At 45.5% G+C, this 61,207-nt stretch overlaps 1 protein-coding gene and 1 long non-coding RNA gene across 3 annotated transcripts; one reads left to right on the plus strand and one right to left on the minus strand.

The window, feature by feature from the left end:
• Positions 1-22,693: 22,693 nt before the first annotated feature.
• Pxdc1 (PX domain containing 1) lies at positions 22,694-50,731 on the minus strand. 2 transcript variants are annotated; one of them, XR_004115141.1, is made up of 6 exons: positions 49,984-50,731; positions 34,854-34,945; positions 34,020-34,137; positions 32,961-33,114; positions 25,742-25,853; positions 23,588-23,712 (listed from the first exon to the last, which is right to left on the minus strand). XR_004115141.1 is itself a non-coding variant. In XM_031358845.1 (5 exons), the coding sequence occupies exons 1-5, from the start codon at positions 50,237-50,239 to the stop codon at positions 23,595-23,597; spliced, it is 696 nt and encodes a 231-aa protein (XP_031214705.1). In that variant the 5' UTR covers positions 50,240-50,674; the 3' UTR covers positions 22,694-23,594. The 2 variants fall into 2 exon arrangements, 1 of the variants encoding a protein (XP_031214705.1); XM_031358845.1 differs by lacking the exon at positions 32,961-33,114 and having other exon boundaries at positions 22,694-23,712; positions 49,984-50,674.
• Positions 50,539-56,158, plus strand: LOC116082047. The gene is made up of 3 exons (XR_004115142.1): positions 50,539-51,246; positions 53,897-54,005; positions 55,004-56,158. It is a non-coding gene; the product is annotated as an uncharacterized LOC116082047 (long non-coding RNA).
• The last annotated feature ends 5,049 nt before the right edge of the window (positions 56,159-61,207 follow it).

Consider the following 61,207-nt stretch of genomic DNA (forward strand, 5'->3'; position numbering starts at 1 on the left):
CAAGAAAGTAATCTTTCAACAAACCCACACAAACCTAATTCCACCTTTAACAACAAAAATAACAGGAAATAACAATTACTTTTTTATATCTCTTAATATGAAAATTAATATTACCAACTTATCCTAATCGATTCAAATTCAAAAGTATGAGGAATTGAAAATTTGTTGGCTATCATCTGGTGGTCTCTCTAATTTGGTAATTGGAGAAATAGGTTCAATATTGTACAATCCATATACACTTTCTGCTTGTTTGTATGTGACAGTGTCTTGCTGTGTACCACATAATGGTCTTGAAACCATGCTTCTCCTATTTCATCCTCTCTATTACTAGGATTGTTTATTTGATGTTTTTACACTATACTATGGTTTTGAGAACAGTTTACATATTTCAAAATTATTTATACAGCCAAAAGAAGTGTAAACAATTAACTTGGGAGGTGGCTTATAAGAGAACAACTAAGAGTGAGACTGAATGCTTTGCTTGATTTTGTAACTATTGAATCAATTTTGAAGAAGAGGACTTTATAAGTTACTCTTTCTCTGAGGTGAATGCTTTTCAAAATCAGCACAGTCAATGAACCAGATTCTTACCCTCACCTAATGTCTGTGCCACCCTCCAAGCAGAACCATTGTTCATTGAAACTGTTGGTAAATGATTTCATGGATAGACCATCTTAATATACACGCCATTTCTTAGATGAATGTAACCTGTTCTCTGTGGGCTGAGAATGAAGACAATCACTCCAGTCAAATAGCTTTGACCATAGCAGGAAATCTGTATCCAAAAATTGTACCTACAATTCACTCCTTGGTGCAGCAGAACTGTCAACTCTCAGCTTAGCTACGATGGAGGTAAAATCCTTTGGTGATGTGAGGGTCATTGAAGTACAGTCTTATTACAATGAACCCCAATGTCTAAAAATTGTTCTTATTTTGGGCTTGTACCACAGTAAGGGCCAAGATTTTAAGGTCTACTAAAAACAAAACAAACAAACAAACAAACTTTATTTATGTTCATTTAAAAAATACTAATAGTGATATATTATTTTAAAATATACAGCTAACATGTTTGAAGTTATTTAAAATTTATATTGAGAAAAACATATGTATTTTCAGTATTGCTACAGACAAGCATCTACATAAGACTGTTTGATTGTTTTAGATCAAACAACTTTTATACTATTCATTTTTTAAGATTTATTTATTCTTTCTATCTTTCTTTCTTTCTTTCTTTCTCCCTTTCTTTATTATAAGTACACTGTAGCTGTCTTCAGACCACCAGAAGAGGGTGTCAGATCTCATTATGGGTGGTGGTAAGCCACCATGTGGTTGCTGGGATTTGAACTCATGACCTTTGGAAGAGCAGTCGGTGCCCTTACCCGTTGAGCCATCTCACCAGCCCTATACTACTCATTTTTATTGTTACAATATTTTATAAATTTTAAAGAATATGACAAAATAAAAAAACAAAAGGTATTTCAGGTATTGAAGGGGGTTTCTGGGAGGAATTGGGGTACAAAGGGAAAGAAAAATGTAATGTCATTCTACTTACTTAAAATATGTTTTCAAATGTTAACAAATTCAGATAAACTGAAATTATGTATCTTTTCTCATCAAAATGCAATAAAACTTAAATCAATTTTTTAAAAACAGAATACCTTTGTTTGTCTAGTGAGGGACTTTAGGTAGGTTTGGTAGAAGCTGCCCATCAGAAGGACCAACCCACAATTGGAATTTTTAGTTAGAATTTTCAGTTGCTCAACATCCATGGAATAGAGAAACTTGGACATTGTGTTCAGGCCTGTATCCACTAATTCAATCAATCATACCTGTGTGTGAAACCTTAATAAAAGTTTCCCGGGCTTGAGACTCAGTGGAGCTTCCAGGCTGTGAACATACTAACTTTTTTATGACACTAAAGTAGCTGGTACTGGGGAACATTCTGGTCCCCGTGAATGAGAACCTACTGTAAACTGCTGTGAACCAAAGAAAGAGGCAGGAAGATACAGGAATGTTCAGAGTACAAGTTACCGGGGACTTATTCACAAAACATGCATCTTTATCAAAACAAGTGGGTTTCTGAGGTCGGGTATGAAATAGATAATTTATATGATAGAAGAAAAAATTCCAAGCTGAAAGAATCTAATTTATCCCTGGGACAAATGGTGCCAAGATCCTGGGCAGGTAATTTAGGTAGAAACCAGGCCAGAATCACTCAGGGCCATCATGAGGACCACCACTCAAAATAGATTCAGGTAGATTAAGCTAGATCCAGACACCCAAGATCCATGAGGAGAGGCATGGAAGCTCTTTGTTACCAATTATACATGGCCCAGGAGCCTCCCCACGAGGCTGTTCCTCATTTATGTTCCCTATAATAAATATGTAATTATAAATATAGTGCTTTCTTAGCTTCTGAAAATTACACAAATTAATGAACCTAACGAGAAATTATGGACCCTTTGAATATGCAGTTTCACCAGACAGAAGTACAACTGGCCTGGAACAGCAGCTGGCATCTGAAGTGAGGGTAGCCCTGATGGAACTATGACCCTGAACTTCTAGGATCTATGTTAAAACTTCAAATGCATGTTGTACAACTTGGATTGAATTATATTCCACTCAGCTAAGATTTGGCATCAGCAAATAAAATACACATATACAAAATACAATGTGGTGAATCTTCTTTAAAAGAAATAAAAGATTTTATTTTGAACCAAATATGACTGGCTCCAGAACACTGATTTAAATTACCCAAAATGACAGATTTTATGATGGAAGGAGTCTCTGAAGAGTCCCACCCTCCTGTATAGGCATCAGAGGTTTCCTTTGCACTATTGACTTCAGACTGGGAGGAAATAGAGATCTCTGAATCTAAGTTATGCATCCTGACATATTTACCAATTAGCCATGAGAATGTTAGACTATAAACAAAAGATGAAGTGGTGGGCTAAAAGGGCATAAGAGAGCCCAAGATAACTTGGGCTGTAGACCTACAATATCTCATCTGTCATGAGATCTTCTAATCAGCTGAGGTCAAGCCATGCACATGATTTTTGCTGTAGAGGCCGGTCTCTAGAGACTTCAGTTCACAGGCAAATCACCCTAAGAAAGGTTCTTGAGGAGCTGAGAAGCATGCTCATCTGAGAACCAAGGATACCTATGACTTTCTTGCTCCCCATTTCTTCTCTCACACTTCATGTTGCCTCTCAAACTATTCATTTCTACTCACTATTACCCACCTCTCCAGACCCAACTCAAACCCACCTTCCCTGTAGAAGGCATAATGACTTTGTGCTCACAGACAAGCATTGGTAAGCCAGGACTGTTAACATGACATGACTTCTTGCCTCCATGAAGAAAAAACAGGGTTATCTTCAAGGAAAGAAAATATACACCTGTTTCCCAGAAACCTGGGAAAGGATGTAATGAATAGTGTTATCTATAGGACCAGGCCACTCCTGAATCACCCAGACGATTATGTTTATCCCAGACTCTTCCTCCCTAGGCTTTTATCTTAAGCATGGTTTCTTATGGGAGGTGTCACAAGTATTTTTACAGCAGCCTACCTAACCTCTGTGCTATCTGTAGGACCAGGCCATGCCTGACTCCTATAGACCTTTATGTTTATCTAAGTCATTCTCCCTAGACCCTTATCTTCAGCATTGTTTCTGAGTCAACAGAACCCATCTTTATGAAAGAGACCATATGTATTTTGTAAAGAGTTTCAATGTAAACATGTCTTAAGCTTTGTTATTGATGGCACTGAGTTAATTATCATCAGGACACTTTTATCCTCCAAAACTGTTCTATGCTTAAATATGCCTAAAGTAAACTAACTGCCCAGTGTCAGACTTTAGAAGTTTGATCAACACTGTCTATTGACTTGTATTAAACCGAATTTCCTTCTCACCTTGTGGGGATTGTTACTCAGCTGGCTGGTGTTTACAGAGACCGGCCACACTTCCCTAAACCTTTCCCATCCCAACTTGAGCCTAAAGCTCTCAGCCTGACCTTCACTGTTTACTTAGTCTTGTGGCTCTTTTGTTGATGTGTCTGTTACATTTAAAGGGTAAATGCCATACCTTACACATCATAATAAGCATAGTCTCAGTCATACACTTGACTAAGTGTGCTGAGGGCTGCATTTGTATGAGATCGAATCAGGTGCCCACTTCATCCCTTGACTCCTTTAATCCATGCAATAAGTCTGTGTAGTAGCATTTTGTAATGATCCATATTTGAGAGGTAAGGCTACTGAATCCAGGAGATGTTAACCCACACGACCAGGCTTCCACTACTGGTAAAGCAGAAACTTTCTTATTAGAGGTCTCCACGCATGTAGTACTAGATGAGGGTCTGTACAACAACAAACTCTTGTTTCATCACCCTCTGGCAGTCTTCTGGGTGATGAAGGCAACGTGAAAGCCGTCTGGGAATGTCTGAAATTTCTTCAAAGTTCCTGGTCTGATTCCAGAAATGCAGATGGACCAGTAAATGGGACATTACAGGTACAGTGATAAAGATTACGGAGGGATATATTATGGAAACAAAACCAGACTGCATACAAGCTTTGAGGCAAGATTTTGAATTGAAAGAAAGAGGATGGAGAAATAAGGATTAAACACCTACCAAGGGAGATACAGGCTACCCAACTCCAGAGAAAGGTGCTGGTGTCTCATCAGTACCTTGGAGAGCCTTGAAACTTGCTAATCTTGAGGGTGGGAAAGAAAAAAAAAACCTCTTCCTCGTGGTTTAAAGGGACTTTCCCATATAAGATATGCCTTGATGGACATTTTCCATATGTTACCATCAAAAGAGAGAAGCTTGGTGGATGACAAGCTGTATGGATTAAGGACATGAGGAGTGATGGTGTCCTGACCCATAAGTATCTCTATTTTGATAAAACGATAGTAGTTATGAAGACACAGGCAGATCTGAGGGAAGCTAGGAAGTTAGGAATAGAAGGGGGTCAAATGTAAGAACAAAGTTATGATTTAAGTTTTAATTACTTTGCCTAAGAGATCCGTGAAACAAAAATACCTCTAACCTGTAAGCTCCCTGCCAAGGACAGGTACTTCCCGAAATGCTGGAGGCTATTGTTTATGAGAGATGACAAGTCACAGGTTTTCGATCCCCTAAACAAGTTTATTTGACTCAACTGCATCAGATGGGCTAGATCACTTGTAGATGGGAGGTACATAGGCATGAAATACACAGCATGTATGCTCGCCCCTGCTTAGATATAGGCAGGAGGCACAAAGGCAGAAAGTATGTCAGGATATGTGCTTGCCCTTAACTGGACCTCATGGAAAATACAGTGGCCTTATGGGTATGCCTCTGTAAAATGTGGTTGGTTGCTATTTTCTGAGAACTCAGGAATGGACCTGTCCAGAGTCCATTATCTTGGCAGTACTTAATTAAAGTTTGCTTCAAGTTTGGTTCAAAATTGTGGTAGTGGTCTTATTCTCACCAGGCAGAATCAACACAAAATATATTGTATAAAATTCTTTAAAAATAACAAAATACTTTATTAAATATAATAATAATATAATAACAATGGATGGATGTTAATGCTGGAGTGCACACGTGCGTGAGCTCGCATACACACACACATACACACACACACACACACACACACACACACACACTGACCTATATACTGCACCTTTGTGCAAAACAGGAAAATGTGTTACTCTGAGAATACCCCACAGGGACAAGCAGAGCTTGTGAAGCAGCCAACCACAGGCCCTGGAAGGGCTAGGCCTAAGCCCGAGCTGGGAATCAGCTGTGTGGGAATTCAAAAGCTGAAAGCTACCTAATGCTAAGCATTCAAGTTTACCAGAACATCCTCCTCATCAGAAAAAGAGGATGGTGACACTGCCCAATCTTCAAGGTCATTATAAAGAATGAAATGATGAAGGGTTTGTAAAATCCTGGACACAGAGCAGTTTTCAACACCCGTTCTTGTTTTCAGTGGGATGATACATGGGGGAATTGATGACCAGGGAAAGAATGTATTCAGAGTGAATTTGAGTTGTTCGACCAGGATCTTCACTGGCTTGGAATACAGCTGCCATCTAGGGGTCTTGATCTGTCCTTTTCTCTGCCAGTTCTTTGAGCATAGCAAGCAGCAACAAACAAAAGCAGTGAGTGAAAAAAGGCGTTTACTGAAGGCGAGGAGACACACAGAGAAAGAGACCCTTGTCAAATACAGGGGGGGGGGGGGATTTGGTCTCTTTGTGCAGGCTGGGTTGTTTAAATCTCTGAAGGCCTTCCTATTCCAATGTTCCAATGGTCAGTTTGAAGAAAGATTGTCTGATTGCCCCAGAACTGTTGTGCAACATGTCCTGATCCTGCACTGAACTTGTTGAGCCAGCCCATTAGCAGGAACCTACTTGCAAGAAAGAGAAAAAAAAAAGCATACTAGGCCTTTGTTTTAGGGGCCAGGCTTTTGTCTGAGGTCTGGAAGGGCAGAAGAAGCCAGCATTTTAGAAATTCACCATCCTTATTACTTAGCCATGGCCCCTCTCCCTATCAGTCTGCCTCCTTTTAGTCCCTCAGTTCCAGCTGCCCCCACTAATGCACAAGCTGTGAACTCCCCAGTCCTCCAGGCTGAGGGAGAAGGGGCTGAACAAGGCCTGCTCTGGCCTTGTTAACCAATGGCTGCATGGGGTTGACTCTTATGCACTGAATCTTAGCAGGAGGGCATTCTGCCTCCTAAGAGGCTGCTAGACCCCGGAGTGGGCTCAGCTGTACTTAAGGGTGGGGGCCAAAGAGCAGGCAGGCAGAGGGCCTGCCTCGGTCCCTGCCTCCAGGCCACTTCCTATGCTCCAGACCACAAGGTACTCTCCATCTCTGCTTCTTCTGAATTTAAAAGAAAGAGAGGAGTTGTCAAAAATGGGTTTCCTGAGCATGTGCATATTTGTGAGGGCGTGCATGTGTGAATATTTGTGTGTCTGTGTGCAAATACCTGTATCTGAGTTTCTTTCATACATAATCATAAGTGTGATTATGTATCAGTCTATGTGTATCCACATATGAGTATGTATATCTGTGTGCCCACCTGTAAGCATAATTCTGAAGGTGAGTGTGTGTCCATAGGTGAGTGTGTGTATTTGTGTGTCTGCATATGTGTTTCCTATTGTAACCATGGGGCTAGATGGGAGCTGCAGCTCATTGCCATTGCTTAGCACCAACAAGAAGGACTCATATCCGGGGTGAAAATCCAAAATCAGATTTCTAAGTCCACTTTTACTGACTTCATATCACTATTATATCATAAGACATAAATTCCCAAGTTAATCTTATGCATATATCCTATATAATATGCATGTGATATATGTACTATGTATGCATTGCATGCTCATCTATTGCTGCTAGTATCAGCAAGAAAGTGAGAGCTCACAGTCCAGGGTCGCCTAATTGTATCATTTTGGAGGATGTGTGAATCTAACAGAAGTTCAGGGCGTGGCATGGGAGTACATTGGTCTTAGTGCAGCTAGAGAACATCACCTGGGGGCAGGGCAGTAGCCCAGAGCTAAAACCTCCCAGTTAGACCATCAGTAAATAAGCAGACATATGGGGAAAAGACAGCTACTGCGGGCTTTAGAGGATCAGGAGGAACGTGAAGGGGTGGAGCTGGGAGGGTCGTAGGCTTCTCGTCTGCTCTAGAAATGAGCTGTCTCCCTGGGGGAAGGCAAGAAAGGTGGAGATTCCCTAGAGAATGGGGGCTTTGCTAGGCTGAGTGTGTACGGGCACGGCACGATGCCCTGAGAGGTTTCTCTGGCATCCTGATGGTTTATCTCTGCAGTCCACATTTATCTAGAAGCTGGGCTCCCTCTCCTGACTCTGCCAATTTCTAGTTTTACAAACTCCATGCTGAGACGAGGATTTTTGCTAAAGATATGTGCTCTGCCTGCCAGTGAACATGTTTCAATGTGATGATCAAGTCAAGACATGAAGAAGTCTCAGGAGGATTATAATCAATCTGAGATCAGCATATTTTGGCCTCAGGCACTATTCCCAGGAGGTGCCTGGTGACAGCTCTCCTCCTGGTATAGAAGGTACTATAGGATTCCTCCCAACACCCAGAGGGAGGACAACACACACACACACACAAACACACACACACACACACACACACACACACACACACACACAGAGGCTTTAAGTGTTTAAGTGCTGAGGGAGTCTTTCTGTCTTTAGGGAGACAGCAGGCTCCACCTCTTATGCCCACTGTGGCTCATCTCACTGATTAAACCCACTGGCTTCACATGGAACTGCTCCACATGGATAATTACTCCAGCCCGTGAGGATAACTGTAGCTTGGTTGAAACGCAGATTTGAGAATTCCTATTGTGTGAGGAAGGAACCAAGCATTCTTTGACAAAGAAATGTGACAGAGAAGAAGCACCTGATCCCTGGAGGCAATCCCTCTAAGAGCTTACCGAGGCAACAGCCAGCTGCCACCCACCAATCTGCTAAAAATCATAGCTGCACCTCCTAATTTCACAGGCCGGACTGACAGCAGGCAATTCCTAGTGTTTTACAGGGGTCCTGGGTCCCAGGTACTGAAAAATCAACCTAAATGCCAGATGTTCACTGCTTGTGAAGGGAGTGAAATTTCCCTTTAATAAGAGGGTGAGAATATGTTGGAAAGAGAAGATGCAAGCTCTGGGCAAGGCACTCCACACTTGCTGTTTCCTTTAGCTGGTTTTTGAACAATTGTGGAAAGATGACAGTAAACCAAAGTGTGCGGCACTCTGGACAAATCCTGCCTTACCTCTTGGCCTATGCTCTTCTCTTTCCAGCTGCTCTTCACTAAGGAGCCTCCAATATCCCCCACATTCTGGTTCAATGGTCACTCATTAAGGAGAGTCCCCTGAGAGTCTCAGCTACACTGGCACCCTCTGTGATCCGTGCTTCTATCTGGATACGTGTTCCAGCTGTAAGCAAGCACAGTATGGGATGCTACTCTGGCTACAGTTAAGTCCTTTCTGGGTTGGGTCCTCATCTGTCTTTGTGTGTAAGCCCAGTCTCCACGCAGAGTCGCTGCCCTGTATGTACTTAGGAGATGAACAACTGAATGCAGACAAGAACACACTTTAGGTCCACATCACCCAGACTCCAAAGAGCTTTGAAATCATGGCTGTAGCTATTGGGTGGCTGTGAACTAAACTCTCACTGTCCACCTGAAGAAAACTTCCACAAGCTTCAAGAAGGAAATGATAAGCAGACCAAGAGTTTTTGTTTTGATTTTTCTCTTTTTGAGATAGGAGTTCATGTAGCCCGAGCTAGCCAGCAGATCCAATCTTTGTCCCTAAGGCTGGCTGTAACATTCGGATCCTTCTCCTGCTTCCATCTTCCATGTACTGAGTTTATAGATCTGTGCTCTATACCTCGCTTCAAAGAGTGAAGGCTTTGGGGAGAGGGGGATAGTTCAGTCAGTAAAGATCCTACTGTGCAAGGATAAGGACCCAACTTTAGATCACCAGCACCCATAAAGAAAGCTGAGCATGGTAGCACAGGAACCCCATGGATGGGGGAGGGGAAGGCAAAGGTCACTGGATACTTGGAGGTCATTTACCAACCAGTTTAGGCAAAGCAACCTAGCTCAAGTTATAGTGAGAGACTCTGAAAAATAAGATGTAGGGTGTTTGAAGAATACATTCATTGTTGACCTCTGTCCTCCATATGTATAATCCCAAATGTATGCACATATATGTATACAAGAAAGTAAGGAAGGAAGGAAAGAAAGAAGGAAGGAAGAAAGAAAAGAAAGAAAGAAAGAAACAAACAAACAAAGGTGAAAGGAGAAGGGGAGGGAGGAATGGGGAAGGAGAGAGAGGGGAGAGGAAGAGAGGGAGAGATTGAGAAAGCAAAAGAGGGAGTGCTCACACAAGAAAGAGAGAAAGAAAGAAAGGAAGGAAGGAAGAAAGAAAGGAAGGAAGGAAGGAAGGAAGAAAAAAAGAAAGAAAGAAAGAAAGGAGGAAAGGAAGAAAAGAAGAAGAAGATGATGATAGGAGATGGAAGAAGGGATGTGGAAGGAGAGAGAGGAGGAGAGGAAGAGGGGGAAGAGATTGAGAAAGCAAGAAAGAGTGTGTATGTGTGTGTGTGTGTGTGTGTGAGAGAGAGAGAGACAGAGACAGAGACAGAGACAGAGACAGAGACAGAGAGAGCTCTTTGTAATAAATTTGCCACTGCCTGGTCCAATCACCAGGGAATTGGTGTTTAAGTCCACTTAATTCTGAGGCAAACTTCAAGAACTCATTTTATCAAAGCTAAATGATTCAGCATCTGTCTTCAAGATTCTATTTTGAAGTCACTATAACTAGGCCTCGGTTCTTGTGGTAACTCATTTCCCAGTCTTTGCCCTGTTGCAAGCCGGCTGACCCCTGAAATCTCATAGTCAGAGCCCTTTTGGTTTGAATGTGAGATGTGTCCCACAGGCTCATGTATTTGGACGATTGATCTCCAGATGACAGCATGGTTTGGGGAAGCTAATGACATATTTGGAACCTAAAGGAAATTGGTCCCCTTAATTCATCAAGATGTAAGGAGTCTTGGCTTCATGCTACCAGTACCATGAGCTCTGCCATGCCTTCTTCTCCATGATGGACTGTATACTTCTAAACCACGAGCCCAAAAATCCTTCCTCCCTTAAGTTGCTTCAGTTAGTTGCATGCAGATGAGCATGTAAGTCCACCCCAGACACTCTCACAGGTCTCAATTCCCAGAGAAGGTCACTTACCAAAGACCTTCAACACGTGCCAAAGGGCATTGTTCCCAGCAGTGACGAACAAAAGCCACTGTCCCCATCTGATGTTCTTTCTACTTGTTGGTTAAGTACACCCTCAGACCTGCTAAGTATTTCCATGGGAACCACCCACAGAAACATGAGAAAAGCCCTCTGAGAGTTAGACCAGTGGCCTTGCAGTTGCTGATTACTAACAGGGCCTGGGATCCTTGGGCAAAGCAGGTCTATTCCACCCTCAGATATGAACGGGGCTTGGACCCATCTTTCTAACTTCCCTCTGGAACCAGTAGTACATATACAAACTGAATTATTCTGACCCTTTCTAGACACATTTGGAAATATATGTGTATATTTTTAGCCATGAACAGCTTGCTTCACTTTTAAGGAAACAAATGTAAGCTGTTCCAGACCAAACTCTTAACACCAACTGAAAAATAGAAATCTAATAACAGAATCTGTCACTTATTGGCCACATTTTCTAAACACAGCTAAGAGTTTTGCATATTTTCTTTTATTTCTCATATAAATGCTGATAAATAGTTATTTTTATCTCTATTTTCTTGAAAAAATTTATTTGTTTGTTTGTTTTATATGAGGACACTGTCACTTTATTCAAATACCCCAGAAGAGGGCATCAGATCCCATTACAGATGGTTGTAAGCCACCATGCGGTTGCTGGGAATTGAACTCAGGACCTCTGGAAGAACAGTCAGTGCTCTTAACCACTGAGCAGTCTCTCCAGCCCCTTATCTCTATTTTCAATTGAAGAAACTGAGATCATATAACCAGCTCCAAGAGGTTATGTGATGAGGTCAAAAGGGATAGATAGATAGATAGATAGATAGATAGATAGATAGATAGATAGATAGATGATAGGTAGATAGAAATAGAGAGATAGAGATAGAGATGGACAAATGTTTATAGGCTGTTGTTAGAGATTGGTTTAGTAAATTAATGGTTGTAAATTCTTCTCCAAAAACCATGACTTCACTAGCATTGAGCAGTTACCTACGTTTGCATTTCTATGCTTGGTACCCTTCTTGTTGAGCGGGTCTTAAGTTCATTACAGAGCTGTTGGTTACTACCAAGCCAGGCCCATGAAGCCTCAACCCTACACAAAAAAGGACAGGTAACTGAGTAAAGCTGGGAATGAGAGACGTGGTGCTCCCCCATCAATTGGTTGTCCAACACCAAACAGCCCTTAAAATATGAATATAAGTAACATTATATGGACTCAACAGGTATTCATATATATTTAGGAATATATATATATACATATATGTGTGTGAATATATAAATACATACATACATACATACATACATACATACAGTAACAGTTCATGAAAAAGAGGCCATGAATTTGAATGACAGCAGGGAAGGAGCTTATACAAGGGTTTGAAGGAAGAAAAAGACATGGCAAGATGTAATTAAATTATAGTCTTCAAAATAAAACAAAGTTATAGGGATGCTTAGTGGTGTAGCCAGCATGTGAACCTGGGTCAGTCTGAACACTAAAGCCTGGCAATTTATCATAACAACGATGATGCTTACTAATACTTAAGAAAAGAAGGCTGTGTGAACAGCTACTTTATTACTGAGGTTTGTTGACAGTTATTAATGGTGAGTAACAATGTAGGAACCTGGAATCCATCCAAGTCAACACTGAAAGACAGCAAAGTAGTGAGCTATGGTTTCTAAGAGCAGCCTGGATCTGTATGAGGTTGTGGGGGTTGGGGGAGAAGCTAAGCCTGAGAAGGAATGGGGTGTCAGCTCACCAGTTTACCTAGACCGTTATCATCTAGATTCTATCCAATGTCAGTGTTTCTAGTTGATTATCTAGGAGGTTGTGAAGTCTAGTCAATCCTGCTGGATGTTTATGAGACTTGTAAAAGTTAAAGGTGCTTGAGTGACTTAATCTCCAAACCAGGCTTCTATTTTGCCATGGATCATGGAGGTGGGTGGAGAGGGGGAAGCTTCCAACAGTATGGATAGCAGAACACTAGGGATAGCAGTCCACTGTAGATCAAGCACATCACAGAGATGCAATGTCTAGGTTAGTGGATGGCAGGGACATTAGTCCTGTAGGCCCCAGGGTTGGAGAGAGTATCCCATCTCAGTGTGGATCAAGGGAAAAGAGTGTCTGCAGAAGGATATGCACATGCATTCTTAAAAGGTCTCACCTTGTCAGATGCCTGGCCATTCCAGCAAATCCCCACTAGGCTAATATGTCAGGAGCTAGAGATCTTGGGCACCCAGCTCACAGTCATTCTGTCAAAGCCTGTGGAGGACATGGGGTTGCCACCCATAGGCCAAGCTAGGATTTTTCAAACCTCAAGTACTCTCACTATCCTCTGGTATTCCATTAATAGATGAGTCAGACCTGGAGCACACAAGCAAGGAATCCCATCATTATTCTTTCTTATTTTCTTTGTAGTAAGAGAAGACATTGTTCCTGGTGTGGGTTGCAAGATCCCCCCAGAGACTACTGAAGATTAAGTCAATCTGGATTATAGAGAAAACAAGGATTCCTGGTAGGAATCCCACCAGTGTTGCAGGAAAACGTGATGTTTCAGCCATTGCAGCATGTTTCTTCTGCTCACAGCTCTTCAGCCCTTCTCTCATGAAAGATGCCATTCCAAGGCCTGGAAATGGGTTGGGTGGGATGAGCATTACCCCTAATTCTCTGATCTCACTTTATCAGAGCTAAGCATTACAGAGTTCTGGGCCTTTCATGCTGTTCTTAGCCAGATGCCAGTCACACTCCAGAAGAGGTTGGCTCTGCAAGAGGCTTGGTGCTAAGCCCAATCAAATCAGAGCCTGGAGTGCGGGCCAGAAACAAGGCAAAAGCTACAAAGCCTGTGGATGTCAGCCCTACAGGCAAGGGTGGGTTAAACACGCATGTTCTCTGTGAGTGGACTGTCTTGGTGGGGCTAATCAGAGAATGAAGTGGGGAATATTCTCTACAGTGGCTAAAGAAAGTCTCCAGGTGACCTGGTACTGTGTCAGCTTAGCTGCTAGCTAAGTTTTTACTGCAAGTACAAGGGTTTTTTTATTCTTCTTTCCCTTCCCCATCTCACCCCCCTTTCCCTTCTTCCTCTTTCAAGCTATGTTTCTGTGCGACTGTGAACATGCTAGCTTGTCTTTAAAGGGCAGAGACAGCATCTTACACATTCTAGAACAGATTGCCTTGCATGGTGTTTGGGACTCCTTTATAAAGTCCTCTTCGTTTCATCTGTGGGGTTTCATCTGTGATGTGGCTACAGCTAGTTGCTCATGCAACTACAGTTAACCCTAATTAAACTCAGTGGTTCACAGAACAAGACAGCAAACAAACTGGGAGAGTTTGTCTACCAGCTGCTCCTGGTTTCCCTCTCAATAGTTTTATGGTTGGAAAATCAGCAAGCCCTCTTAAGTATTTAACAATTCTGTAACCGATACGGCTGTCTCTTCATTTGGAGTATTTCTATTTGAGAAAGTTCCAACTCATTTCTAAAGACGCATTTAAATTTATACTAGGAACTGGTAAGAAATAGTTTCATATTAAAGAGTTTAAGCTAAAATAATTACACTAAGATTTAATGAAATAATTTTATCAGTTTTTAATCTGTTGAAAATTAATTAACATTAGTTGATCAGAATCTATCTTGATTTCAAAAATTTCTTAACATTTCATACAGATAAAGTACTTTGGTGTAATTGTATTGTTTCCACTGGCTTTTGTTCATTGCAATTATTATAATTAACCATGAAGTATTTCAGATGACTCCAGAGCTGATAGTTCAGGGATGCCACTGTGAGAATCACCGATCTCATTTCTCTTTGAATGTTTCTCCTTCCAATAAAGCCAATTTTCATCTCCAGAAATTTTGCATGCATTACATTAAATGTAGCATCAGGAACTTTCAGTTCTTACCGCTATTGCTTGTTTGTTCATTTCCTAAGAACAAGGCAAAATCATTCTATTCTTCTTGAGTGGCTGAACGTCTCCCTGCAACAAGCTTATTTTGTCCAAAATAGGAATCACCTGTTCCTTCATCTGCAGCCTGCCCATACTCAGACCTCACGACTCTAGCTGCCTTTCTGCTGGCACTTCACTTCAGTGTGACACGTCTAATGTAACATAAAAAAAAAAAATGTAGCTCAATTTAAAAAATGGGGCCTTTGGGATACTACTAGACCCAGGGGCTCCAGGTTTATCAATGGGATTAGTTCTCTGAGGAGAGAGGCTGGAGGAAGCCTGTTTGCCCCCTGTTGCTATGCAGAAACACATACAAGGAGGCAGACTCTCAATAGACTCAGGTCTACTGGCTTCTTCATCTTGGACTTTCTAGTCTTCAGAACTGTGAATAATGAGTTTCTGTTCTTCATAAATGACCCAGTTTAGGGTATTTTGTTATAGCACCTCAAATGAACTGATACCAGTCTCCTCAGCCTCACGCCCTCAAATCATTTCTCTGCCTCAAACCATGAATGACCCTTACACACACTCTGTGCTCAAAGCCCTACAGTGATTCTTATCTCCCTCAGAATAAAGCTAAAGTCTACAATGGCTCCCAGGTCCTCAAAGGTCTCAAAGAACCTGCATGACCCACCCACCCCCCACATACGTACCCGCTAGTATTGGTTCAAATTTTACCTTCCCAGATGAACCTGCATGGTCACCACATTTCAAAGTGTCCCGATACCTCCACATTCACTATCCTTTTTCAGCTTTGCCCCGAGTCTCCCATGAATCTTCTAATCACCTACACCATAGAGTTCGCTTCTCTATTGCATTCCCCATCTGCCAGAAATGAGTGTCATTGTTCCTTGCTACACTCCTAGTGCTAGAACAGCCTGTGTCCTTATAGGCATCACATTGTACCTATCTTTTGAATTAATCGTGGGTGAGTAAATAGATAATGTTCTGAACTATGTGGTTACTGATTTTCAGATTTTAATTAAAAGAGAAAGAGAACAGAAAGTTGTTTGAGGAAATAAAAGAAAGTAAAAGTATAGCTTAGCCAAAATAAAAAGATGTCAGTAAAGAGAATATGATGGCTCTACCAAGAATCTGCATCCAAATCATTAAGTGCAAGATGCAGGTGCATGAATGGGTATGCTAGCTTTTAACAAAATTACATGCTTTTTGGGTGTTACCCAGGAAACTGGTGATGATGTTTGTTCCTAAATAAGGAAAGTGAGTAGCTAGGAAGCAAGGGTTATCAGGAACTAGCATTTCAATGGGCAACACGTTTACCCTTGAATGTTGTACCATATGCAAACAATATCTATTTATTTAAAGTTTAAAATAAAATCCTAAGAGCAGCCTCCAGGGTTAGCAAATCACAAACGAACACTCAACGAGGAAGAATGAGTCTCCTACTCTTCAACTAGGAAGACATCATCCTAAGACTTGAGTGTATGTCCCATCTGAACATACTTAACTATCTAGGAAAGAAGTGACTCAGGGGCTGGCTAGATGGCTCAGAAGGTAAAGGGTACACTTGCTGATGACCTGAGTTGTGTCCCTGGGGCCCACTTGGTGGCAAGAGAGAATGGACTCCTGCAAATTGTTGCCGGACTTCACAAGCATTTAGTGGCACTTGTGCTCATGTGCCCATGCACACACACTTAATGAATCCGTGTAAACGATAATCAATAACTCAGGAAGAGTGGTCAGTTTCCGTGACTCTGAAGAGGCAAAGCTGCTCGGTGGCATCAAACACCAGCTGTCAGAGAAAGATCTCGACCAAGGTAACAGACTTGGATGGTCAGATCCAGACACTGGCTGTTCCACCCACAAGGACACGGTTAGAGCATGACACATGTCCCCTTCCACTGTCCCATAGACACACTTCTCCAGGAGAAGCATCTTCCTGATGATCAAGAATGCTCCAGGACATGGAAGAGAGTCCTCCCTCACAACTCCTTTTCTGATCACTTCCGTCACATCTGCCTAAGCAGGGCCACTTAGATGGAGAGAAGCTAGAGCTGACCTTCCCATTGGTGACACCACCCCCATTGCCTCTTCATTTGCCTCAAGGTTTCCACTAAATTCATTGCCTGTCTATGTCAAATTTCCACTCATTTGTGTGGAATTAGGAATAGTCACTTTTAAAATGGCTTATTTATTATATAGTATGTACCAAAGAGTATGTGTGGAGAGTAGAAAACAACCCCCAGGTATAGGTTCTCATCTGTCACTTCATGGGATCCAGGGATTAAACTCAGGTTGTCACACCCAAAACAACGGCTTCTACCCACTGAGCCATCTCAATGGACAAAACTCCTTATACTACTGATTTATTGGATCCTGGGTGCAGGGGCTAAGAAACGCCTTCCAGGAAAATTCCAAAGCATTGTTACCAATGCTGTTTTCAGTGGTGTTTTCTCATTAATTCTCTATTCTAATTCTTGTAGCTGTTAGGTCAATTTGACTGTTCTATTGGTAATAAGTAGGTAAATGCACTGACCATCCATGATTTCTTAGTGTTCTGATTCCTGAGATAATTCAATATGGACTTGAACATCTAGCTCAAGATAGTCTAGTATGTGTGTACCCACATGAGAGTAGGATTCAAATTTACCATCTGTAAGTCTGACAGCAAACCCGAGCCTGTGGTAATCTGACCATTCTTCACAACCTTCCACTACTCTATGTTCACCTGACCCACAAAATAGGAGCAAATAACAGAACATCTAGTGCCTTGAAGTCTGGAAAATTAAACATGTCTAAAGGATCAAGTTATTCTTCCTAGATAAGGCCTTAAACAATCTAGTATGATTCGGGTTCAAGTGTACGCAGCTTAGTCCCTAGTGCATTCTTGAGGGATGGGCTTTGAGGGAGTGCCTGGACCATGTGGGTAGTAGCCTCATTGAAGAATCACTTCATTGATAGATTCAAAACTGAATGGACACTGGGAAGTGGTGGAAACAGTGAATGGAGAGTCTGACTGGAGAAAGTGGACCATCATGGAAAAGTACATCATGTCCTGGTCTCTTTCTGCCTCTGTGCTTTTTGTCTGTGATGAAATGGATACCATCACATGCTGCCCACCATGAGATTCTTTCTTACTATACATGCACCTAGAAACAACAATTGAAATCCTGAGGTTAAGAAACAAACAGACAGGGAGGTGGTGGCGCACACCTTTAATCCCAGCACTTGGGAGGCAGAGGCAGGTAGATTTCTGAGTTCGAGACCAGCCTGGTCTACAGAGTAAGTTCTAGGACAGCCAGGACTATACAGAGAAACCCTGTCTCAAACAAAACAAAACAAAACAAAACAAACAAACAAACAAACAAAAAAACAACTTTCCTCTGTGTTTATGTTGGCTGCTTTGTCACAGTGGTACAAATGACTAACACATCGTTCATATTTTTGGGTTAGGGGTAAAATTTAACATGTGTGAAAAAATTGTTTCTGATGTGCCTATAGAGCAAAAGCTTCCAGATTTCATTATTGATCACAAATGACAAATTATATAGTTACAGGAGATTTCTAGCTGCTGCTTAAGAAGTGTATTAGCTGTTTAGTATTTGTGTAACATTATTAGATGGGCTGACCATGATAGCACACACTTGTAATTTCAGTACTTAGGAATTTAAAGTAAGAGGACTCTGAGTTAGAGGCCAGCCTGGGCTATATAGAGAGAAACTCTGTTCCAAGAACCCAAAGGGTAGGGGATATACTTACTAGTAGACCACTTCTCTAATGTGCAAGGCCCTGGGTCTGATCCCCAGTGCAGAAAATTTTCACATATATGTGATGGTTACACTAGAAACTAAGCAATGTTTGTGAGGGGCATGGTAGGGGCAAGAATGCTGAAAACCTCCTGATTCTAATTTTTGGACCATGACAATAAATCACTCATTCAAATAAGAAAATAAAAAAAGCAGCTACATGGAGCCCTGTACCTTGTGCAAGGTATAGATTTTATCACGAGGCATATAGACATGCTACCCTTTGGATTTTCTTAGTATCTCCTAAATAAGGTAAAACCAGATGTTCCCATAGACTAGGGTTTGTTTATAGAGTCATGTGTGTGATAAACATATTTCTTAGTTTCTATATTTGATGTTCTGGCATCTTGGGGACACACTGACTTTGACAGTTCTTAGAGATTCACAGTAAGGACACATTAATCCAGAGTCACACCCTCAGCCACTTCCTTTATTGGCTTTCATATTCTGGGGGCACTACCCACAGGCCCTAGTCAGCCTGATCCCAGATACCAAACAACTAAGGGTGGTCTTCTGGCCCTGAAAGCATTAAATTGTCTACACTGTAGAGCCCTCCCCAGTGCTCGACCTGGTCCTTCCTATGGAAGCCATGCTGAAGGCTTTCTAGGTATGCTGCTAGGGCACTCTTACACAGCTCCCATGGCACAAAAGTATACTTTACACTGTGTACTTGTCAGGACACATAGAGAGAAATGCACCAAAAAACTTCTAGTGGTGTACTGCAGTTTGTTGCCACTTCCAAGGACTTGGGCTGATTGTATGCATGTGCTGAGGCTGGACACGTGCTGAGGCAAGACACATGGAGGACATGTGATGTTTGGAAGGTACAAATAGGATTCCATGGAGTGATGGAGACAGAGCTTGGCTTGCTGGTACAGCTAGCTGTGCAATGCCTGTGAGTCTCGAGTCTTCACTGATCTTCACTTCCCTGAGAAAGGCACAGATGAGAATTCCTCCTGGGGTTCCTGTTGGCCCCTCCTGCTGTCTCCTGCTGAGACTAAGACCTGGCTATCTCTGCTAGGTCACGCCTCTGCTGTTGCTAACCTGACTCTACAGAACTGGACTGCTGGTGTATCTGTGAGGTGTTTGCGAGTGGATAGAGCTGCCACAGCTAACCTGTAAACTGAACTGTCGATTTCCAGACAACACAGACAGGAGTTGCTCCAAAGGACCTTTCTAAACAGGTCCACTCCTCCCCCATCCCCAGATCCTTTCTTTACCACTACCTCTGGTGGGCGGTGGGCTATAAGGAAGGTTAAAGAGTTTAAAATCATCATTAAAAATAGACATTAAAAAAAATTAAAGTTCCAGTCCTATGAAGGGAGAGCCAAGATTCTTACCTCTCCCTGGGAAGAGGAAGTAATGAAGGTTAGGATATGGGGTGGGGGGGCCCTGGTCCCTGCAAGTGTAATACAGGGAAATAAACCTCAAGAAGAGATAAGACTGAAAACCCAGTGCAGACTGACTTTGTCAACCTGGATCAGACTTCAAGGAGTCTAATGCCAGGCAGTTAGTTCATTGTCAGCATATTTAAAACAGTACAGTTTGAGAAATGATTCCCAGGCAACAATCAGCCCAGTTCCAGGTGTACAATAAAGCTTAAAGCGTGGCTACATAGAAACTATTGTACAAAGTACATGTGACCATGACAGTGGGTTCTATAGCTAAAAGGCCTAGAATCTAGTGTGGTCCCTAACCAATAGCATAGAGGTCAGCAGGCCATAAAGTACATGAGCCATCTCCCCTAAGGATGGGTAAAGGCCTAGGGAGAGAAGAGTCTGGGATAATCATTCCAGGGAATCTGGGTGATGTCTGCCTCTACAGCAAAGAGTGGGTAAGGTCTGCCTTCACAGACAGTAAAAAGGTCACTGGGTCATTAAGAAAATCCAACTTTCTGGGTGAAATGCAAGTAGGATTTTTTTTTTCTCCTCCATTGAGGAGACATCCCTGCATGATTAATATTCCTGTTTTTCTTAGTGCCTCTCTGTGTGTAGCCTCTGGGTCCCAAACAAGGATGCTTGGCTCAAGGAAAGGTGGCCAGAAACACCCCTATAAGAATGTGCTCTCTAGGTGAGAACTGCATGCTTCTGATGAACTCATGGTGATGCGCGTGCCTGGTCTTCAAGGTGGGCATACGCTACAGAGTATGTGAACTCTGTGCGCAGTGATCAGAGGATACATTCTGTTTGTTGATGATCATATTTTGCATTTTTACTTTATGCAAGCCTCATAGGAGAAAAGCAGCATTTATTTGCAAGCCGAAAGGGAAGGATTCCTTGGCCTGTGAATAGCATGTGCCAGAGGTTCTTTTCCAACTTAGTTGACCTAAATGATCTTACTTGCCAAAACATCTTCAATTACATACTACTTCGTAAATGCTTGTCCACTGTGAATGGGACACAGAAGAGCAGCTAGCTAGCATGCAATTCGAGAAACAAGGGGGAATGCTGAGATCAGCATGGTCCTTTGGCTGCCAGAACAGTGGGAGGAATGTGGTCACCCAGAAACAAAGGGACAAGCAGGTCTCTGTAGGATGGTGATGATAGGAGTGTGCATCTCACACTTGAAGCTACCCCTTGGCCATTCTCAGAACTGACCAGTTAGAGGCTGCAAATTCACTTTTAGTTGGACAAGTTTCTTGTCCTTGTTTTGTGCCCATACTCACAATTGGGATCTTTCACTGAAGTCAGACTTTTTCTCTGTATTGATTGGGTAGTAGGAGTATGCTATTCTAAACAGCAGTGTTGGCTTCCTGCGTGTGTTGACAAGCTCTTTGCCCACTACATCTGTCATCTTATACCCCCAATGAGGGTGATGAGTGTCAGTTACCATGCCATCCCTGTAAGGATATCCATCCATCTGCAATCTCAGAACTCAGGAGTATGAGAAAGGAGGACTTTGGATTCATGCCAGTCAGAACTTGTCTCAAATAATATTCACTAATATTTCCAACTGTTTTCTCTCTTTAGGGTGGAGGTGGTTGGTAAAGGAGAGCTGAGACAGTCTCGTGTATCATAAGATATCATAAAATTCCATAGAGTTCCAAAAATGACTTTGAATTGATTCTCTTACTTCTATTTCACAAGATTTGAGACTAAAAAACTGCTATGTGCTGCCATGCTTCATTTTATGTGGTGCTGGGGACTGAACCCAGGGCTTTGTACACGATCGGTTAAGTACTGTACAAAGTGAGCGAGCTTCAACAGACCCCAACCCCTTCCTTACCTTATGTGATTCTTTGCAATGTGGAATCCTGAAGAACTGGTTTTGAAGTGCACAGGTTTTCACAAAAAAGACAGAGAATGGGCTATTTTGATAAGACAAAAACCACGAAGGCATTTTAGAGGCCTCATTGTGCATTTCTGGAATAAAAAAAAAAAAATGACACTTCCTCAGGGGAAACCTGAAAGAGGCTGGGGAACTAAACTCACTGTGTAGGAGAGAAAGAACTAGCCTGAGCCAATAGTTTGAACAGAGAAGAAAAGGTTACTGGCCAAATGCTGGTTTTGAGAAGCATGTCTGTAGAACGTGATCAATGGAGAAGACCCATTCAACTGACCACCGAAACATGGATTGGAATGAACTGAAATACACTGGCTTCTTTGGTTAGTTTTGCTTTTGTTTTCATTTGTTTTTGAGGCAGAGTCTCACTGTGTAGACCAGTCTGTTCTTAGATTCACAAAGATCCCCATGTCTCTGCCTCCCTAGTGCTGGTATTGAAGGCATGGACAACATAAACATTGGCTTCAATGTTAACTGCTAAGGGGAACTATCTTTGTACTGATCTTAATTTGTCAGTAAGACAACCAAGAGTACTGGTCAACCCCAGTCAGTGCTTCAGGAGCATATATGAAAAGTAGGATGCATTAAGTTGGACAGAGTTGGAAAGCAAAATCCACGGAAATTCCATTTGTATTGTAGCTTTGGGTCACCAGAGACACTTCCTGTGCCTGCCAAATGGACCAGAGAAGGGGAAACCCCAGAGTCAAAATGAAAGCAGGCCCATTATCTGGTTTGAATAGTTTGCCCCCTGGGGTTAGAATACAATTTCCTAAAATACCAGTGTGTCAGGAAGAGTGCTAAAGCCAGGTCTCAGGAGGGAGGCAGGGTGGGGCTGAGGCTGAGGGTCATCGTCTACCTTCTTTCTTGTCCCTATGCAGGGGATAAAATGAACCACATCTTTTTTTTTACACAAACATTCTCACTAAATCAAAGTAGAACAATAGCTTTTATTTAATTAAAATAGATTAAAAACAGACTGTGTAAAAGAATTAGAATTTTCAATAATTTACCATTATTTACATTAGCAAGTGCTGGTCATTAGTAGACACAGTGAGATTGTGAGCTTGCAGGACCCAGACCTTTTTGTGGTCTAAGCTGTAAGCTTCCCTTCCTCCTCGTCCCTTCCTTTCTGATTCTTCCTGGCACTTATGCCACTGAGTTCACCAGGGGAGGGACTTTGAGCACCCTAGGCAGTGGTGACTACATCACCACCAGGCGGAAGAGCTGACAGCGAGGAGGAAGCTCTCTTCTCTTTACACCAGGTTCATATGCACAGGACTGTGAATGCTTTCCCTTCTCTGAAGCCAGCAATCTTCTCCAGGCTTGATGGTGTGGAAATGCTCCTTCCAGTTCACCCCAAACCTAGTTTCCAGGGAGCAGATGTAAAGAAAAAAAAAAGCCACACATCCTTCTTAGGGAAGTCCTGAGTCACTTAATATCCCCTGCCCACGAGGTCCAGAACTTGATAACTTAGCAAAAATCCTCTTGAAATGCATTGTGCCTTTGATACACAAGAGAAAAGTGGGGAGTCAGGGCCATGTGACCAAGAGGAATGCTCCCTAAGTCGGCAGTGAGACAAGAGTCAAGTGTGGTCTGGCATCCCAGAAGAGGCAGGCTGGCGGGACTGAGTGCAGGTAGAAGGCTCCTCAGAGCTGCCTATGGTCATCAAGATCCCTTGTGCCTCCGTGTTCTAGACACTCAGGCCTGTTGAACCTCAGGACCCTAGGAGGCCCGGGCTGAGCAGTAGCCTTGGCCCTCGGGGGAGCACAGTAGACATCATGAGGACATGCAGTCGAGGATGGAGTCAGAGAAGGCTGGATAGAGAGGCTTAGTCCAAAATGTCTGTCTCAAATGGAACCAGATGGTAATAGGACAAGTTGGTGACATAAGCTGCTGGGTCATCACCATCTTCCAAGTCTGAGGTGAACTCACCACCATTCTCAAACCTGAAAGAGATGACAGAGGTGAAGGTCACTGTATGGGACTCTAGCTAGAAGTAAAAGAAGACAAGAGGTGGCCAGGGCAGTGCAAGGATACTGAGAGCTCCAAGCTCTATGGAAGGGGACAAGGGACATCAATGAGATGCGGTCTTTTCCAGGCTTGCAGCAGACACATGGGAAGAACTGTGAATGCACAAACTATTTGAAATGGGTGGTACCGCCCAGGCAACACTTCTGAGCTTTGCCATCTTGGCATTTACTTTCTGCATCTGTAAGGTAGTGGGGCCTTCATGCTTCCTTTATTTGTAGTGACATTCTAGCTCCTGTTCTGCACCAGGCTCTGTGTCAGCTTAGAGATCAGCAGTGGACAGGCAGGTGTAGGTGATGTGTCCTCAGGAGCTTGCAAGGACACCAGGGAGGGACACTACAGGAGGCTCCCTACGATCATGGAGGAAGGTTCTACCTCCCTTTGGTCATGGAGGCAGGATGTACCTGGTGGCCAAGCCTGGTTTGATCCAGGATGACTCAGGGTCTGAAGGATGAAAGTTGTGCAGGTATGGGAAGCTTAGATAGTGCACACAGGGCCATCCTGAACTTCTCACCACCTACTCTGCCTTCATCACCTCCCCTCAGACCAGAGGATGTCCTGAAGGTGGGATGAAAGAAACTGGAGGAAGAACCTCCAATGACCTCGAGACCAACACTGCCAGGGTTCTTGGCTGACCCTCCTGTCCCATTCCCTCAGTGCCCACTCACTGGTGCCCATCTTCCTTCTGGGTCAAATTTGGATGTTCTCTGCAGAGTCTCCATTGCACTCCACTGCATGACAGCCACTACTCCCAGACCAGGGCCACATGGTAAGCATCGCATGCCACCAGCCTTCCAGCCTCCAAGTGTTCAACAGCCTACTTTTGGGGAGGCTAATGCATGTCCTGGGTTATTGTTGTTGGGAACAATGAAGAATTTTTACAGAGGGCATGAAAGTAGAAGCTTTCATGAGAATATGGTAAGAAACTGTGTTGGCAGAGCAATCCCCTGGCCTGCCTGGCCTCTACGCAGGGCACCTCTGGCTGGCAGGGATGGCACTCTGGTGCACCCTGAATGAGTGTTAATGGAAGGAAAGTCCTTCAGTTTTGTGTGAGATGGAGCTGGCCAGAGACTGTCATGGTAGAGGAGTCAGATGGAGACCTTTTCACATTACCAGCTGCTACAGGGCCTAGATCTGCCTCCAAGACACTCCCAGGGACCCCTTTCTGTCCCCAGGAGCACCTAGCAACAGAGCCAGACCTCCCCAGCTGGCAGGAGCCAAGCGTGCAGGTGGCTGCTCCTTCTGGCCTCTAGGTGGCAGGCGCTCTCCAGCCCACTCTAGTCAGAAATTCCATTGCAGAGGAGGGGGGAATGCAGGCAACAGTGAGTGGCCTTTGGCTGTCCAGCCATCAGTCATCAAAGCTCCTCAGTAATCAAAGACTAGGGGCTCTAATGGATCACCCATCAACTGGTGAGACAAACATATGTGTCACAGTAGTGGCCCGGGAAGTGTAGAGACATCTGCATCCTGGATCCTGGACCAGAATATAGTATTTCACACCTCAGAACCAACACAAACTAGATCCTGGAGTTTTGCAACTTCTGAACGACCCTCATATCTAGCGATTGGGTGACTATTCCTCTCCTAGATCAAGTAACCAAACTCTCGCCAGACTATGAGACAAACTCTTAAAACAGGAACACCCAGACTGGCAGAGAGCTGCTGCTGTTTCCAGCCTGTGGCTCACAACCCCTTTGGGGGGGGTTGAATGACCCTTTCACAGGGGGTGCCTATCAGATATCCTGGATATCAGTAGCAAAATTACAGTTATGAAGTAGCAATGAAAGTAATCTTCTGGTTGGAGTCATGAGGACCTGTATTAAACATGAGGGACTGTATTAGAAGGTTGCAGCATTGAGAAGGTTGAGAAGCCCTGCTGTAGAGTATCGCACACACCACCAGCTTTCGAGCCCTGGCATGAAAACACATTAGAGAACATGCACTCACAAATGCTCTGTGGAATCCGCATCCAGGAGCTGGTCCTTCCCGTTGGGTATGCTGTGGTCAATGACTATTGTTTCTGTGTTTGCCAAACAAAATCCATTGGACCTCATGATTTCTGAAAACCAAAGCCATGAGGTAAGTATTCAGGAGAGGTCAGTACTTGAGGTTAGAATTTCAGGATTTATCATAGATTAACTGCTCTCATCCTGGGCCAGCGACGTTTCTCTTTGCGGTGCGCAGTTATCAGTGCAGACTCATAATTGAACACAGTGCTAAGGATTAGGGACTGCTAAGTGCTCAGGCCTACACAGGACATCTATAAACACCCCCTTCGAGGCTCAGGGGACATTGTGGAAGAGGGGCCAGAAAGAATGTAAGAGGTGGGGGATAGGAAGGAGGGCTGTGAATTGCTGTCTTCTGGACTTGCCATAGTGATTGGACTCAGAAACCCACAGCAATAGTGTCTACCACACAAGACTGGGCCCAGGGACACTCTGTCGTGGACAGAAGAGAGGCTTATAAGGTCCCACTTTTTCCTAAGGAACTATCAGTAGTTAACGGGGACCACAGAAGGAGAAATAGCATCATCCCTCGGTAGTGTAGACACAGTCAAGTTGCCTTGCTCAATAAATAACCTCCTACCCATGGTCATGACAGCAACTTTAAATATAGTACATCACTAAAAAAATAAAATTAAAAGGCATGAAAATAGAGAGTGAACTTGTAAAGAGAAGGTGTGTGTATGAAATTGTAAAACAAAATTTTAGAACTGAAGTTTATATCAGTCTCCCCTTTCCCCATCACCCACTGTCCCCAGCTCTCTCTCCCGGTGCCCAGAGAATCCCTCTAGTGTTCAGACAGGCAGACCAATATGCTGATACCAGTACCCCAGGAGTAATGTGTCTCTCCCGGAAGCAAGATCCTCTGGTATCTGAGCACTTCCACGTGTGCCCTGCCTGTGGGTTTACAGTGCAGACTGGAGGGAAATAGACGGAGGACTAGGCTCAAGTCTGAGGCAGGCTCTATCCACCATTGTGACATGTGACATCACACCGTTTCTGGCTCTTTCTGAGCTCTAGGGCTGAGACAGGGCTGACAGAATCGGCATCCTGGGTGGTGCTAAGCACTGCATCGGATGAGAGGACGAGATCCGACTGCGTTTTAAATGAGCGGCTCACTGACTTTGCGCCATGAAATTGTATATATATGTTTATATTTTCCCCCAATAAGCACGGATGTGGGTACTTTAGAAAGATCAGCAAACATGAGCAGCTTCTTTTGTCTACACTGGTGGTTGGTTTACAAGGGCTCTACTACGGCTGAAAGAGCTGAGGGGGAGGATTGGTGGCTGGCACTAAGCTAGAAGCTTACACTGCAGCCTTGTGGCCTTGGGACTGTTCTCTACAGGAAACCTTCAAGTTTGTATTTGAGAATGTGCAAGGATTTACCTCATTCTAGCATCTCACCATGTCCTGGATCCTGTCATGGCAAGCAAACATCCATTTAGTTACAGGTACCCTCTTTGAATATCAAAATCCATGGTGTCTAAATCTCTGACGCAGACTGGGGTGGTGTTTCTAGAATCTCCACCCATCCTCCCTCTAGGCTTTATACCATCTTTAGATCACTTATAATACCTGACGCAATGTAGATGATATGTAAATCATTGTTACAATGACCAAGGAGAAAGAGCTGCACATGAACAGTAGACATAGTCCTTTTCCCACTATTTTGGCCTGTGCTTGGTTGAATCCAGCCTCTGGACTCACAGACATAGAGAGCTGACTGTGTAAGAACCTAGTGTGGCTTATCGCTCTTCTTTTTAACCTACTATATAGCCTTGACGGTTCAGAGGAAGTCAATCTCCTTTCCCTCAAGAGATCATCAGGCTTGTTGCCATCTTAAATCCTCCCCTCTCTGTGAGCCTTAGTCATCTCCAGTCCTTGGCTCTCAGGCAGCTGAGCTCCATGCTCAGGACCCTCGGTAGTCCTCCCAAGCAAGGCTCTTGGCCTAAAGGATGCACTTAACACATACCACACATTCTGTGTATGTTTAGTCTACAAGATCACATCCTCACATTAGGGACACAGCTGATGTTAGCCTGTCCTCTTCTACAGGCCCACACAGCCAACAAGAGCATCTCTCCCCATCCTGAGGATTACTGGACATCAGGTGCCTTTGTTTCTAAAGGATCATCTTAGCCCTCTCCCCACTGGACCACCGCGTAATTATTCCTGAGTATATAGATTTGCTTTTTCATGATGAAAAATTTCACTTCCTGATTATTTTTCACCTTCCTAGGCATTTGGTGCTCCATTCTAAGAACTTCTGTCCTTATGCCGAGAATTAGGGAACTAGCCAGAAAGAAATAAAGAAAAATCGTTTCCTCTTCACTCTCACAAAAACAACTATTCATCAGTTTTCTAAGTACTTGCTGAAATGCATGCCTGGTTTCCTGGAGAAAGGGCTAGCATGTGTCATGGGTCTCTTGAAGCATGTTTCCTCAGTCAGTCACACTCACGGGATATCAGCCCTGACTCCCTTCTCTGTCTTCTTTCCTGCTCCTCCACCCAGTGGTTTGCAGCACTGGGGAGGGACTCAGTAAACCAATGAGTAACGAGTCTGGGAACTCAGGTAAGCTACATTTCTGTGTACAAAGAGCAAAGGGAAGATGCTCAGGTAGTGAGCTGTCAGACTGGAAAAATCACTGAACCCCACACAAGTTCCGATTCTCTTGCCTCCCCACTCAGAGGGTGTGGCAGCAGAGAGCCACTTTCTTTATTGTTCTTATTAACTCTGACCCAAATCTGTCTGTCTGAGGAAGTGCAGGCAGCCCAGTACAGCCTCCACAGTGCTAACTGACAGCACACGACTCCTTCTTCCTCCTACCAAGGGAATTTGAGATGAAGAAGGGATCCTGGGATGCAAATCACTTCTGTATAAACTCCTGAAGCTATGGGCATGTCTAATCTTTGCTAAATGGGAACTGCAGAGTCAAGGATGTGGAATCTTAACTGGTCCTTCCAGAATAGATTTGGAACAAGCCACTCCTCAGATGTCTATGACAAAGAGTTTTTGGAAACATTAATGAGATCTAGAGTTCCCAAGGCCAGTTGGGCCCTGAGGACACTAAAGCGTATTGGTCTCCAGTCTCTCAAAGTTCTAGATCCAGACTACAGAGGGATATTGCTCAAATTGCTGGTATTTCACCAAAGATGGCCCTAAAAGCCCTGGGTTCCTCATGGATCTTCAGATTACACTCATCATGCTGAACCACAAGTCTCAAACTCCTGAATCTATAAATCTTCAGTGCATCCATTCCAAACCAGCTTGGAAAGGGATGGCCCACCAAGAAACACGAACACAAAAGCAAGTACAACCATAGGCTCAAAACCTAGCCAGACACACATGGCTCTTCCATTGCCTGAGCTAGCTAAAACTGGAGCAAAGATTCTGTGACAGTTTATATTTTCATTTCTTCCTTTCATTGAAAAACAATACCTTAAGAAGAGCCATCACTTAAAAACCTAAGAAGGGTTATCTAAAATTTACAATAAGGAACGCCTGAGCTTATCACGTGTCTACCTGCCGGGGCCATCAGTTTAAAAGAACCACTTTGCTAATAGTCCTGTAGCACTGCCCTCCCCAGACACCATCTACACATTGAACAACAACCTCCTGAATGGGAACTTATTTTTATCAGTCTCTACCACAGGGTGGTGAGGTGCCTTAAGTGTGAAATAGCTCCTATAGGTTTGTGTGTTTGAACAGTGAATCCCCAGGCAGTCATGCTGGTTTAGAAGGTTGGGATACCTCTAGGAGGGGAGCCTCACTGGGGTGAGTCACTTAGGGGTGGGTTTCTAGTTTGATAGCCTGGCCCCACTTCCTGTCCACTCTGCCTCTTGACTACAGGTACATTGTGACCAGCTGTCTCACACCTCCAAAACCATGCCTTGCTCCATATGATGGGGCTGTATCCCTTCTAAACTGGAAGTCAAAATAAACCCTTTCTCCTTGAAGCTCTGTCTTTTGTGACAGTAATGAGGAAAGTAACCAACAGGGGTGGTATGGACCAAGGACATGTGCCTTCAAGCTCAGTAAGGCCTTGTTGATGTTCTTATTATGGGACTGCAGACTACTGCGCTGCTGGTAATCCAGGGCATTAGCAGTTGTGCACACTGACCCCAAGTATAGCTGTTTCCAACTCTGTTCCTGCTGCCTGTGCCCGGAGAACAGGTTAGTTCTGCTTGGTTACCTTCTATTGGTTATCCTCAGCTGCACAAGAAACAGGATATGTCTGAAGACTCTAACAAACGCTTAAGTCTCAAATAATACTAATTAGTACCATGATACTTGGTCATGATTTTCCACCTGCTGTCACATAAGAATAATAAAGGAACTGAAGAAAACATTATAATTAAAGAAATATTACAGTGCCTGCAGCCCATTTTCAAACAAAGTCAAGATAGAATTTCTCACATGTCAGTTTAGGACTCATAGCAAAAATCATTAGCTAGTTTAATTCTTTTAGGCCACATCCTGGACTCTAGAAACAGTTCATTTTCAGAACCCCAAATCCTTTGCAAGGATCAAACTCAAGGCCTCACATTCTGCCACTGAGCCATTCTTCAGGCCACAAGATGCTTTTATATCCCTATGTTCATATTCTATAATGTTTAATTTATAGTTAACTTTAGAATTGCAGGTAAGCCATGAAGGCACAAACAGAGCTCCCACATAACTCATAGCAGCCCCCTACTGTCAATATTTCACAGTTAGGGTTCCTTATTACACCCAGCGAATGCCAAGAGGACGATGCTACTGAGTGTAAAACCTCTTCAATGGGGCTCCTCTAGTGTCTCACTATTGCTACTTTCTTCTGCTACAGATGCAATCCAGAACTCTGCTGCACTGAGCCATCTTGATCTCCTTGACTCTGATGGCTCTGCTCTGGCCTTGTTTCTCATGCATGCCTTGTGAGGAATTCAGGTGAGCTACTTTACAACTCTTCCTGGAACTGGATGTCCAGGTGGTTAGAACTCAGTGGTAATATGTCACTGGGAGGAATCCCACAGGGCATGTTGAGTGCCCCTCTATAAAAGTATAGGGTGTGCGTGTGTGCATGTGTGTACTGCACAATGTGCACAAACCTACTGGCGGTGCTAACCAGGATGGTTAGCTTGCTTTCTCTTTGCCATTAGCAAATACCTCAGAGAACAAGGTCTTAATACTGTGCAAACCTCGTTTTTCCTTGAACTTTCCCCCTTTGGTCTTAGCTTATCTTCATCAATGGATATTTTTTTGCAACATTTCCCAGTTAGAGTGCACAGTGTCTTAATGGTGATTTTTCTAACATGTAACTGTGGTGGAGTTTACATGGGCCCTGACCTGCCACCCCTTCAGGTCATCCATTTTCTGATTCCTTTTCTTCTGCAGATCTTTAGGCAGGCCTCAGAAGCATTCACAGTGTAGCCTTCCTCCCTTCTAAGTCCTCCCTGGCACTATTATTTTCAGTTTACTCCAACAATAGAACAAAAGCATAAACAATATCCTGCTGTTAACTGGATGACTTGTCTATCTCCATATAGTAAAAATTATGGCTAAGATTGAATGGACACTGTTCTTTACTACAACAACAACAAAAATGTATTTCCTTCCAAACCTTGATGGACACAGCCCATTTCTGCGGATGAAATCTATCAGTTCTACCAGCATAACCAGGTGAAACTGAGACCTCTGGTTCCTTTGTGCTACACAGTCCCGGCAGCACCGCATCTGTGTGCTCTTGGGTTTGATAAACATTCAGATCACCACAGGAAATGAATGCTTACATCTGAGTGGCTATCTTTGCCAAGGCATCAGACTACGGACAAGGTAGTCTTCAGTACAACCAGTGCCTGCTGCCATCTGGTGGAGCCCTAACTACCTACAGCCTCAACATCCAAAGAGAAAAGGCCCAGGCTCTGTTGATCACCATCCCTAAAGAGAGGCATCTGTGGCAACTCCATGACACCAGCCATCTCTCCCAATGCAAGAGAGGAGAGAAAGGTGTGTGTAGGTCTTGACCATCAACATCTATTTCTCAAATGGAGAGACTTGGAAAGGATGACAGTGGGAAGGAGGGTTCACCTTGGTGACCCTTGAGGGTCACAGCACAAACAATGGCCAGAGTCCAGTGGAGGAGACCCAGGATCTGGAGATGATATGACAAGATTAAAAGTCATCCATTGTTCAGACAACTCAGACAAACAGCCTCACTACATGCAATCAACTGGATAGAAGGTTCTAGCGCTCAGGTGCCAGTTAACAAAGGCCCCCTAGAATCTTAAACTGCCCACTCTTCTCTAAAACAACCCAGGAAGCTGCCATACAATGAACAGCCCACAGGGACCACCCACCCTGTACACTCACGGTGGACTCTCCCACCCCGGGTCCCAGTACCCACCCACCCAGTTCGCCCATGCACATAACTGCAATGGTCATCGCTGTGTGGCAAAGACACAACAGCATCTTCACTCTGTCCCTGCCCATCTTCCCTCTTCTCCTTACCCCTCCCACAGACAACTCTGAGTGCCTGCTCCATCAGCTGCTCACCATTCAGAAAGGCAACGACAAGGGTTACCTCTCCCCACCTTTCCACAAGTCAAGCCACGTTGGATCTCCTCACATGTTCCCTCTCCTCTTGTAAACACCAGTGTCACCCTTTAGGCCACCAGCTGATTAACCCTTGCCTGGGGAAACCCAGTCCTAGAAGGCACCAGGATGAGCTCTTTTTCTTACAAAGCATTCCTCAGCACCATAGTCCAAAGCCACACCGCAAGTGGTGTATGCCTATAATTCCAAAACTGAGGAGGTTTACATAGTTAGGGAGGACTGCTGTGAGTTCAAGGTAAGCCTGGGCTAAATATAAGTGAGTTAAAGGTTAGCCTCCCATAGAAACAAACAAACCAAAAAATGAAACAAAAATACAATTCTCTGGACAAGTATAGCCAGCTCTTAGGAAAACAGCAAACAGGCCATGGGGCTCCTTCCTTCCTATGTAGCTCCTAGCGTGGTGACTTCATCTTACAGTAGCTGACTTTCGGTGCTAGAAGGCACAGTACAATGTCAATGCCGATGGCACCGAAGCTAAAAGCTTCCCTAAAGCCAATAGCCAAATCCAACACGGCCTCTCAGGGGCTCCCTGACCTCCACAGGATGGCCTACTGGCTCCAATCATTACCTCAGAAATGCTTTCCTGGGGCTGGAGAAATGCTCAGCGGTTAAGAATACTTGATGCTCTTCCAGAAGACCCACACTCAGTTCCCAGCACCCACCTGGCGGCTCACAACCGTCTACAACTCCAGTTCTGAGAGCTCCAATGCCTTCTTTAGCCTCTGTGGACACCAGGCACACACATGTAAATATACATACTACAGATGTACAGACAAAACACATATACAGACACAAAATTAAAATAACAAATATTGTTTAAAGAGGACACCTTGTTAATATTTTCACCAGTATTATACTTTTTCTTAAGTAGATTCTAACAAATATGTCAAATTAACCCCTTTAGAAATAAAAATGGCATACTCTGCAGTCACCAAAAGGAAGGCACTTAGATCGCTTAGAACTCAGGAATCATTTCTCTGTTCCAGGGAAGCGACCTTCTGGAGCCCAAGGGTGGAAGCTGAGCCCACCCACCCCATTGCCACAATGGAAAGGCCTTGCAACCACAGCACTAAACACAGTCCTCCCACACCTTCACCATAGTCCTCCCACACCTTCACCACAGTCCTCCCACACCTTCAGAGTCCTCCCACACCTTCACCGCAGTCCTCCCACACCTTCACCATGGTCCTCCCACCTTCACCGCAGTCCTCCCACACCTTCACCACAGTTCTCCCACCTTCACCACAATCCTCCCACACCTTCACCATAGTCCTCCCACACCTTCACCACAGTCCTCCCACCTTCACCGCAGTCCTCCCACACCTTCACCACAGTCCTCCCACACCTTCACCACAGTCCTCCCACCTTCACTGCAGTCCTCCCACACCTTCACAGTCCTCCCACCTTCACCACAGTCCTCCTACCTTCACAGTCCTCCCACACCTTCAGAATTCTCCCACATCTTCACCACAGTCCTCCCACACCTTCAGAGTCCTCCCACCTTCACCACAATCCTCCCACCTTCACCGCAGTCCTCCCACACTTTCACCACAGTCCTCCCACACCTTCACCACAGTCCTCCCACACCTTTACTGCAATCCTCCCACACTTTCATTGAGGCTCTTACCTGATATTTTAACAGGACTTTGAAAGCTGGGTTGGATCTTATGGACATTATCATTTTTTAACACCTGATCCAGAGGCGATCTTTCAAAGAAGGTGAGCACAACCTCAGACCTAGAATACTGGGAATAAGCACCATGATTACTGATGATGTAAAGCTCTCCACAGCTGGTCCACGTGTGTGTGCTCAGGTGGTGTTTCTGCCCAGAGGTGACCCCAACTGATGTTAGCTCAGAAGGCAGTCCCAGACCTGTGCAGGGGCTGGTTGATGGCTTGTGCCCAGTGACTGAATCACTGTAGCTTCTTTGTTTAGAGGTGGCTATAGCCAAGGCCTCTCGCTAGGACAGTGGCTTGGCAGAATGCTTTGCGCAAAGCTGCCATATCACATCCGGCTGTCCTTTACTATCTGCTGGGTTGCTTCTGCATGCCCCACTTTCCAGTGGGGAAAACAGAACCTTTAGGAGCTAAAGAGTTCTGCTGGACCCTCTTCTTATTTTCTGCATCAAGCTCACAGTCTCACTCTCTGTACGGAGAGCTGCCCCATTGCCCTTGGCTTCCTGGTGCCTGTTCTAAACCTAAGCAAGAAGAGAGGGTTCCAAGGGGAGGGAAGAGAGCAAAGGTCGCTGCCTTTGGAGAAGCCTCTGTCCCCTCCTGCTTCACACCTCGTGGGTCTCCTTCCACTCTGTCTCCTGGAGAGAAAAGACTCCAGCAGGGAGCCCACAGACATCTCCCTTCTCTGATTGGTACACTGGGACTTGTGGGAAGGAAACACAGACTGAGATGCCCAGAGCTGTCTTTAAGCCTGGTGGTGACAGGCCACTCTGGACTCCCTGCTCACCTTACACGGCATGCTGATGACCGTCTCCAGCAGCTTCTCCACCTCATTGAGCCGGGTCTCTATGTCATGTGCACCCTTGATGGCGAGCAGTCCTAGAACAGAGACAGAAACAGCCAGGTTAGTTAAGTGAGCAGCCTATGATGAAATATGTAACAGAGACATAAAGGTGTCCCTCGATGAAAACACCACCCCGGTGTCACCGATCATAGCAAAATGTCCTAGTCTTAAGGTAGACACATCTCAGTGTCTCCCGTGAATTCTTGATACCACAGATAGAGCTGGACCCAAGAAGACAGAACCCTTTCCATCCTGATCCAGTCCAAATCGCAGCCGTACCCACGGCTGTCGCTTTTACAGTTTAAACTGAGACAGGAAAGCTATCACGAATTTCACCTCCACAGTTTCACAGACAGATAATACCCTCTACTGTAGACAGTTAGACCCCTCTGCCTGCATTAGTGGGTTTTGGTTTCTTCATTCAGGTGCGACTACCCACTTCTTCTCTTGAAGACGGGCTTCATAGCATCTCTTTGCAAGCCTGAATGGCCAAGCTGCTCTCCCTTTTTATGACCAGGATTAAGCAAAAGTGGGCTCATAGGACCCTGAACACTGAGATACCCAAACATGAGAGACCTGACAATCGAGGCTGCTGCTAATGATTGGTGGTCAGGTGGCATATACAGTGAGGAGACCCGAGACAAAGGAACCAGTCTCATCCCAGGGAAGACAAGGTGAGATGGGCAGCTCCTCAGATTGGCATGCAATTTGAAACGCAGGAATTGTTTATTCTGAGAACTTTTGGCCTACAAAAACAGAAAACAAAGCCTCAGATGAGGGAGATTTGGTTCTTGTTCAGCCTCGTGTGTCAAGTGCTAACCTGTAAGGTCCTGGGCTAACCTTCCCCTGAGAAACCTATCAGGAGTATAGGATTCTGCTGAGACCCATGTCACACACAGAGGCAGTAGAAGTAGAACAGGGTATAATATCCCCTGCAGTGTGACATTCTGGGGCCATGCCATTTACACCTGGACACAGCAGGGCTTACTTAGCCAGAGACCGCTCAGTTGCCACCACTATGATGACTGCACAAGGGGTGAGTGGCCCTGGTGACACAGGAAAGGACTCACTCTGCCAATGACAGCTGCCCGGACCATGAGGCCTGTGTAAATGGAGCCCATATTTAGGAAAGGCATGTAAATGCAATGTTCGGAAGGAAAAAATAGATCTCAGTGAAAACACATGTGGGCATGACTCACGGCCCTCTCTGGGAACCCAAGCATCGGTACTTGTTCTAGGCATCACAGAGTGGTCATCACAGGCTCTGGCAGGCTGTTGGGCTGCACAGTATTATAAAATCTTACAGCTCAAGGCCCTGTATGGAGTTTTCTCTGTCTCCCATGAGCAATGTCAAGGTAAGAATTCTCACTTCAGCTTTCAAGGGATGGAATTAAGAGTCCTTTGTATGCTAGCTTTTCCCCAGACTCTGTATAAATCCCTATGATCTGCAACAGAACCCCAGAGACCTAGATCCCAGAACTATGGTCAGTCCTGAAAAGTTTCTCTCAGACTCTGGTTTGGTTTTGTTAACAAAAGATAAAGCGCTAAGGGCAACTGACCACCTGCATCAATTGACTACCTACATCAAATGACCACCTACATCAAATGACCACCTGCATCAATTGACCTCCTGCAACAATTGACCACCTGCATCAACTGACCACCTGTATCAACAACCACCTGCATCAACTGACCACCTGCATCAACTGACCACCTACATCAAATGACCACCTATATCAAATAACCACCTGCGTCAAATGACCATCTGCGTCAATTGACCACCTGCATCAACTGACCACCTGCATCAATTGACCACCTGCATCAATTGACCACCTGCATCAATGACCACAATCAAAATTTCTAAATTTTCTAATTTCTAAAACAACCTGATTGAAATTAGGATGAACTCAAACCTGGGTGCTCCTGCCAGTGTCCCCAGATGTAATGAAAGAACATTTCTAAAAGGTTAGCTAAGCCAATGCTCAAGGCAGTGCCTCCTTCACCTGACCTCCAAGTATGCAAATAGCCTTGCTTGTTGATAGTACTTTCTGATCCTGCCCTTCTCTACCTTCCTCCCTCCCTCCCTCTTCAGCCATACAGGCCACGGGGTGGCCAGGCACAGAATGCACAAGAACCAGAGGTGGCAGAATGGGCTGCGACTGGTTCATTGGAAAACCTCAGGCTTCATACACACTGCATCTGCATGCACTCAAGCACAACGCCCCAACCATCACTAGAGGAAGGGACTGGCTTACCCCCTCCCTCTCTTCCTAAGCCACACCCCACTCCTGTATGTTGAAAAAAGGAAAGGGAAAAAAAAAAAAGCAGAAATACCAGAGTGCCAGAGGAGTCAAAGCCCTGAGCTCCTTAAACAGATTTCAAATATTTATGTGGATGGAGGGAGGGAGGGGGGAGAGAGAGAGAGAGAAAGAGAGAGAGAGAGAGAGAGACAGAGACAGAGACAGAGACAGAGAGACAGAGACAGAGAGAGATTGTGTTATACATGGCAGGGTGCCATTTTGGACATAATGTGTCATATATGACATTGGTCCTATAAGAGATATCACCTATGTCTCTGTGAACAGATAGCTGTGTGAACAGCACAGCTGGCTCAGTTTGTGTAAATACATTCATGATAGTCATACAATGACAGAACTCTCTCAAAGACAACTTTCTCAGCATCACTGTCATTAAGAGGGCGTTGCTGTGTGCAGACCTAAGGATGTAGGTACTATTCTTACAGCAGACTGCTTTTAACATACTTTATTGCTACAGAGTAGTCTACAGAGGACAGAGCCTATTCGGAACTCCTTAGAGTTATTTGTAAAGAGAGAAAAAATAAAAAACAAAAAAAACACCTAACAGTCCCGGGGGGGGGGGGGGGGGGGGGGCGGGGACTGCTTTCTTCAAAGAGGCAAGGCCACCCTCCGGTTTCTGAGAGCTACAACCTTTGTTCTGAACCCATCACGCTGACACAGCCACTATGCTTATTCTCTGAAAGTGTGGCTCGTAGGAGACCATCCTCCTGTGCTGCCAGGGCATGGCCAGTCTGCACCACTGTACAGGGTGGAAGCGTCTGTACTGGATTCTTGAACGACGGGCTTTGATTCTTGCTCATTAGATGTGGTGAAAGAGCCCTGGTTACACCTCTGTTCCCCTTGGTTGGGTCCACAGCCTCCAACAGAGAGGGAAACATACACTGCTCTACATCAGGGTGCTGGTGTGAATGAGAATGTCCCCAGATAGGCTTGGGTGGTTGAACAGTTAGTGACATTGTTTGATGAAGTTTAAGAGGTGTGGCCTGATTGGAGGAAGTATATCACAAGAGGCGGTCTTTGAGAGTTTAAAACACACCCACACACACACACACACACACACACACACACACACTGTTTCCAGTTCTCACTCTTCTCACTTATAGTTCACAATGGGAGCTCTCAGCTCCCCGCTCCTGCTGCATGCCCTCTGCAGGCTGACGGTGTTATCCCATCTGGAGCTTTAAGGCTAGATCAGCTCTTCTTTCCCTGAGTTACCTTGGTCACTGTTTTAGCATAGCAATAGGAAAGCATCAACAACAAACAGTCTTTCAAAGTGGGCAGATTCACAACCTAGTGAACTGTGAATTTCAGATAAACCAGGAGGAACACAATAGTAACAGCTTGTCTACCAAAAACACATTTGCTGCTTGTTTCAAGCTCAACATGTACTTCATGCCCTGCGCTCTGTCTTTGCTGGGACCCATTTCCCAGGCTGCGGTAGAGAGAAGCAAGGGTGTTCTTCAGGCCTCTGGAAACAGCATCAGAACATTGGCCCTGCTGGATGTGAGCCCAGAACACCTTACCAGTCCCGTACCATAGCCCACAGCTCTGGAATAACACTGAGAAAACAGGTCCTGCTGACCAACAGGTCTCCCATGCCCACAGTGCAGCCTCTGTCCAACACAGGCAGCCAGGAGAGCACTGTCCGGGACACAGGGGAATTCAGACTACAAGACCTTCTGGCTTGATTGCATCTGCTTCCTTAGACCAGTCTGTGCTTCTGAGTGAAAGCCAAGTGGTGTTCTTTGGAAATGTAAGTGTGCTGGAGACCTGAACAAGGGGGCGGGGTCATCTGCATAGGGAAGGAAGCCTGTAGGACCCTCGCATACGAGCACAGAAACCACAGGTGAATCTCAAGCTATGAGACAGAGGTGCTTTCAGCAGTTACAACCCCATGCCAGCTCTTTGGTGACAATCAAGCTACAGTCTAGGTCAGCTTCCTTAAGGAGCCGTATCCTGTCTCCAAGAACCTCTCTCACTCAAGTGGCACGGAACACTGGTCCCTCCCCCGGGTGGTACAACAGCTTTGCACAAACAGTGGACTCCTCTGCACTTGCTGAAGTTTCCCGAACAGTACTACAACCTGATGGTCATTGCTGTGGTGACAGCTCCTGGGCTAAGGAGCACAACCTCGAGAAGCAAGGAAGAGCCAGCAGCCAGCATCCCTGCACTTCACCTCCATCAGCCTCCAGGCCGGCAAGGCGCATGAGTCACCTGTGCTTCCGACAGCCCCGAGCCCCAAAGCTCACAGGGCCGTTTCCTTGGGGTCCTGCACATCACTTCCCTTCAATCAATTTTAAAGTTGTTTTCTATCAAAAAGTATCTTAACATGAAACAAACACATCCATGCACATGCACATGCATACTCGAGTGCACACATACACACACGCACACACACACACACACACACACAAACACACTTCTCCCTCTACTCGAGGACTGCAATGCAGAAAATTAAATAAATTTTCCTCTGAAAACTTCTGATTGTTTCACCCTCCTGGGGTCTCTTAGTTTCACACCTGGTGGGATTCCCAAATACCTGATGTCACTGTACTTCTAATAACCAGACTTTCTGAGTACCATCTGGGGAAAGGTGGGGCTCTGAGAGTGGTTTACCTAGGAGTCTCTGCTTTAATTGTCAGGAACAGGTGACAGGAGCCATGGGTCCAAGCAGGATGGCTACTAGCACAGTGACCTACTTGCTCACATTTGCAGTCTTTCCTAATACACCTGCTAAGTCTTTTCCTTGGGACTCAAGTCATTTGGCTTTTAAAGGCTTAGACCAGCTTTTCCAAATGTCACCTATTCAACTTCATTTTTAAATGTATTTAAATACAGTAACTTTAGAATTACCCGATGCTTCTTGTTCTGATACTCCAAACATCACTAGTGGTTTAAGAAAAGTCAGCCTGGGTCTGCCCAGGGGCCCTTTCTCCCTACAGGATTTATCCTTGCAAGAAAAGAAGAGAGAATTTGGTTGTGCTTAACTGGTTTCGTGGAAAGCAAACACCTGCTTTATTCCTGGAACCAAACCTGAATGAAGCAGGCATAAGAGCTGTGATTTCCAAACAATGTCCAACATGATTTTGTTATCTGAGATCGTAATGAACGAAACTAAAGGTGGACAAGATAATTGTGACTGCACAGATGCACTCAAAAATGTCACAGAAAGCCAGGCAGTGGTGGCGCACGCCTTTAATCTCAGCACTTGGGAGGCAGAAGCGGGCGGATTTCTGAGTTCGAGGCCAGTGTGGTCTACAGAGTGAGTTCCAGGACAGCCAGGGCTACACAGAGAAACCCTGTATTGAGAAAAAAAAAGGGGGGGGGGGGGGGGGGGGGTGAGGTCCCACAGGGAGGTTGTAGTTCTGATATTCACCAGCAGAGGGTGCCAACACACCACATAAGCCTAAGGATTTCTCTCAAACTCAAAAAAATGATTTTGCCCACTTCTCAACACGGGAAGAATTTGACCCAGAAAGCTTCATTCTCCCTGAAAATTTTCTAGTTTCTGAAAAAGTATAATTACTCATATAACCTCATCTTCTAAAATTTCCCAACACATAGTTTGTGACACAAGAATTTTATCCAAGTGTAGCATAAGCAGTTAAAAGATTAAAAAATTATTAACTATATCCTACATATTTCAGCAACCCAAGTACATATTGTGGGACTAAACGTCAGCCTGGTTGGACATGGTGGTGCATTACTTAAACCCTGGCATTTAGGACGCAGAGCCAGGCCTGGTCCACACAGCGAGTTCCAGGCCAGCTCGAGCTAAAATCATAGTGAGACCCTATTTCAAAAATGAGTCAGCCTAGAGCTGCCCCCCCACACACACACTCCAGGGGTGTGTCTTTAGCCTCACCAGAACATAGTTTGTGGTTGTTTCATAATTAGCTGCTTTTAGCAAAAGTAAACACCTGATTTATTCCTGGAACCAAAACTCAATGAAGCAAGCACAAACAAATTAGTTTCGTAACCTCGGCAACCAGCATCTCAAGCCCCGTGGTTCTGTTAAACAGAGCTTGGTCCCCAGGCTTCCTCTGCAGAAGACTTGGTGGGGGGAGGGCGCGGAGAAGCACTTCTAACCTTAGTGCTTCCTCTGCAGAGGAATTCTGGTTAATAAAGGGCAGATGAAGAGGTGGTCAGCCGAGAAACCATGCATTACGGGTTCTCCATGGCCCACAGCACCTGCCTCTCTTAAGAGGGAGGAAGCTTTCTGACTTCCCCACAAAGGACAGCCCTGGGGGAAACTTTTGTTGGAGCCAGATAACAAACTGCATTGAAATGGCTGTTCGTCTGTTTAACAAATGCATCCGTCAATGCACTGTGCGCGGAAGCGAAGGGCTGGGAAAAGCTGGCTGTGTGCATTTGTGTGCCGTGAGAGCGGTGCACGCAGTCTTGCATCTGGGGGCTGAATACAGCACAAATTCTGGAAACAACATACTTTACTTCTCTTTAGGAAAACATTTCAAAAATTTCTAAATATCTCCTTCCCTCCTTCTTGCTTGTAGGCTGGCTTCCTGGGGGTAGAACCCTGGGCCCTGAACAAGGGCTCTCGATCCTGAGCAGGACACCCAGCCCCTGAACAGGTACTGCGGTCTGCTTAAAAAGCAGAGACTAAGGTCAGGTCCACCAGTGGAGGTTCTAAAGTCCTAGAAAACCCCAAGTGAGTCTTTGCTCAGTGCTGTTGCGAAGTATGAGCACATGGCACGCACATGCACAAGCGTGTGTTGACACAGGATAGAAGAGAGAGGAACACACACACAAAAAAAAGAACGTTCCCTTGAGCCTGGTGTGTGGTAACACACCGGAGGACTCTGGTTGGCTGGCCTGCTCCTCCCTTCTTTCCCATTGAGCAGAGCACCGCCAGGTTTGCAGGGATCCCAGGGACAGAGGTTAGAAGTCACGTCTCTCCAGCTGGGATGAAAAGCTGAAAGGAGAACCCAGAAGGGAGGGGCAGAAGAGGTGGAGCCAGAAGGAAACTTCCGTGGAACCCAGCGGAGGAAGCTGATCTTCCTTCCTTTTCTAATGCTTCCTGCTCCCAGCAGCGGCCTCCGAAAGGGACCAAGCCGTTTTCTCCAAGTGAGAAATAAGAATGCATCTGAATGGAGCTTTCTGAGTTTCCTGATCCCTCCTCTCTGTTCATCATTTTTCTCCCACCTAGAGCAAAATTCTCCTCTTAGAACTCAGGCACTTTTTAGGAAGCTAGTCACAAGCCAGGCATGGTGGCACATGCCTGTAGTTCCAGCATTTAGGAAGCCCGCCCAGGCTACAAGATGAGACCCTACATGATGAAACAAACAAAATCCCCACTCACTTGGCCATTCTTTTCCTACTGTACTGGAAATGAATCCTAAAATCTTTCATACTAGGCATGTGGTCCACTAAGCTACCCCTCCTGCCCCTACCAATTGGGCGTTTGCCCATTTTCACCTTTCCACACAGGAAGGACACACTGTCTAAAGTTCACAAACCACTGATTGGGGGATGCCATGGCCTAAACCTGTGCAGGAACCCTTCCTCTCCTGGATATTTATGCTATCCACAAGGTGGTCAGGAGGCATACATTGACCACACAGAGTGGGCAGGGCTCAGGCCCTAGGAAAACAGAGTATGGCCCTACTCACTCCAACAGGAGACCTGAAGGGTAAACAGATATGGCAGTGTGGAGGTCCATGAGAGGCCCTGAGGCTGGGGAGAGTGTGCAGTCATAAGAGCTGGGAAAGAAAGACAAGCCCCACAGAGCTTAAGAAGATCACAGCTTCCCAGGCAGGCAGGTTCTGGCTGCAAGCATGCCACATTCTTGGCGATTCTGTTTCTTGGAGTGACACACACACACTGACCCAGGATTCCTTAGGTACTCAAGTCTGACCCACACCAAGCAATAAGTACTAGTTTGGGACCTGTTGGGACACACTGTGGTCCATGGTACCTTCTCTCTTAGCTGGGGCAGGGAGTCAATGGGAGGGTGGGGTCACACCTGCAAAGGGCACTGTTGGGAGCAGTGAGCAGGCTCTTAGGTGGGTCAGCCTTGGAGGATGCTAGGTCTCCACATTCTCCTGACAAGAGCCCTTTTACTGGGGTTACAGGGGTTACTCTGGGCACAGGATAGACAGCTTGAGAAAGCCAGCAACTCCATGTGTCTAGCTCGGTGCTGGGCATTTCTCAGTTATAATTACTCAGGAGAACTCACTGCCTTGACACACAGATGTTCTTACTGCTATCAAATTAAGAATGAGCCACCAACAAGGAGAGACGACAGGGGAGGGCAGCGTAGTAGGCAAGTTAGAATAAAATATGAGTATGCACTGTCACCTTGAGACCCATTACTTTATATGCTTACTAGAAAACAGGAGGAGGAGGAAGGGAAAGATGGAGAGGAAGGGGGAAGAGAAAAGGGATGAAGAGGAGGAGGAGGAAGGCAGAAATTCCAAACCCTGAGGATTAGACTACTTGGCTGGAGGCCACAAGGCACAGAACAGCTCCCACCTGTCTGGAAGCCAAGGTAGAACCCTCCTATGGTGACCTGGCTGTGTCTCCTGCTTTGCCACCCCATCTCCCAGGCCCTCAATGTCCTCATACAGAAAAGGTAACAATAGGACACTACAAGCAAGTCCCTTCCACTCCCCTCCTTTCCCCCGTTCTATCCAAGGACTGCGACATGTTTTCCTCATCCACAAAGGGTAAGCAGACGTCTGCTCTCCAAACAAATGGGAAAGGGGAGCTTGCATGTGAAGGTTCCAAGAAATAACTTGTGGCCGTCATCACTCAACTTGGGGGTTGGGGGTGGGATGAGGACAGGCACCAGCCCTCGGTGTCATCCGAATACCTAGCAGCACATGAGCACACACACCAGTGATTTGACCCTATTCAGGAGACACCGTAGCTGCCAGGAATGAACAGCACAGGTCCGTGGCTACTCGGCTTCTTCCTGTCTTCCCACCAGCGGGGACAAAAGTCAGATCTAGGGGCTCTTAGGGTCTTCTCCAGATTGAGAAGTGACAAAACACAACCTTTTAAGTGACGGCAGCTGAAAAACAAAGAGTACACACATACTGTGACCCAAAGATGCCAAAAAGAGTATTGCTGTGGGGCTGGGAGTTTAGCTCAGAAGCAGCGTGGGTATGTAGAATACACAGTCCTGGGTCCAATCCCCGCACACAAAATATAAAAATAGAACCACCTTTCTGGGTCATGATGGTGCCAACCCATGACAGCATGTGCCTTCAATCTATTGTTTCCAGCCTGCTGCTGGCCCAGGAGAAGTTGTGATGGCCTGGCCTTCACTTTTGAAGACACTCAAGCAAAACACAGGCTGGCTTGTACCTCACTGCAGCCCCCTGCAATCCCCCCCAAGTTGAAGCCCACACTCCTCACTTACTGCCAGTTGAGCTCTGTGGAGAGGCACTCCGTCTTTGATTCTCTCTGCCTTACTATCCACACGTACTGTGGCGGCTCTTACTGTCAACTACGCACAATGCAAGAATGGATCCCCTTGTACTCCTGGAAAGGGTCTGCCAAGGCAGCAGAGAATTATCAGGCCCAACCTGGTTTTTGAAATGAAAGGGACCTAAGTATCTATTGAACCACCTGAGTGCACGGGGTCATGGGGTGTGCCTTGTCTGCAGACTCACAGTGAGGGCTGGTCGAGAAGAAGAGACAAGCTTCTCCCTCCAGCATCCCATGGGAGAAGCCGTGACGTAGATGCAAGATGCTGGACCGGCTACGTAAGTTTTAACCGGTTCCAGCCACAGCTAGGAAAGGCAACCCACGTGTCACGGTGGCCCAGGCCATTGTACAAGATTTATGGCACGAAGTCAAGGAATCAGAAACTAAGGGCAGCCAAGAAATCATTTACGGAAGAAGGGAGTCAAGGATGTCAGAGTGGAGCCTGGTGTGGGCAGCAGGGCAGGGGTCTGGGAGCAAGTGCAAAACAAGAAAGAGGGAGAGCGTGGGGAGAAGCAGGCACCTCAGGACAGGATGGGTCAGGGGGGCTCTACACATGAAAGAGTCAATCAATCAATCAATCAATGATAAATAAATAAATGGTGAGCCAGAGGAAATGGTCAAATCCAAGGAGTGAGGGCTGCCATGCCAGGATGGCAGAGTGTCTGTGGGGAAGCTCTACGTGGGGATGAGGCTGCAGCAAGTGCCAAAGGCAGCAAGCATCCTAACATCCCAACATCAAAGCCCAGGCAGAAGTGGCAACTCCATACCCTGCTCAGCTGTCCAGACCCGCCTACAGCATGCTCACTAAGAAAGCAACTTGGTGCCTCTGAGATGCATCTGGTCCTCCCTGTCTGCCAGTGACATCATACTTCTCCCTGATGTCCAGGTGAGGACAACGTGATGGGGAGCTGGGGCAGACCTGGGGAACAGAGCACAGGTCTGGGATGTGAAGCCAGGTGCTGCATCTGTGACCTGATCCCAGCTGAGGCTCTCACGCGTCTGGGAAGATGCAGTGTCCTAGACACTGAAGGTGCTCAGGACTGGTGATACAACTGAACACAGCAAGGACAGGAACACCACGTGCGGGTTCGCCTTACAATTTGGACTGCTAAATGCCAGGTCCCAGGCTGGCCCTCTCAGCCAGTCCTTCCTACTCCACTGCAGCACAGGGTGCCAGAATTCTGGGCTTGTGCTGTGTGCCACTCACCAACCTCTAGTCTCTCAGCACCTCCATGGATTTCCCCTCCAGGCCAGTGTGTGGCCCCTTCTCATGCCTGCTCCATCACACCTGGTCCCAGCAGCCCTCCAACCTCCTCCATGTTCTCCCTTGTTCTGTTCCATCAATCTCAGCACATCAGCTGCAGTTCAACTCATACCAAGTCAACTGCCTGGCTCAGAGTCCTCAGTGAGGACGGAGATCATGACTGACCGACATCTGCCTCTCCAGCTCCCTAACCTACACTCTCCAGCGCAGCTATGCTGATCTCTCCACTGCTAACCCCTAACCCTAAAATGTTCTCTACCTGCCTGGAGGTCCCAGGTGCCTACTGCTTTGGTTTTTCTTCTTCAAATCTCTAACTCAGTAAGGTCATCCTTGACCCTTTATCTAAAGACTAAACATATTCCCTGCCCCTTAAAGTCATCGCCGCTTTTGTGGCTTATATAATATTGTTTCTTCTGAGTATTGATCATACTTTATTGTGTACTGATCTCGTTTATTAATGCATTTCTTCTAACCAAAATTCAGTAATCAAAAGGATAGTGCGAGGTTCTAGCTGTTTCTGGCTACTTGTTTCCTTGCCCCCCCCCCCCCCCCGCACCTACACAGTGCCTGGCAGCCAATATGTGATCACATAAATGAATGTAAACCCAAAATGTCATCATCAAAAGTCTAAGCTCACCTGGGCACTTTGAAATAGAATCTGCAGCAGGAGAGATAAGCAGGCCAGTTCAGATGTCACAGCTCTGCCATGGGTACCTACTACAAAGAGGATCCAAATACTCCAAGAGTCTCAAATGGTCAACAGGAAACATTTACCTGTTTCTGCCTGTAAGCACAGGCCTCCCCATGTGTTCGAGATGTAAACAAATCGAGAGGGTTTTGCTCACAATCTGAAGCAATAAGTATCACACAGCACAGGGGACTTAAACACAAGACAGCAGTTGTGAATGAGAGCAGAAAAGTAAGAGCAGGTGAGGGGACACCTTGGCAACCCAGACGCAATGTCCACAGGAAGCAGCCATCTCCCTGTCCCAGGGCTGAAGGACAGACAACACAGCAAGAAGTGGCTCTACCAGCCCTGAGTCATAAGCTATCAACCTGCTACCAGTTAGTGTCTGGAGAGACCTGGTTCCATGAAAAAAAAAATGTACAGGAGAGAAGCAAGACAGATCAGCACTACCCAATCTCATCCAAATGGAAGTCCAGAGAGCACCATGCCTCCACCCCATGAAGGGATACCATTATCCCTGCCTATGTGTCATCAGGACACATAAAAAGGCGTAATAAACAGGCAAATGTTTCCTGTTGAACATCCACCAACCATAACACCACAGAAGAAGACGGAGAAGAAGAAAAGAAGAAGGAGAAAGAGGAGGAGGAGGAAGAGGAGGAGGAGGAAGAGGAGGAGGAGGAGGAGGAGGAAGAGGAAGAAGAAGAAGAAGAAGAAGAAGAAGAAGAAGAAGAAGAAGAAGAAGAAGAAGAAGAAGAAGAAGAAGAAGAAGAAAGACTGATTCTCTTCACCTAAAATCTCTCTCATGGCAAGACAGGGCTCAGTTCCTCTTCAACTGCATGAAAATTCAGACATACGAAGTAGAGCCGTGGCCTCCCCACTCTTCTGCTTGTCAAAGCACCTACCACCAGCCTATTCCCTGGGAAGATTTTCTAATAAAAGCCAGATGACATAAATTGAACTCAGCCCAGAAATTTCAATAAATACAGACTTGGGAATCTGACAGAAACCGAATGGCCAGCACTCTACACTGATAGGACACCTTTCCTGTCGGTAGTTTGAAAATATGATTTTTTAATGCAAGTAACAAATTTGCATGGAAAAGAGGCAGAACCTTCCTTTGTGCTACTATAGGGTATTTTACTTCGCACTCAACTTTCCCTAGACTTGAAAGGATCAATGAAAGAAAAAGACCCTTCATGGTTTTGTGGAACCAACTCTGGGTGGTACTAGGGAAAGATCAAGCAAAGAAAGGAGAACCAGAATGGGTCCTGATTCAGGTTCACCTCCCTACTGCTCCCGGGGTTCTTCGTCATTCCACGTAGGAGGTACTAGCTAGACCCTCATAAGAGGTTTGCATCAGCTAGGACCGGGCACCAGTGCTGGGTAGTTCTAATGGTCACATAGCAGGTTGTTGTCAGTCACTGCGTCTCACCTCAGCTGCCCCTGCCAGCTCCATCAGTATTTCTAACCCCTACTCTGCTTTTTCCTACCTTCAGATACCTGAAGGCAGGTCTCATACCCTTTTTTTTATCTGCATGATAGTCACCTACTTCTAACCAATTCTGAATACTTCCGTTACTCTTAGAGACTGTGCGACTACACTGCAGGGCCTGTGACTCGACTCCAGATGGTTGCGTAAATGCAAAAGAGACCAGGTGAACAAAGGTGAAATGGTTTCCTCCCTTCTGCTTCAGGGAAGGCCTTCTCACCTGTGACTCCACACTGAAGTCACATCCCTTCCGCACACTCTCTGCTACCAGCAGGAGCCCTGGCCAGAAGGTGCTGGCAGTAAACAAGTGGCATTTACAGACACTTACTGTCACCAGATACAACCAGGCATTTCACCCCTCACAAAACCCCACAGGCAACAGGTTCTCTCACAGATGATGGTATGATTCTAGTTTGTCTGTCGTCACAGCAGAGCTCTGGGGCTCTGGGACCTGCTCAGAGGGAAGTTCAACTTGTTTGTGGCCTGCCTTGTTCCAGAAGAAGCCACTGAGTAGACCATCGACCCTTCCTATGCTTTCCTGACTCAGACATCCATTTGTTCAATTAAAAATACAACAAAGAGCAAATTTAGAACCATAAAAACAGGTCTAATCTTGAAAAAGGTGCTCAGCCCCTGGGAGGGGCTGGGATGGAGATCTCAGCCAGGCTTGTCACTCCAGGGCCTCCAAACTCACTTGGTTTTGGGAATCTGTCCAAATGATGTGTCTGCCAGGGAATGTGTCATGAGAATGGAGCTAATTATCCACATAATCCACACATTGGTGGAACCTATCACCAGAGGGAAACGGAGGTTATCTCAAGTCCTTAGCCAGACAGGCGGCCACGGAGACGTGTACTGGCTAACCTTGAGTAACTTCGCCCCAAGTTGTCACAGGATGACTGCTTTGAGGACTCTGCAAAAATGAGGGCTTGGGGCCTTGGATCTCGGAGCCCCAGGTGGCCACGCATTGGGGGAAGTCTGCTCAGAAGCACTATTGATCCCTCCTACCCCACCGCCTACCCTGCTAGCTGCCTCACGCTTCATTCTTCCCTTCTCCATCAAGGTCTCTCTCTCCAGTTTCCTCAGCTCTTCCAGTCCTTCCCCTAGGAAAGGGGAAGCCACCGCTGTTTGAGCAAACAACAATCATGGCCAACCAGAACCGTCACAAGGCCACAAGGAGGAGGCGGCCGTGGCTAATCAAATCCAAATGCAGACCCAGCTCAGGGGTGGGGACCCTGGGTTGGCCGAACAGATGCAGGCGGGGCGGTCCACTCCTAGGAGAGGTGGAAAAGATTGCTGCGTGGCACCTCGCTTTCAGGCTCAGCTGTCCTCGGGGCAGAATACGGATGGGACCTCTCCCGAGAAGGACCTGGGCAGAGATCCTACCCGCTGCGATCCCCCACCCACCACCACCACCACCACCAGTTCCGATACTCTATAACTGTCTCTACTCTTTCCAGCAAACCCACTCCAGCCGCCACTGGTTCTCCATAGCAGCTGGGACCCAGTAGCTGTCAGCTCTGGATGTTGCCTCCGCTTCTTCACAAGCCGCTCACTCTTTGGGACAGTCAGGCGAGAGTCCTGCTGACCTTGTCCCCGTCCCCACCTATCTCATTTATCCTCCAAGAGCGTGCGCCCCAGGCTCCGTGCGGGCTCCCAGTCCTACCAGAACGACCGTTCAGGGAAGCCCGGGTCTTGATGTCCTCTGTCAGGTGCCGAACCGTAGAGTTTTAAGTTAACTCTTCCCGCCGACTTTGACGAGATCTCGTCGCTATGTTCCTCCCCCGGACACCCCCCCTCAGCCCGCAGCTTCCCGCATCCCCGCGGTGCCCGGTACCCCGAGTCCCGCAGCTCCGCACCTTGCCGCAGCGGCGCGCGCGCCAGTTCAGACCGGTCCTCGGGGAAGGCATCGCGGAGGCGCTTGCACAGGCGGCCCAGGTCGGCGAAGCTGCGGTGCAGGTAGAGCACGCTGCGGTCCGACCACTCGGTGCGGATCTCGAAGAACTCCTCCTCGTCGCCACGCCGGCTGACGATGAGCCTGCGGATCCCGTTCACCCAGCAGCCGCGCACGAACATGTTCACGAGCGACGTGCCCTCAAACACCGCCGAGGCCATGCCGCGGGAGGCGCATGCCCCTGCCGCCGGGGGCGCCCTCGGCCCCCCACTTGGGGGTCCGCCTGGGCAGAGTGGGTCCCGGCAGGGGCGATCAGGGGTTCTCAGTGGGACGCAATCGATCCCCGCAACGGCGGTGAAGAGTCCCCGTGGGGAGATGTTGGTGGCCCGGGAATACACCCCAGCTCTGCGCGCACTCTGGGGAGGCTACGTGGGGCCCGCGCTCAGGGCGGCGCCGCCAGGAGTCTGTCGGACTGCACGGACTGCGGCTTTATAAGGCACTTCCCAGTGCGGGCGGCGGGGGCGGTGACGTCTAGCCCCGGCTGGGGCGCCTCCCTCCTGCCTCCCGCTGACCCGCCGCGGGCGGTCCCGGCCCGGAGCTCCACGCACAGCGCCTCCTTCCCGGTCTGCCTGCTGCTAGGCCGGGCGGCTCCTGCGCTCTCCGGGCGCGCAAGGCGACTTTCTCCTCCTCGTTCCTACTCTGGATCCTCGGGATTCTCCAGCCCCGAGTTGAGCGCTCGGTCAGGCCCACACCGGGGTGGGATCGACTCGTCGCTGGAGTCCAGAGTCCCCGGGGCGGCGCCGCACGGGGCGGGGACGAGGGCTCATACCACGCGGGAATCGGGACAGTGGGACTGGTGCTGGTCCCCGCGCCGCCCTCGACCCGCCTGGTCTGGGCCGGGACTCAGGCTGGCCCTCCCCGTGTCCCCTCGGTTCCCGGCGTCTCCGCCCCGGGTCCTCCCGCGCATTCCGGTCGTGCCTTAGCTTGACGGAGGCCCGGGACGCGGTGGGACAGACAGACCAGAAGGCAAGACCGTGTGGTTCTTAGAAGAGGAGCCCTAGGAGGGTTGTCCGCCCAAAGGATATGGGACAGAATTGTAGGGGACAGGGGTCTCCCTGGAGAGAACAACTCAGTAGGAACTTAGGAAGTCCCCCTTGGCAGAGCTGCCCACTGAGAACGAAAGCACCGCACTGCTCCCAACTGAAAACAGTGTCTAGCATTAAGAATTGTAAGTTGGTTCCAGACGCATTCTTCTGCCTACAACAGGGGAGAACGACTGCTTTTCACACGGTTCTGAAGAGTCAGTGAACATAGATGTTAGAAGTTAGCAACAGGTATTCCTTCTCTGGAACTCCTTGACCCTGATTCCATTGACCGGTCATCCCCGGCAGGGGGCGGGTGCTTAGATCGCTCTAGTCACTGCAGACACCAGCTAGGCAAAAAGAACTTTACCAAAAAGTTCTGCTGAGGCACTCCTGTTCCAACCCCCACTCCTGCCTGGCACCATGTCACTTCTGAAGCTGTCCCCTCCTCCACATCACCCCCAGGACCCCCAGAACACCTCGTCTTTAGGGTAGAGTTTGCTGGGAACAATCGAGTCTTCAGTTCGCTGCTGCTCGGGTGGCCTCGCTGGGTGAGGCTGGCCTCCCCTTTGAGCTTGTCATTCCTGAGAGCTGAAGAAAGTGATTTCTTATTAATAGAAGTTGCTTAAAGAGATCTGAAAACGAGATGGTGGAGTAAAAGCAGTTGCTTTTGGGAAGTTACTGGTTAGAACATACTCTTTTATGCCACGTAGAGCATTCATTAATCACTTTTATATACAGCCTAGACACTTCATTTTACTACTTTTAAAAAAAGATGTTTTGGGTCTGGAGTGTAATGTGTAATTCAAGTAACCCAGGCATGGACAGGAAGACCTTCTGAAGCTGGAGGTCAAGGTTCCACAGTGCTCCCCAGATCAGCAGTCTGTTCTCTCTCTCTCTCTCTCTCTCTCTCTCTCTCTCTCTCTCTCTCTCTCTCTCTCTCTCTCTCTCTCTCTCTCTCTCTCTCTCTGTCTCTCTCTCTCTCTCTGTCTCTGTCTCTCTCTGTCTCTCTCTCTCTCTTTCTCTGTCTTTCTTACACACACACACACACACACACACACACACACACACCTCAGAACAAGAATAAACACCAAGTGTCTAGTCCCTATTCTTTTTAAGGTAAGGTTTCACTCTGTAACCCAGGCTGATTCAAACCTCTGATGCCTGAGTCTCTGGAGGGCTGAGTTTGGGGGCATTTGCCACTCTGAAATGGTCTTCAAATCATCTTTTTTTTATATATCTCTCATTTTTCTACTTGATTAATAAGTAGAATATATTTTGGAATATGTGCATTCCACAGAAACATTTGGGACCTGTATTTCTAACCTTTTGAAAATCAGATGAGTTTGACAAGAACAAAAGTGTTTGCTTCTAAGGGAAGTGTGAACTTTTAGAGATTGATAATGATGTTTCCATTGAAATAAGCCCTTGGCAGGCAGCTAGCAGGACTTGGCTAAAACTAAAAATATGTATAACTTATGGCCCAACAGTTCCTCCAGGGAGTATGTTTCCCAATTCTAGAAAATACTAGCATGTGTGCATACTAAGAGGTGTGTGGTTGCAGTGTTTGCTAATGTCTAGATGTTCATCCAGAGGGGAGTAAATGAACTCCTAGCATGTAAGCACAGGGCTCTACCATATGGCTGCAAACATGAATCAGTTCCAGCTCTAACTGCCGCAAGACTGACCTACCTGCCAAGATGTGCCCATTAATTAGTACAATAGTGGTTTCCTGGGTGATGGGAGCATGTGAGGCCTGCTCTACTGTAGGGATTTTGTGACTAGTATAGAAACCTAGTCAAAAGCCCATTACTGGGGAGGTCACAGGCCCTGGGAAAGGTGATAACTGCATCAGTAAACAGGATCATGTTGTCAAGTTGCCTTCTAGATGTTATGGTCATACCTGTGGATTCGTCTCTTTTTGCAGGGAGTAATGGTTGATGTGGAGACTTACAACTGGTCTGAGTGCCAAATATAAGTAGCAAATATGAGTGCTCAGCTGTGGATGAGTCCTCTGTATTAATCTCCTCCATCTAAGTCTCAGAGAAAAACCTAGAGAAGGGACCAGAAAGAATGTATGTTGGTGGGTGGGAAGGAATCATGGCAGGCTGACTTCTGGACATGGTGAAGGTGTTGTACACCCCAGTCATAGCTGTAGTTACTGGCACTAGGTAATGCTTGGAACCAAAAGTGTTTTCTGATATGAACATAAGCAGTACCAGGCTGACCATCCCTAATCTGAAATCCAAAATGAGTGGAACGAAATCTGGAACTTTTTCAACAGCATCTCAAATTAAGTTGGGACTTTAAAGCAAGAATCCAAAAGCTCTCCAGTACTTTGTTGGGGGGTAGGGGGGTAGCGAACACCTTTGAGGGACTGCGTTACAGAAATGTCAGTAACAGATAACACGGGACATGGAGTGGTTTCGGGTTATAAGTCAAGCCTATTGGCTGATTCAAGGCTGGGAGCTACATAATAGAATGTGAAAATGGAGAACAAACAAGAGCTCTCTGGGTCACCTGCTCCACAGCCCAGCCAGGTTCACAGTTACCGAGTTGTATCCAAGGCAGAGCTTTGCTCACAGGTAAGAGCTTTGGGAACCAGATACTTCAAGTCCATCCATAGGACTAAATAGCGGGCTTGTACACAAGTCTGCGTGGAATTCAACGCCTGGATTTCTGGAGGGGTGCTCGGATATTCAATTGAATTTCTTCTGTGATTGTCTTACATTTATCTATCTATTTATTTATTTATTTATTTATCTTCAGTTTTTTTTCTTTCTCCCTTATCTTCAGAGTCAAGAGAAAGAAAACACAAAGATTGGGAGCCTTTTCCCCAGCTAACCCCGAGTGACCCATATATTCGGCATCAGACCGCATAAAAGCAGGTCTCAGGGGTTGACAGGTATGAGTTTCAGCAGCCCAAGGGCACGGGGAGGTCATTTACTCCTTGACAGAGGAGGAAGCCAGGGGGTAGGGGCCTCCAAAGCAAGGACCTAGCCCCAAATCAAGGTGCAAAATAAACCTGGGTGCTCAATCCAGAGCAGGGAGTGAGAATGAGCCAGAATATGGTGCTCCAGGGAAAGCTGGGATCCTGTAGCCCATCTTCCCAGCATTCCTAGCTGGAGCAGAAGGCAGCCTGATTCCATCCCTTGCTTGGGGAGTCTGGAGACTTTTGCCTCACTAGTTGCCCTGCCAGCAGTATAATGTGCACGTGAGCATCCTTCGGCTCATCTGTTTCTCCTCAAAACAGAAGCAATGGGACCTCAGAGTTGTGAACAGGTTCAGGCACTAACAGGTCTCAGCAGCCCAAAGGCACATGAAAACAGTCATTATCCCTTGACAAAGGAGGAAGTAGCTGGGGACTGGGAGGGGAGTGGGGCTCCAGAGCAGGGACCTCTGATGCAGACTACTCACCCACTATCCTCCTCAGCACCAATCTTCCCAGAATATTGGGCTTCCTTCATTGTCCCCAAATACCAAGTATCTTCACATTCAGGGCCACACTCAAAGCTGGCAGGCTCTCTTTGTGGAATGGCCTTCCTCCTATGGATTCCTATTCACTCTTCCCAAGAGCACCTCTTAACCCCAGTGGGCCTGTGAATTTCCCAGGACCTCAATAGAAAGCAAATTGTGATATAGAGTGCCTGGATGGCACTTCAGCTTCTGCATTGCTGATGGGGGCCTAGAGTTTCTCAGTCATCTATCAGCTATGCTAAGTGGGTAGCATAGCTGATCCCGGCACAGCCTCACTTAGTCAAGAAGGTACCAGGAGATGCTGTGGTAACTGAATTGGTTCATAGTCATCATGAAGTAGCCATCAGATTTACCTGGCTAAAACAGACTCTTCACAGGTCAAGGAGTTGCTCCAATCACATCTGGTGACCATGTTTGTGTTACCAGTTCACAGGGCCTGGTACCTGACAAATACCCACCGTCTATCTGCTGAACAAGTGAACTAATGGCACAAAGAACTGAATGAGAGAGATGGACAATCTGGCCTTCACATAAAAACGGCTCTTCTTCCCCTTCCATTAATGGAACATTGGGAGAATTTTCACAATCCACTGTCAGCCCTGAGTTTTACTGGAAGCACACAAGCCCTGTGTGCTTGAACCACCTTTTAAAAAAAGAGCAATGTTTATGGTCACTGTCCCTCAAGAGTGGGGTCTCAGAGCATGAGCTTTTCCTTTATGCAATGGTTGCGTCTTCTGAATTTAACCCAAAGCCAGGGGCATCGCTACTGTAATTGCAAAGTAATTTCAAAGTTCATCTGAGCAAATTCTTTGCTTTCGGTGACCACATTTTTTTCCTCCTGGCAGATGGCATGGACACTATCTATCTCTGCTGCTCAGTTTAGTCAGTGTTCCATCATTGTGACAAAAAGAAAAAGAAAAAAAAATCACCTACGATATGGGGGTATTCAAAGGGGAAAAATATGCTTTGACTCATGGTCACTTAGTCCTGTTGCTTTGGGCCTAGAGAGAGGCCACACGTAGAGATGGAAGCACATGGAGAGATCTGCTCACCTTGGTAGCCAGCAAACCAAGGCTCCAGTGGCCTAATTCCCCCCACCAGGCCTACCTCCCAAGAGTTCTACTACTTCTCAATAGTACCACAACCTGGTGGCCACATGTTTAGGATATGGGACTTCGAGGACACTTATAATCCAAACCATGAAAACCACAAAACGTGGATGGACTACATGTGACCTCTGGAACCTTGAGCCTCCCCAGCAGGACTTCTCTATGGTTCTGTCTTTGAATCTGTGTTTGCTATCCCATCTCAGGCTCACAGCTCATAAGGCAAGGAAATCCCCTGGCCTTTCCTGACTGTCTCCTACCTGCCGTTCACATCAACCTGCACACTATCCCGTCTGCTCCTCTCCTGAAGATGGTAGTAGCTCGTGGCCTAGGCCACAGATTTCACCTTTGGCTACCTTAGAGGTGATAGCATATATTTGAGTAGATTGTTTTTATTCTGAAACTTTTTTTTAAATATGGTACAAAATATTTATATATCGTATAATAAAGCAAATGGCTTACAGTTGGCCGGGAATGGTGGTGTATATCTTTGATTCCAGCACTCACGAGGCAGAGGTCTCTCTAAGTTTGAGGCCAGTGTGTTTCTATGTAGTGAATTTTCAGGCTAGTTCAGGCTAGCCAGGGCTACATAGTGAGACCCTATTTTAAAAAAAAATCAGAAAAATTCAAAATTTTCTGTGAAAAGTAAACCTAAAATCAAAGATGGAAAGCTTCCATGATTAAAATTTGGATTGAAGACATTAATATGAAACGATGATTTAAATTTCTCCTAATTATCACTAGAGACACTCTACAGTACTTTGAGAAAAAATTTTTTCTTAGGAGCCCTTCCCATGCTTCTTGTTGGTTAGGGATTTTGTTTGTTTGTTGTTGTTGTTTTGTTTTGTCAACTTGACACAGGCTAATCACTTGAGAAGAGGGAAACAATTGAAATTGGCCTATGGGCAAATCTATGGGTGTTTTTCTTTGCTTGGTGATTGATGTGCAAGAGCCCTGCCCACTATGCGCCCACCCCTGGACAGGTGGTTCTGGGTTGTATAAAGAAAGCAGCCTGAACAAGCCACAAGGAACAACTCAGTAAGCAACATTCTTCCAAGGATTTGAGTTTTCTTCATGGTGGATCACAACAGCAGAAAGCAAACAAAGACATTATCAGAAAATGCACACAACAGAATGTACACACTCTTCCCACATGCTTTAAATCATATTTAAATGATTTATAAGATGGCTACAGTGTTTAAATAGTTGTACATAGTATTTAGAAAGTAATTACAAAAAGAAATATCTGTAAATGTTCAATACAAACACTTTTTTTTTTTTTTTTTTTTTTTTTTTTTGCCTTTGTGGTTGGTTGAATCTTGGATATAGAGGTCTAACTATATTATCTGGCTTTGGTAAACAGTTGTACGTAATCACCACTCTTAAGCACTGAGATTTCTAAAATCTAAAGAAAACTCGAGACTGTGAAATGAGCCAGAGTTGGTAACTCAAGCCAACGGTCCTGGCTAGTAAGGAGGCTGAGGCAAGAAGGCCTGCCTGAGCTTGAGTGAGTTCAAGAACCAATATAGACAGTTTTGAAATACCTGTGTCAGTTCAGATAGTGAAAAGCAAGTAAGAGTATACAGCCGAAGAGTTGGAGTGATTGCCTGGCATGCAGGAAGCCCAGAGCACAAGACTACATAAGACCGTTTGCAGCTACAGTAACCCCATTGGAAAGGGACTCTTGGAGTTTTACACTTTTCCTAATATTTAATCAGTGAAGGCATTCGGCAAAACAGCCTGTGGTTACACAGTGTTGCTATCCCTTCCCCCATCCACTCTGTCCTATCCCTCACTGGCAGGAGCTCACGAGTGTTATCTTTGAGTTTCATGTTTCTTACTGGTGAAATCGACTACTTGACCCACTTTCCATGGACTGCCAGAGATCATCTTGAGCAGGTGAGCTGGTGAGTCTGTTTGTGGAAACTGTATGGAAAATAAGCAAAGTCTAAAGGTTAACCTGGAAATGTTTATGAATCAACACTGTGTCTGGAAACAGTGACGTCATGCTGGATTGTCATATTGCTACTGGGACGGCCTATGTTTAGTGTGGATAGATTGATACAGATATCACCCTTCCTACAAGGATTCAGCATTTTCTTTTAGAGCTAGTCCTCAGGCCTGAATATCATTCTTACCTGTTTTGAGCTAACATAATGCTTCAGTAAACAGCAATATTAGTGTAAAACAAGCAAGACAAATTTAAATTTTTTTTTACCATGTTGATAGAGGAATAGAGACATGGATATATAAAGATAATATGGATATGTTTGATTTTCCCAAAGGACGTAAAATTACTTGCCCAAACTGATGTACAAAACTGTGCATACATTAGGGTTTGTGATTTAGGAAAAATGTAGAAAAACAAGGACCTGGGGAAAGTTGGTATACAGATAAGTAGTCCATGGACACTTATCCACTTGATCATTGTGGATGCACAGTGACTTTGCTCCAGTGGCTTCCTGAGTCAGAAGTAAATTCTAAATCTTAACCCGGCTCCCAGACATCTGCATGGTCCACACTCATCATATAGACCTCTTGTCATCCTGTCTTCCATCCCATTCCCTGACACTTTCACATTTTCATGGTCCATTCATCTATAGACGTCCCAGCTAATTCAACAGTTACTCCTAGATAGTACTGTTTTCTAGGTCCTCAAATGCCTCTCTCCCTTATTGCAGCTCAAATCTAGCACCTCTTCAGAATGTCACCCTTGAGTGCTTCCCAGGACAGGTACACTTTGCCCATCACTTCTTGGTACTGTGCGACCTTATCTATTTTCTGCTGTTATAACAAAATACCAGAGACTTGGTACTTTATAGAGACCAAAAGGTTACTTCGTATCATCGTGGAGGTTGGAAGCCCAACAGTATGGTTGGAAACTGGCAAGGGTCTTGTTGATGCACCATGGCATGGTAGATAGTGTCATTTAACAAGGGAGTGAGAACAAACAACCTCCAGTCTTTCTCCTCTTATTAAGCACAGACGCCATGACAAGGACCTACCTTCATCACGTGATACAGATCTCTTCCCTGGGCCCCATTCAAATGCCATCAGCATATGAATAAGGGAACTAAGTTTTAAACAAATGAGTATTTGGGAGATACATTCAAGCTATGTTTCTTAACAACATGTGGCATGTCTATGTGTGATTTAGCTTTTAGACAGTGCATAGACCCTATGGCAGGAGGAGCTCTTCCTGTTTTTGCACATGGTTGGTTCCTGGACGTGAGAAAGGGATGAAGTCAGAAGCAGAGGGCATGGATTTTCTTTGTTGACTGAGATTATTTCTGTGTGCTTCTAAAAATATTCCAACCAACCATTGGGATTCCAGGATGGATATCATATTAAAATCCATGGCCACATCTCATCAACATTCACATCTGCGGAGCTGCTATGTATAGAGACTAGGCAAGGAGAACCTGCCACTGAAGGTCCCAGTAGGCCAGGACTCTCCTTAATGAATGAGTGATGGGAAAGTCAGGACCCAGTGTTACCTGCCCACAGTTGCCATGGTAATTGGAGCCTGAGAAAATTTCAAATTCGTATTTCCTAGTTGTTGTGTTATACACAGAAGAAGGTAACTAGCATGAGTTTTTAGAGGCATCCAACCAAGGTAACCCTGTTATAAAAATAGGATATGCTTCAGAGGAGCAGATTAGGGGTACAAACAATTGTATGAATATTAGAATGCCCTTAAGTCTAAGAACAGCAGCAGGAATGACCCAAGTGTCAACAATTCATTGCTGGTTTGTAAAAATAAAATTAAGTCATGAGCATAAAGAATAAGCCTTGGACCACTGGGAAATTATTTTTATAACAATAGAATATTAGATGATATTTATATAATTTGTGTTTATTTTCTAAACATGCTTATTGTGCTTTGTAATATAAATAACCCTTTTGGATTTATTTGCTGAGGAACTTATATTATAGTATAAAAACAAACAAACAAACAAAAAAACAGAAACCCTGACTTTAAACTACTCTGCAATTACTAAGTATATAATAATACATATAGCATAATACATATAGACATATGGTAGCAAGTACATGAAGGAAATGTAGCAGGATGTAAAAATTGTAATATCTAAAATAATTAGTTCAGACTTTTATCAGACTACCCTATTCTCTCAGCTTGTCTGAATTTTCTAACTAGAAGATTTCATAAGAGAAAATTAGAAAGGGAAAATAATATACTTCTGCTTCTCACAATATTCAAGTATAGCTTTGAAATGTGCATGATACATCAAAATGAAGAAGAAAAAAACACAGGGTTTTCTGGCTTTATTTCTCCTGACATTCTCATGGGCCATGACTAACGTACATCAGTGAGCAAGGACCTGCCCTTCCATCCATCCTTGTTGGATGGATGAACAATGAGAACACCTTCTGCCCACAGGTAAGATGGCCACCTCTACCAGATAATCTGATGGACCCCTTAAGAAGCTCAGGCATTTTTCCTACAGCCCCTAAGAAAACAGATAGGAAGAGCTAAAATTCTATAATCTCTGGAGCGGTCTGAGCTTATACGGAGCACATTAAAATTAATCTCACCATTCATAGACTGAAGGGTCAAGGAAGAAGATCAGCATTATCTTTTAAGCAATACAAATTCACAGAGTGAATTGTGTGAGACAATTTCCTAGACCATACATAGAGCATGCAAGACAACTTTCTGGAGTTATCCACAAAGTAAAAAGGATGTGGGTACTCTCTTGAAAGCCTCTGTACTCTTGGAAAGTCAAAGTCTAAGGGACATCAGGCTTATCAAAAGGCCCAAGAGCCTTCAGCAAGTTGAGTCTAGAGTATTGCTTTTTATACCTAAATCCCCCAAGGAGAAGTTTAACGAAACAATCACAGAATCATTTTACATGGCCACTGAAAGTGATGATTATAATCATTTGACTGTAGTCAACATCTATTGTAAAATGCCACAGGCTCAGTGGGGCAGCCATAGTGTTCTGAGTGCTTGAATCCTGTCATATAGCATGGATGTCTTTTTTTTTTTTTTTTTTTTTTTTTTTTTTTTTTTTTTTTTTTTTGAGGAAAAATAATCTGATATCTTTATTTTAGCCGGTAAGAATTTGAGCCAACAAAGAACTAAGCTGTTCCCATATACTAGTCCCATAGAAACTGTAAGGTCTTATGGGTCATCTTAAGCCAATACATTTATAAGAACTAGAATGCCAAAAGAAAATAGACATTATAGCACAGGGGGTTTTGTTAGTTTTGTTAGTTTGCAATATAAATTTTTTATTAGATATTTTCTTTATTTACATGTCATATGATTTTTCTTTTCCCAGTTTCCCCTCCCAGGAACAAAGAAACAAACAAACAAAAACAACAAGAACAAACCCCTGTTGGCTCCCCCCTCCCCATGCTTGCCACCCCGCCCTCTCCTACTTATTGGCCCTGGCATTCCCCTACACTGGGGCTCAGAATCTTCACAGGATCAAGGACCTCTCCTCCCATTGATGATTGATTTTTGCAATCCTCTACTATACACATGCTGCCAGAACAA

Source organism: Mastomys coucha, unplaced genomic scaffold, assembly GCF_008632895.1.
Source record: "Mastomys coucha isolate ucsf_1 unplaced genomic scaffold, UCSF_Mcou_1 pScaffold7, whole genome shotgun sequence".
NCBI lineage: Eukaryota > Metazoa > Chordata > Mammalia > Rodentia > Muridae > Mastomys > Mastomys coucha.

Excerpts from the sequence above, each read along its gene's own strand:
- Pxdc1 (XM_031358845.1), bottom strand. The coding sequence starts at position 50,239 with ATGGCCTCGGCGGTGTTTGAGGGCACGTCGCTCGTGAACATGTTCGTG. Across the intron at positions 34,946-49,983 it reads GCGCGCGCCGCTGCGGCAAG|GACTGCTCGCCATCAAGGGT; the intron begins GTGCGGAGCTGC and ends TCTCTGTTCTAG. Across the intron at positions 34,138-34,853 it reads TCATCAGCATGCCGTGTAAG|TATTCTAGGTCTGAGGTTGT; the intron begins GTGAGCAGGGAG and ends GCTTATTCCCAG.